Source organism: Centropristis striata, chromosome 6 (genome assembly GCF_030273125.1).
Source record: "Centropristis striata isolate RG_2023a ecotype Rhode Island chromosome 6, C.striata_1.0, whole genome shotgun sequence".
NCBI lineage: Eukaryota > Metazoa > Chordata > Actinopteri > Perciformes > Serranidae > Centropristis > Centropristis striata.
In genome coordinates, this window is record NC_081522.1 from 37,800,924 (window position 1) to 37,870,547 (window position 69,624).

The 69,624-nt window shown below is 37.2% G+C and overlaps 3 protein-coding genes across 3 annotated transcripts in view; 1 reads left to right on the forward strand and 2 right to left on the reverse strand.

The window, feature by feature from the left end:
- The window catches only part of LOC131973898 (unconventional myosin-IXa-like), a 177,850-nt gene extending 165,167 nt beyond the window's left edge, over positions 1–12,683 (reverse strand). The window contains exon 1 of the mRNA XM_059336024.1: positions 12,644–12,683. The gene's annotated coding sequence lies outside the window, so the exon portion shown is untranslated. The remainder of the gene's footprint in view (positions 1–12,643) is intronic.
- Positions 12,684–22,697: 10,014 nt separating this feature from the next.
- Positions 22,698–30,679, forward strand: psma4 (proteasome 20S subunit alpha 4). Its single transcript, XM_059335325.1, has 9 exons — positions 22,698–22,764; positions 23,217–23,232; positions 24,006–24,048; positions 24,188–24,350; positions 25,282–25,359; positions 26,010–26,098; positions 26,559–26,689; positions 28,673–28,796; positions 30,457–30,679. The coding sequence occupies exons 2-9, from the start codon at positions 23,230–23,232 to the stop codon at positions 30,609–30,611; spliced, it is 786 nt and encodes a 261-aa protein (XP_059191308.1). The 5' UTR covers positions 22,698–22,764; positions 23,217–23,229; the 3' UTR covers positions 30,612–30,679.
- Positions 30,680–39,665: 8,986 nt separating this feature from the next.
- Positions 39,666–59,262, reverse strand: oaz2a (ornithine decarboxylase antizyme 2a). The gene is given in 6 exon segments (XM_059335009.1): positions 39,666–41,939; positions 42,511–42,596; positions 44,307–44,479; positions 48,902–48,982; positions 48,984–49,050; positions 59,051–59,262. Coding segments are annotated over 6 exon segments (648 nt in total). The 5' UTR covers positions 59,161–59,262; the 3' UTR covers positions 39,666–41,808.
- Positions 59,263–69,624: the final 10,362 nt, after the last annotated feature.

Consider the following 69,624-nt stretch of genomic DNA (forward strand, 5'->3'; position numbering starts at 1 on the left):
CTGCTATCTGAAGTCTCAGATACATCAGAAAACACTTCTCCAGGAGTTTATCTAACCCATGGGTCTCAAACTCGCGGCCCGCGGGTCAATTGAGGCCCTTGTGATGATATTTTGTGACCCCCACCTTGATATGAAAGTTTAATGTGAGTTTTATATGAATGGCACTTTATCGTGTTGTGTGTGTAAGGTCCCTTTAATTACTTTTTTTTCAGGGTAATTTTGTGTATTTTTTTGGTCATTTTGTGTCTTTTTTAATAATTTTGTCTTTTTTGTTAATTCTGTGTCTTTTTTTGGTAAGTGTGTCTTTTTTTAGAAATTTTGTGTCTTTTTTTGGTAATTCTGTGTCTTTTCTTGGTAAGTGTGTCTTTTTTTAGAAATTTTGTGTCTTTTTTTGTAATTTTGTGTCTTTTTTTAAATTTTGTGGGGTTTTTGGGTCATTTTGTTTCTTTTTTTGGTAATTCTGTGTCTTTTTTGGTCATTTTGTGTCTTTATCTGTCATTTTGTGTCTTTTTTTTAGTAAATTTATGTCTTTTTTTGGTCATTTTGATACTGCCTCCAGCGGCCCCCAGGTAACTTGAGTTTGAGACCCCTGATTTAACCCAAACCATGAGCTGAGCTCTTCTTGAACCAAGTCAGCAGATCTGGATGTTTATCAGCAGATATCTGTGCATCAGTTTGGGCGAGCAGAGACCTGCTGCACCTTCCATCAGCTTATTCACGGCTGATCGCCGTTTCACTACATTTCACTTTCACATCTCATCATTTTTTTCATTTGTCTTTTTTAAGTAAATTAGTCTTTTTTAGTCATTTTGTGTCTTTTTTGGTCATTTTGTGTCTTTTTTTTAGTGATTTTGTGTCTTTTTTAAGTAATCCAGTGGCCCCCAGGTCATTTAAGTTTGAGACCCATAGTTTAACCTATTGAGATGCTCCTGTATATATATCTTTTTTTTTTGCCCATGTATACATGCAGCGATTAATTGATTCATTGATCGTTAACGTTATTGATAACCCAGTTGGCTGGTTTCTTCCAAAGACCATCCCTAGTTATCACTAAAGCTTTGGAGGATTTCTGTCAGAAAGTTATGTCTCACATGTGATCCAGCTGTGGGTGGAGGGCTATCAGGGACATTCAATCAACTAATCAATCATTTAGATGATTTCCTTCAAAATAAATGTCAGAAAAAGTGCTTCAGACGATGCAACACCACCACCAGACGTGAGTCTGGCTGCTTTAAATCTCTTCAGTTTACAGCAGAAACACCAGAGGCAGCAACCGAAAAAAGATTTAATTACAGAAATAAATGAATAAATACATACATAAAGCTCAACTAGAGGCATAAAAAGTCTATTTAGAAAAGCCTAATGAGCCGGCATGTGACAGGAGATCTGAGCGGCTTGTTGGATCACGTTTTCTGCTCCAGGCGACTCACAAACAACACATTATGTGTCTGTTTTCAGCCTGTAGACACACACACACTGTAGAAATGTATGTGAATAATGTCTTCTTTATAAGGAGACCTCAACATGTAGTAAAGCCTTCACTCATCCTCGCTGTCCTCCTCTGTCCCTTTTTGTCCCTCTGTCCTTTTCTGTCGCTCTCTGTCCCTCTTTCTGTCCTTTTTTTTGCCATTTTCTGTCCTTTTCTGTCCCTCTTTCTGTCCTTTTCTGTCCCTTTCTGTCCCTCTTTCTGTCCTTTTCTGTCCTTTTCTGTCCTTCTCTGTCCCTCTTTCTGTCCTTTTTTGTCCTTCTCTGTCCCTCTTTCTGTCCCTTTTCTGTCATTTTCTGTCCTTTTTTGTCCTTTTCTGTCCCTCTTTCTGTCCCTTTCTGTCCTTTTTGTCCTTTTCTGTCCCTCTTTCTGTCCTTTTTTGTCCTTTTCTGTCCTTCTCTGTCCTTTTCTGTCCTCTCTGTCCCTCTTTCTGTCCTTTTTTTGTCCTTTTCTGTCCTTCTCTGTCTTCCTCTGTCCCTCTGCTGCAAGAAACACAATCACGTCCTCCGACGTTGAAATACCTCCAGCAGCAGAAACCTTTCCTCCGTCTGTGTTTGAGCCTGAAGCAGCAACAGCCATAGAAGGAGGTTAAAGAAATAAAAGGTGGAGATGTGAGGAGCGATAATGGAGCAGAGACTCGTCTTTGAACAGCTGAGAGAAGAACAAACAGCAGAGAAGAACCGAGCCGTGCTGGAATCAAAAGCCCGCCTGCTATCATGCTAACAATCTGCTCCACTGACACATATTATTATTATTATTATTAATATTATTATTATTATTTTTATTATTATTATTTTGCTGCAGCTGCTTTCAACAGAGTCTAACGGTGTCGGACAGCCGAGAGGAGACGCAGAAACCTCACTGTGTTTAGGACTTTGAGCGAGACTCTCTGAAGAACACGTGAAGTGGAACAAGGAGAACGTGTTTTGCATTAACCTATGGAAAAATTATTAGAAAGAAAGATAAAAGATGTAAAATGACCAAAAAAGACCAAAATTAAGAAGACAAAATGACCAAAAAAGGACACAAAACAACCAAAATAAGATTTAAATTGCCCAAAAAAAAAGAAGTGAAATGACCAAATAAGCTAGAAAATGAAAAAAAAAATTATTAGACCATTGTTTTCTTCAATTTCTTGTTCATCTTAATGCCTGATACAACTTAAGGTACATTTGTTTGGACAAATATAATGATAACAACAAAAAAGCTGATAAGAGTTTAATTTCAGAGCTGATATCTAGACATTTTTCATGGTTTTCTTGATAATAACCAAAATCATTATCAAGAAAACCATGGAAAATATCTAGATATCTAAATTAAACTCTTTTGTTTATATCATTATATTCATTCAACAAATGTACATTTAGTTGTACCAGCCGTTAAAATGAACAAGAAATTGAAAAAAACAGTAGTCTAATCATTTTTTTGTTCATTTTCCATGTTTTTCTTGATAATGATTTTTGTTGTTATTATTATATTTGAATGAACAAGAAATTGGAGAAAACAAGGGTGGTCTAATCATTTTTCCCATGCCTGTAGACTGGGAGAGCTCCAGAATAAGGCCTGTGTGTCCGATCCAGCTTCACTTAAACACTTAAAGACTCTGTGACAAATCACTCTCAGTGTTTCTGTCACATGAGAGTCACAGGGGTCAGAGGTCGCCGGGTGGCCCCCGCCTGCAGGAGCGTGTCACGGAGGCGATATTCGGGAAGTGAGACGCTTCTTACACAGTGTTACAGTCATTGTTTTCATGCAGCTGTGTGTGTTTGTTAGCAGGAAAATAGGAACTAGAAATATATGAACACGTGGCAAAATAACACCACAATGTTCTATTCTGCATTTCTGGGGAAATGTTGAGTATGGAGTTTGTTTTGTGTCTTTATTTTTTCATTAAACATGTTTGAGAGAAAAACTTTCCACACTGCAACAGAAAAATAGATTTAAGAGCAAAAATACTGACACTGGAATTTTAAAAAATGCTTAATTACAAGTAAAATAAATGTGTTTAAAAATGTTTTATTGCAGATGAAAAGTTGTGTTTGCGGCTGAAACTTTTGGATTCACAAACAAAACTTTCTTATGTGCAATAATGCATTTCTGTATTTGCTCTCAAATCTGTTTTTCCATTGCAGTGTGGAAAGTTTTGCCCTTTTTAATCTGCAAAACAAAACCAATCCAATAAAATCCAATAAAAACACCAAAACCAATACTTTACGACTAGTGCTGCACAATTAAAATGCAATATCGTTCAATTTAATTTCAGCAGGGTCAGCTCAGTGGTGGTTTAGTTTTGTTTTTCATGAAATCTGACAGTTTGACAAGACAAAGAGAGAACATCAGCAGATGTTCCCGCTTCATAGAGAGATGTGTGATCATCTAAAAGTCACATTTTGTAAAAAATCACATGTTAAAGTCAGATTTCTGCACAGACGTCTGACAAACATCACAACAGATTCACACAGAGAAGAAGAAGACGAGCTGATTCCTCAGCAACATGCTACACTCCACTACAACACTTAAAACCCACAGCTCAATGAAACCAGATCTGATCTGGTCGATCACGTGGAATTTTTAATCGATCGGTGTATTTTTTCATTTGAATTTTATCTCTGACTGTGTATCACAGGAGTCTCAAACTCAAATTACCTGGGGACCACTGGAGGCAGTATCAAAATGACCAAAAAAAGAAACAAAACTAAATTACTTAAAAGAAACAAAATGACCAAAAAAGAAACAGAATTAGCAAAAACCACACAAAATTAGTTTAAAAAGACACAAAATTATTTTAAAAAAAAGACACAAATTACAAAAAAAAGACACAAAATTACTAAAAAAAAGACACAAAATTACAAAAATAAATACATAAAATTACAAAAAAAGACACAAAATTACCCAAAAAAGTAATTAAAGGGACCTTCCACACACAACACGGTAAAGTGCCATTCATATAAAACTCACATTAAACTTTCATATCAAGGTGGGGGCCACAAAATATCGTCACGAGGGCCACAATTGGCCCTCGGGCCATGAGTTTGTTACCCATGGTGTATCAGTATCACTGAACTGAAACACGCCGAGCTGAGAATTAAGTTGGATAAAGCTAGCAATTATAAAAACACGCAGAAATACAAGAGTAACTAGCTTCCTGTATCAAACCTTGCTAGCATGAATTACTGAGATTAATTTGATCCAAAACTTATTTAAACACAAAACACATTTCAATATGAAGATTATGGTTAAAACTAACTTCACGCCTCTTCGGGGGCTAAAACATCAAACATTGAACTCCTTCACGTTATCTTTACAGTTTAATCTCACCGAGTTAGTTTTATGATTCACAGGATCAAGTCTCTCTTCGTCCTTTCAAAATAAAAGCGTCCAAACAGGCTTTTGCATATTACTGTATGTATATACGCCTTATCTCCTATCTGCCCGAGGAGATAAGTTCTTCAGTCAGTAACTTCTTTTAAATCACTTCTTAAAATCCACTTTTATAGACTTGCTTTTATGTAATGCTTTCTATCTCACCACTCCTTTTTACTTCTGCTCTTTTTACTTTTTGACGCCTTTTATTTTCTGTGTATCTGAGATTATTTTGTGATTGTTCCTGCTCTGTCTCTTATTGTTTTTCTTTTAATGCAAGAATAGTTTTTAACCTTTTGGCATCATTCTCGTTGTGATTAACTGCTTGAAGCACTTTGTAAACTGCTGTTTTTAAAAGGTGCTATATAAATAAAGTTATTATTATGATTATTATTATATTATTTTGCCCATGAATGCACGCAGCGATTAATCGATTAATTGATTGTTAACGTTATAGATAATCAAGTTGGCAGGTTTCTTTCAAAAGCCCATCCCTACTCTGGAGCCATTAAATCATATAACTTATTAAAACATATTAAGATTATGCAGCCTTTTGAGCTTTCATTAATATGTTTTTTTGTCCGGATGCAGGAAAGACACAGCTGCAAAACAGAATCAGGACACTGAAGAAACGTCTCTGGAGATCAGGAATCAATAGTTAACCAAGCAGGGAAACTGGAGACCACAGCAGCTCTGTTACATTTAGAGGATTAGATGCTTTGTGATCAGACAAAAGTCAAACATCACTGTTATTCAGTAAATAAGCTCTACATGTGAAGTACAATTGAAGAATGGAAGAATCACCAGGCCACAGCAATGAAAAATGAAAAATAAAATGCCAAATGTTCTTCATTTTTCATGTTATTTCTTTCTGCAGAGCTGCAGAAACATGAGCAGCTGCAGCTCTGCTCTCCTGCACTGCAAGGAGGTGAAAAGCATTCTGGGAAATCAAACGACTGATAAAGGTCGAGCAGGAAAACAGGTGCAACTCAAGGTAACCTGTGATTCTCCCAGTGTGTGTTAAACTCCTCATTTTAATAATAGAACAGAAGCTTTTCTTTGAATGAATAGAAAAATAAAAGTGAGCTGCAGCTCCAACAAACTTTCATTCATGTAAAAAGCTGCAGCAGAGTTTTTCTCCGTCAGTGACAACAATAGAAACCCGACTCTCTCTGCAGGGACAAAGACAGATGCTATTTCAGAAGACAAACACACACAGCAGCACTGTGGCCGCTCTATAAATACACCTGGTTAGAGACGCCTGCAGCCGCAGAGACTGACGGTATGTGAGACGTTGACCTCGTCTCTCTGCAGCAGCTCACACATCTGACAGGATGCAGGTCAGTGGGCTTCAAATGATTTTAAAGTGTTTAGAGTTTAGCTCCTCCCTAAAGCTGCTTGATGAGCTTATCTCCATGATCTCATACAGGATTCATCATCACAGCTTGTAGATTATTATAAATCTGTCAGAAAAGTGATTGGATGGAAAAGGGTCAGCTGTCAGAGAATAAAGACCAAAACAGAAAATAATAATAACAATAATAAAGAGGCCTCCTCCTCCTTTGTGTGATGCTGCTGTTCTCAGTCACAGTTTGTACGTAAACCTACAGAAATGATGCACTATAATTCATATTTAACACATCTGATTCTGAGCTGTGAGGCAGGTTGTGCAGGTATGATGCCAAAAACTGTAGAAATAAAAGTTGCACCTGAATGCACCATGAAGTCCCTGTCGGCGTAATTGTTACCATTTGTTGTTTATTTGTGTTCATTTAAGATTTAAGATATGTTAAAACTCTTTATTCTGCAAAGAAATGTGGAACACAATGGTTTTCTCTTTTTTTTATCATTTTGTTCAATAATACGGCCTCAAAGACATCAAAAAAACATCCGAAATCTGAAAGTCCATCAGGTGCGATTTATCAACATACCTGTATATAACGTGATATTTCGAGCTACAACCTTGATTCCAAAGAAAATGGGATGACAATGAGATGTAAAACTGAACGGACAGACGGACAAACCAGCCAAAAAACTGTAGAAATGAAAGTTGCACCTGAATGCACCACAAAGTCCTTGTTGTCGTAATATTACCATTCATTGTTTATTTATGTGTTAATGTACGATTGAAGAAGTGTTAAAACACTTTATTCTGCAAAGAAATGTGGAACACAGAGGTTTTCTATTTCTCTTGTGGCACAATGGATTCATTTGGTTCAATATTCGGCCATGAAAACATCAAAAAACATCCGAACACTGAAACTCCATCAGGTGCAATTTATCAACATACCTATATATAACATGATGTTTCGAGCTAGAACCTTGATTCCAAAGAAATTGAGATGAGGATGAGATGTAAAACAGGACAGACAGATGGACAAACCGGCCCAAAAACTGTAGAAATGAAAGTTGCATCTGAATGCACCACGAAGTCCCTGTCGGCAAGAATGTTACCGTTTTTTACAGAAACTCACAGGGAAAGACAGAGAATCTACACAGTGAAACAGGAGGATTTTCCCTTTCTGTTGTTTCTCTATCTTTTTTCTGACTCTGGCTGTGTTCCTGAAGTGTAAAAAAATTGCAAACAAACAGCTGTCGGGTCAGAACGGAGATGAAAACTTGCCGACTCAAGTGCTTTCAACTCAACTCAAAGTGCTTAAACGAAACACAATGTGTCACTTTGCGCAGCATCTTTCACATGAGACACCAACATCTGGAGTTTTTCATAAAAAGGTGAGTGAAACTCAACAATCCCTAACTACCATAATATCAGACTATAAAACCTGTTTCTACCTGCTCATCATCAAAAGGTTACAATGCAGAATTTTTGTTTCCACATCAAATAAACCAAACTGCAGGTGTGAAATGATGAAAGAGAAGAAACTCTCCAGCCTCTGATCTGCTCAGCCTCATCAATGCACCAAAGCAGATCTATAAACATGAAGCTGCATGAAGGTGAAGGTTCAAACTCTGGCTGGAAATGAGCAAAACACAGAAATATGAAGTGGATTTATGCCAAAAATAAAGCCTTTAAATGTCAGATCTACTGTCAAATCTGAGTGCAGCAGCTCTGTTCATCAGGATATATATGGAGCATTGTTTCTCCTCTTTCTGTATAAAAGTTACAGTCATGGAAAAAATTATAAGACATTTTAAAAATCATCTTTTTTTGGTCATTTCACTTCTTTTTTTTTTGGCAATTTACATCTTATTTTGGTTGTTTTGTGTCTTTTTTTGTTCATTTTGTCTTCTTAATTTTGGTCCATTTTGGTCATTTTACATCTTTTTTTGATCATTTGACGTCTTTTTTTCACATCTCCTGGTGAAAGTTTAATTTAAGAGCTGATATCTAGACATTTTCCATTGTATTCTTGATAATTATTTTGGTTATTATCAAGAAAACCATGGAAAATGTCTAGATATCAGCTCTAAAATTAAACTCTTATCAGCTATTTTTGTTGTTATCATTATATTTGTCCAAACAAATGTACCTTCAGTTGTACCAGGCATTAAAATGCACAAGATATTAGAGAAAACAAGGTGGCCTAATAATGTTTTTGTTCATTTTCTAGCTTTTTTTTTTCTTCAATTTTTCACTCTTTTCACTTCTTCTTTTTTGGCAAATTGTCTTTTTTTTGTCATTTTACATCTTATTTTGGTTGTTTTGTGTCTTTTTTGGTTGTACCAGGCATTAATGAACTGAGAAATGAACAAGAAATTGAAGAAAACAAGGGTCTAATAATTTTTTTCCATGACTGTATGTTTGGAGAAATGGCCCCAAAGAGCTTCAGATCTTTTCATCCCATTATGTTAAAGGAGCAGCAATAACAGGAGATTTAATCACTACAATCATCCGTCGTGTCTTCAAACGTGGCTTTCATTCTATATGAATTATTAAAATGATGATTCACACACGCTCCTCCTCACACGTGACGGTGTCGAGATGTTTATATAGAAACAATCAGCGTGATGTTTAAAAATGAAACGTTTCAGCTGTTTCAGATGTTTCTGTTCTGCTCTCAGGAGATCTGACGTCACAAACACAATGAAATGTTAATGTCAGAGGAGGAGGAGAAGAGGAGAGATGAGGAGGAGGAGAGTTGATGAAGAGAAGGAGAGATGAGCAGGAGGAGGAGAGAAGAGGGGAGATGAGGAGGAGGAGTGGAGGAGGAAAGGAGGGGGAGGGGAGGGGGAGAGAAGGAGGAGGAGGAGGAGGAGATGATGAGCAGGAAGAGGGGAGGAGAGGGGAGATGAGGAGGAGGAGGAGAGATGAGGAAGAGGAGAGAGGAGGAGGAGGAGGAGAGATGAGGAGGAGGGAGGAGGAGGTGGAGAAGGAAAGGAGGAGAGGAGAGGAGGAGGAGAGATGATGAAGAGGAGGAGAGATGAGGAGGAGCATGAGGAGGAGGAAAGGAGAAGAGATATGAGGCGAGGAGGAGAGGAGGAGGAGCATGAGGAGGAGGAGGAGGAGAGGAGAGGAGAGGAGTGGAGGAGAGGAGGAGGAGGAGAGATGTGGAAGAGGAGGAAGTGAGGAGGAGGAGGCTGCACCTCACCTGCACTCACCTGACCTGGCTTTTCAAAATAAAGCACCTGTAATGATTTCCTCCCTGAGGCTTTTTATGAACTCATCACATGCAGACACAGAGTGCTGCAGAAACAACTGCACTTCAGAGAGAGGAGGAGGAGGAGGAGGAGGAGGAGGAGGAGGAGGAGGAGGAGGATCACCTCTTGAGGCTCTCTGGTGGACTGAGACCTCGGGGCCCTGCTGGTCTGGTCTGATCTGGTCTGTCTGAGGCCATGCAGACCTGTTTTAACACGTCAGCTGACTGAGACCACCTCAGTAATAAACTCGTTCTGTCTGCTGCTGATTTCAGCTTTAAACTGACTAACAGTGTCACATTTACACAACAGATACAAACTAAACGCTCTTATTCTGTCATTTTAACCACGTTATTTCTCCACATTCACTATATTTATGTTTTTATTTAACATCAAAGAAATGTTGAAACACTTGATTCTGCAGAGAAATGTGTAACACAGTTGATTTCTCTCATTTTTGTTCAATATTCAGCCACCAAAACACCAAAAAACATCCAAAGCACACTGAAGCTCCATCAGGTGCGATTTATCAACATAACTGTATATAACGTGATGTTTCGAGCTACAACCTTGATCCCAAAAAAGATGTGATGAGGATGAGATGTAAAACAGAACGGACAGACGGACGGAAGAACCGGCCAAAAAACTGGAGAAATGAATGTTGCACCTGAATGCACCACGAAGTCCCTGTCAGGATTAATGTTACTGTTTTTTGTTTTTTACAGAAACTCACAGGGAAAGACAGAGAATCTACACAGCTGACTTCAGTGAAGCAGGAGGATTTTCCCTTTCTGTTGTGTCTCTATCTTTTCTGACTCTGGCTGTGTTTCTGACGTGTGAAAAAATTGCAAACAAACAGCTGTCGGGTCAGAACTGAGATGAAAAACGTGTGGTTCGTAGTACATAGGCGACTCGTGTTAGTAATTGCTTGTTCAAAACCAAAATATGTTAAGTTTTATGTCAATCCAGACTCAGAAAACCAGCAAATATCCACATTTGAGGAGCTGATACCAGTATATATTCCAGTTGCAGGTTAATTTTTAGGCCTAAACTTCAGACATTAAACTCCACAAAAAATCCCCACTTTAAATCGTGTGTTTACCATTTTTATCAAACCATAAGAGATTGTATTCAGCATGAAAAAAAGCATAAAAAGTGACAAATCAACTAAATAAATCTTCATCCAGTGAGACCAAAACACCCATCAGTCTCCTGAGAGGAGTCTGTCGGTGTGTTCCTCCTCTGAAGCTGTGGTTCTCAGGTTTCGGCCCCGGGGGCCAAATGTGGCCGGAGATAGGCGCCAAAAGTAGCGTCACAATGGGGTTTTTGCACTTTAAATGTAAATAAGGTACCAAGCTGAATTAAAAGCATCAAATAAAGCTTAATTATAAAAAATAACTTCCCCTTGACCTGCCAACAGAGGTCCTCACATCCTATCATAATAGACTCTACTGCAGCTTGATTATTGGCCTTTACCATGTTTATTTATTATTCATTATCTTATCTGCTAAGTGTCAGAAATAGAGCAGCCAAGAGGAGGTGGAGGGGCATCAAAGCCAGAAAGATGCTGAAAACACGGACGCACATTCATAAGCACGATGCAAAAGATATTTGACTGGAATGACCGACGTTTAGACATGAAAGTCTTACTCTTGTTTTTTTGTTTTGCATAAATAAGTCTGCACAATGAATCAAAAATGTACCAAAGTTGCAACTAGTAAAACACTGTGTGCTGCTGTGGATGCAGGTTTGTGTTAGTGTTGGTGTGTAACAACACAGCATCAACAAAACACACAAACTAACACACCTTAGTGTCAGATGGTCAGCTCTACGTCTTAAAGGTGAGATCTGAAGTGATTAATCTGGTGTTTACACTAACAAGATCCTGTTAAAAACATTAAATTCTCCTCAGAGACACTGAAGACATGATTGATTCTGCTGAGACCAACGGTCACGTGACAAATATTCACTGAGAATCTGTTTACACAGAGCTGAGAGGAGAGGACAGGAGAGGCTGTTTACACAGAGCAGAGAGGAGAGGACACACCGCAAAAAAGGTATAAAAACCAGATAAAAACAGTAAATCTGAGGGAAATGATCTTGCTGCATAGACAGATCATTTCACTTCACAAGATTTCTTAAATTAAGATTGTTAAATCTAGAAATAAGCATGTTGAACACTTATAATAATAAATTAACTCTTAAAAGCAAGATCAATTATCTAACACTTCTAAATCTACGTTGTTTTTTTATCTTGGTAAGAAACAAATCATTTTCAGTGCAGGAGAGGCTGTTTACACAGAGCAGAGAGGAGAGGACAGGAGAGGCTGGAAACATGACAATACTTCAATATGTACTATATGATTTCTGTCATTCTAACTGTGTTATTGTGTTTGAGTTGTTCCCACTTCTATCCATGATTGTACTCTTTATATATATTCATATATTGCAGTAAAATATCAGGCCACAGTGAGTAAAAAACGCCCTGAAACGTCCAACCAAACACCTGACTAATCACTTCAGATCTCACCTTCAAGATACAAAGCTGCACATTGTAGCTACAGGACAATAAGGTGTGTTAGTGTGTGTGTGCTGTGATCAACAGGAGCAGCTTTTACACACCAACACAAACGTGCATCCACAGCAGCAGCAGCTGAACATCCTGGAGCCTCAGCAGCCTCAGCAGGCAGCAGCAGCGTGATGTCAGCAGTAAAAACGACTCACACATGACGACAAATGTCACAACCGTCCGTCACACACAGACCCGCAGCCTCCTCAGACCTCCATCCTCTGCGACAGCAACCCGAGCAGCACCATCAGCTAGTGCGTCACGTTCACTGCTGCACTGTCACACACACACACACACACACACACACACGCACACACACGCACACATAAAAAAATCTGCAGCCCAGATGTGAATGTGTCCAGCATGCAGCAGGCAACATCTGCAATTTACGCATTATGTAAGAAAACAGCGTGACATTTATCCGAGGAGGAGGAGGAGGTGGAGGAGGAGGAGGAGGTGGAGAGCCTGGAGCCCTAAAGGGTGCGTTCAGGGCTCCTGGAGGCTCTTTTCACCATCCATTCCTCCCTCAGTCAGACATGTTAATGTGTCATATGTGCGGCAGCGCGCTGTGCCACTGACAGCCGAAAATAACCCAAGAGAGGAGTCAAAGAGGAGAAATAAGCGCTTACCTCCTCCTCTGCGCCTTCAGTCCGCTGCTCCGTCACCTCCTCCTCCTCCTCCTCTTCCTCCTCCTGTAAACCCTCTTTTTCTCCTGACGAGGAAGAGCAGCAGGCAGCCCCGTGCGCCTCCGCTCCGCTCCGCTCCGTCCGTGAGCGGGTTTTACCGCAGAGAAACGCTGTCGTGCGTAACAACGCGTCCCGCAACACAAAACGCTCCAAATGTGCGGAAGATAAGATCCACTTTCTGAAGCTGTCCCCCTCTCTGTGTCTCTGTGTGTGTGTGTGTGTGTGTAGTCCTCAGAGGTCCTGCCGTCACGTCCTCGCTCCGTTTTTCTTCTTCTCGCCTACAATCGCCTGCCTGTCGTACCAGCGCGTGCACTCGCACTGCGCGTCCACGTGAGGAGCCGTAGGGTGGGAGCAGTATCACAGAGATGGGTGGGTGGGATCAGGGAGGAGGACCCTCCTGCCTGGAAGAGTAATAATAATAATAATAACAGCAAATGTGTTTTAATTTAATTACCAGGATAAATTAATATGCATGTGTCTGTTAGCATGGCTGTTTATCTGATTAATTAATTCATTAATTAGACAGAGTGATGGGGCAGGATGTGATAAAAGGCACATGACTGACAGGAGGGAGGGGTGGGGCCAAAAACTGTGGACACCCCCCCTCCCTCCCCAACACACACACACACACACACACACACACATACAGATATGAAAAAAATGATTAGACCACCCTTGTTTTCTTCAATTCCTTGTTCATTTTAATGCCTGGTACAACTAAAGGGACATTTGTTTGGACAAATATAATGATAACAACAAAAATAGCTGATAAGAGTTTAATTTAAGAGCTGATGTCTCGACATTTTCAATGGTTTTCTTGACACTGATTTTGGTTATTATCAAGAAAAACATGGAAAAAGTCTAGACATCAGCTCTTAAATTAAACTTTCACCAGGAGACGTGGGAAAAAGACATCAAATGATCAAAAAAAGATGTAAAATGACCAAAATAGACCAAAATTAAGAAGACAAAATGACCAAAAAAAGACACAAAATAACCAAAATAAGATGTAAATTGCCAAAAAAAGAAGTGAAATGACCAAAAAAAGATGATTATTAAAATGTCTTATAATTTTTTATTATATCAGCTCTTCGATTAAACTTTCACCAGGAGACGTGTGAAAAAATGATCAAGAAAAGATGTAAAATGACCAAAAATAAGAAGACAAAATGACCAAAAAAGATAAAAAAAGCTAGAAAATGAACAAAAAATTTTTTAGACCATCCAATTTCTTGTTCATTTTAATGCCTGGTACAACTGTAGGTACATTTCTTTGGACAAATATAATGATAACAACAAAAACAGCTGATAAGAGTTTAATTTAAGAGCTGATATCTAGACATTTAACATGGTTTTCTTGATAATGATTTTGGTTATCAATAAAACCATGGAAATTGTCTAGACATCAGCTCTTAAATTAAACTCTTATCAGCTGTTTTTGTTGTTGCCATTATATTAGAATTTTTTTCCATGACTGTAGATGCATGTATGAACCAGAATGTTATTTCTAAATGATTGAAGTACCCATTTCCCCACTAAAATGCATACTAAACACACCATATTCTTCTTCAGGAAAGTTCAAGCAAAAGGCTACAAAAACACATATGTTTATGACATGTTTATCCTATTTAACACTTTATTTATTTAATTTAATTTATTCTATGTTGGTTTATCCGATATTTCAATGAAAAAAAAGCCCCCTTGTGTCATTTGTTGAGCAGCTGGTTCCCTCTGTAGTTAGAGGCGCCCTCTAGTGGCCATGTGATGAAGGACACCAAGGCAGAAGTGATTTTTTAATCCTTTCCATCCTGCCTGTATACACCACTTAAAAAATGTTTAAATGCCATGTTGGTATATTTTTTTTCACCTATATGACCTGATAATAATTTATTTTTTATTCTGATTTACTGGATCAACATTTTGAACCAAAAAGAAACAAAGAAAAACCAACATAAATGTGATCTTGTGATTGTGTGTGATCCTGTCATCAACTCTGGTTTTTATTCTAGTGGGACTCTATTTTATTTGTGTCTTGTGTGATTAGCGTAACAATTTTGGTCATTTTGTGTCTTTTTTGTGTCTTTTTTGGTCATTTTGTGTCTTTTGTTGTGTCTTTTTTAGTTATTTTGTGTCTTTTTTTGGTCATTTTGTGTCTTTTTTTAGCAATTTTGTGTCTTTTTGTGTCTTTTTTTGTCATTTTGTTTCTTCTGTGTTTTTTTGTGTCATTTTGTCTTCTCATTTTGTGTCTTTTTTGGTCATTTTGTCTTTTTTAGTCATTTTGTGTTTTTTTTTTGGTCATTTTGTGTTTTTTTTTGTCATTTTGTGTCTTTTTTAGTCCTTTAGTCCAACATAAAATGTGATTTGAATCCTTTTTTTACTTTCAAAACACTATCATGCTCAATAAAGAATTTTAAATGTTGCAAATGTGAACAAAGGTTGCAAATATAACATAATATCTAGCCATTTTCCATGGTTTTGGAGTCTAGATATCAGCTCTTAAATTAAACTCTTACTAGCTATTTTTGTTGTTATCATTATATTTGTCCAAACAAATGTACCTTTAGTTGTACCAGGCATTAAAATGAACAAGAAACTGAAGAAAACAAGGTTGGCCTAATCATTTTTCCATGACAGTTTGTGTATGTGAGAGGAAGTGAGTGTTTCTGGTTCATTTCTGGAGTAATTCAGTGAGTGATGATGTGAAGAATGAGTAACAGGTTCTTCCCTCACGTCACAATGAGTCTGTCAGGTGAAAGGTCAGTGTGGTTTCATTTTCGTTATCACCGTGGGGCTGAGCAGTAAAACCCACAGAGACAACACACACACACACAATCTCTGGTGAATCTAATTCATGGGTCTCAAACTTGCGGCCCGCGGGCCAATTGCGGCCCTCGTGACGATATTTTGTGGCCCCCACCTTGATATGAAAGTTTAATGTGAGTTTTATATGAATGGCACTTTAACTTGTTTCTATGACGACGTTAACAAAAAGAAAGGCAGCTGCTACCGGACCGTTTAACATCTGCCGTGTTGTTGTTACCGGAAGAAGTGGAAATGTTATGTATTGTAATTTTGTGTCTTTTTTTGGCAATTTTGTGTATTTCTTTTGGTAATTTTGTGGGGTTTTTTTGTAATTTTGTCTTCTTCTAATAATTTTGTGTCTTTTTTAATAATTTTGTGTCTTTTTTGGTCATTTTGTGTCTTTTTGGGTCATTTTGTGTCTTTTTTTCTGTCATTTTGTGTCTTTTTTTAGTAATTTTATGTCTTTTTTGGTTATTTTGTGTCTTTTTTTAGTAATTTTATGTCTTTTTTAGAAATTTGTGTCTTTTTTTTGTAATTTTGTGTCTTTTTTAATAATTTTGTGTCTTTTCCTAATAATTTTGTGTCTTTTTTTAATTAATTTAGTTTTTTCTGTCATTTTGTGTCTTTTTTAAAGTCATTTTGTGTCTTTTTTGTCATTTTGAGCGTTTTTTTAAAAAGGTAATTTAGTTTTTTCTGTCATTTTGTGTCTTTTTTAAAGTTATTTCTTGTGTCTCTTTTTGGTCATTTTGATACTGCCTCCAGCGGCCCCCAGGCAATTTGAGTTTGAGACCCCTGATCTAATTAGAGCAGATTTAGCAGCAGATATGTGATGAAACGCTCCGGGGCTGCTGACTCTGACAGACAATCCCTCCTCCTCCAAGTGTGTGTGTGTGTGTGTGTGTGTGTGAGGGGAGAAAACAGATCACACACTCTCCTGTGGCGGGTCTGAAAACATCCCACCTGTTTTTCATGGGATCAGTTTGCAGCCCGGTGACATATTTACCAGCCAGACATTTTGAAAAGGAAATCCTCCCTGCGGCCCTGAGAGCTGGAACCCTACTCCGTGCTGAGGGCCCCTCAGCGTGCTGAGGGCCCCTTGGCGGGCTGGTCCAGGCCGGCGTCGGCGTCCCCGATGACAGCAGCTCCTGGTACAATAACAGACAGTAGCTGAGGGCAGAGGGCGGTTGGCTGCTGCACACAATAGACCAGAGTCTCCTGTCACAGAGAAAACTGAGACGGGACGGGAAAAAAATCCTCAAAAGCAGAAGAGACGACAAACGGGCCTCTTGGTGTTTTACTGTGACATCTGTGACTTTTTGTTACTGTAAACTAAGAAGCTCTAAAAAAACTGATGCATTATTTGATACATTTTCTGTTTTTTTTAAAGGAAACACCCAGTCAGCCCCAGCAGAAAGTAAGAGGTGACCACGATTTTAGATATATACAGTCATGGAAAAAAATATTGAACACCCTCGTTTTCTTCATTGCAAAAATAGCTGATAAGAGTTTAATTTAAGAGTTGATATCTAGACATTTCCATGGTTTTCTTGATGATGACCAAAATCATGATCGATCGATAGATCATTCACCATATGGACATGAATCGATCACTTCCTCCCCTATCGGCTTTTGTGTCTTCATACGTGTTTGTTCACTTAAGTTTGTCACAAGTAATTTTAGCCGACGTGATGCAGAAAAAAGAGCAGGGTTTTCCCAAACATTTTTGATTACTTACTTATTTATTTAGTTTTGTGGATTACATGACTTTTTTTTATTTGCATTTACTGTAATTATTTCTTTTTTTTTTGGAAATATTTATTTGTAATTACTTCTAATTTTTTGCATTTTTTAAAATTATTTATTTTTTGAAATTATTTCTCATGTTTTGTATTTTTGAAATTATTTCTCATGTTTTGTATTTTTTGTTATTTCTCGTGTTTTGTATTTTTTGTTATTTCTAATTTTTGTATTTTTTTGTTATTTCTCATTTTTTGTATTTTTCTATTATTTCTCATTTGTGTATTTTTTATTATTTATCATTTTTTGTATTTTTTTATATTATGTTTTTTTTTTTTGTTTTTTGTAATTATCTACATAGTATAGATAGATAGATTAGATATATATTGAAGAGTGTTAACAGGACTTTAACTCCTGACAGTTTGGTTGTAATTTCAGTAAGTAAATAAAAAATCAGAGTTGGTTTAAGTACATTGTGTCCTTTTACACTGAAAACTAACTTACTAACTTAAAATGCACTGTCCAAAAAACCAGTAACTGAATCACACACACACACACACACACACACACACCTGAGCTGACACACCGTGTTTGTTCTCAGGTGTCACAATTTCAAAATCCACGTTTAGTTTCGTTTTGTGTGGACGTTCTCGTGATTAAAGCTCAGCTGACTTTGTGACTAATGAAACCAATGAAAGAAAAACACAACCAGCAGACTCTCAGACAGTTTGTCTGATTTGTTCTTGGTAATGTGGGAAACCACATGTGAAAGAAGTCAAACTTTCCCAGACTGAACTCAGCAGGTGGACAAACACTGAGTGTGGAGGCAGAAGTCAGAGAAATGACTCAAAGTCTGGACCGACGCGGAGAAGAAGAGCAAAGTTCAGTGTTACAAGAGGACGATGCTGAAGAAACTGTTCACCTGTAGTGACATAAGAACACATAAATACATGTAGAAACATATATAAATATAAGGAACCTGTTCAGGGAATAAAAATATTTGGTAAGGTTAATGAAAATAAAAGGAGTTTATGATTCTTTTGCTGGTTTTTAAATCTCTAAATGGTCTTAGTCCAGCCCATTTATCTGATTTAGTTTTATCCTATGAACCCTCGAGGACCCTCAGGTCTTCTGGCCTTTTGATAATACAAAAAGTTAGAACGAAAACCCAAAGTTAGGCGTCGTTTTCTCATTGTGGTCTCACCATTTTCACAACATGCTTAATTTTACAGCCTTACATATCATCTATGATGTTGCTTCTGTCACATTTTCAGCCTGTGATCTCAAAATCACAAATAAAGTATCTTCGTGGAGTGTTTTCATGTTTTTTGTTTACATCCTGTAATCAGTAGTTCTATATGGTCTGACCTCTCTGCTGCGCCCTCTAGTGGAAACCTCCAGTAACACGTGTTCTACTCAGACAATTCTGTTCACATCGCAGCCATTTGTGTACATAAACGATGGCTAAACAACAAGTATGTCTCCGGGTGAACACAGGACCAGAACAGAGGGTGAAAGTCTGTTTGATCCACCACGTCCTGGTAACACGGACTTTGTCGCTCTTTATACTCCACCCCCTGACCTTCTATAAGGCAGTTCTGGGTTTAATATAAATGCTAGTTAATTACTTTTTATATACGCAAACAAGGAATGAGAACATCTTAAATATCTGCAGTCAAAACAATATATTTTCTTTCCCCTCGTTTGGGAACTGCTGCTGATATTAAATGAGATTATAAAGACACAGTTATTTGTTGCAGCAGTTGTTTTGGTATGTTGACCTTCAATCATTATTTTACTTTGTACAAGTTTGGCAGCTGAATGTGAGAGTGAAACGTCCCAGAGAGAGTGTGACAGTCTGACCGTGTGTGTGTGTGTGTGTGTGTGTGTTCTTGTACTCCCTACATAGTGGGGGCCAGAACCTGTGTTAACCAACAGAGTGAGGACATATTTGTGAAGTGAGGACATTTCAGCCGGTCCTCACTTCTTTAAAGGCTTGTTTTAGAGTTCAGACTTTGTTTAAGGGTTAAAGTTACAATTATGTTTATGTTATTAGGGTTAGGGTTGGTCATTTAGTTGTGATGGTGAAGGTTAGGCTAAAGGTTAGGGTAAGGGGCTCGAGAATTCACTATTCCAGTATCCTTGTTTCCTTTAGGGGGAAAAGTGGCCACCGGGAAAGTCTCAGGCCACGCCCTCTCAAAAGTCCGCTCACTCTCCGATGGTGACGTGTGTTTTTTGCCGTTGCTAACTGTGCACAACGTCAGCAGCTGAAAGCAGCATGGATAATTATGCAAAGAATCTCCACTGATCATAAACATAGTGATTGTGAATTAACCGGCATCACTAACTGTGCACAGAGTGTCCGGTGCTTGTTGTAAACAAACAGAGATCGCTAAGTGAACACCTCCTGCAGCAGCAACACATACACACTGTACTGCTACAGAGCTAACTGTTAGCCTGTTAGCACATACACACTGTACTGCTACAGAGCTAACTGTTAGCCTGTTGGCACATACACACTGTACTGCTACAGAGCTAACTGTTAGCCTGTTGGCACATACACACTGTACTGCTACAGAGCTAACTGTTAGCCTGTTAGCACATACACACTGTACTGCTACAGAGCTAACTGTTAGCCTGTTAGCACATACACACTGTACTGCTACAGAGCTAACGGTTAGCCTGTTAGTACATACCCACTGTACTGCTACAGAGCTAACTATTTTCCTGTTGGCACATACACACTGTACTGCTACAGCGCTAACTGTAGCCAACTGCTGCTAACGGCGGCTCTTCTTAACAAGCTGCCCACGTGCTCTTCTCACCTGCTCTTCTACAGGGACGAAAAAAGTCCAGACAAAAGCCCACTCCGGACGGCTCGTATTCAAATTAGGGGCGTTTCGGCAAGTGAGACCCGCCTCATTCTGGGTATTGCCCGGTAGTGGAAACAGCCCTTATGAGGGCCCTCACAAAGATAGAAGTACCAGGATGTATGCGTGTGTGTGTGTGGCTCGGTGCCATCCTCCTCTCAGTGATTGGTGTTCGTTCTCTCCCTCCTCCTGTATTTCACCTGAACACCTTCTGCTGCCTCTCTTTTAGTTTATAGCGGCCTATAAAACAGGTTTTGGAGCCGGCCTGCAGCTCTGGCAGCTAAATACTGACTCCAACAACATAATCCTCTTCAGAGAAACCAAACAATCAGAGTCCAGAGCAGACAGTTCACACCATCCCTCAGCCTGTGGGAGAATCCTCCGGAGATGTTTTGGGTTCAGCTCAAATGTTAAAAACTACAGTGAGAACAATGTGAGAGTGAGTCAGAGGCCTCTGAAGGTAAATACGGTGCAGCAGCAGAACAAATGAAAGCAGGGTGTCCTCCTCTGCTCTGCAGTGTTACGGTTGTTTATTGAGGCGCTGCAGCTGCAGTTCTCTGCTTCCCTGCAGAACAATGTGAGGATGTGATTATTTTTCATAATCTCAAGGTAAGCTGGCAACGCTCGGCTGCATAACTGAGAGGAAAACCTCAGACAAAGAGGTTTGTTCTCCGAGGCTACAGCACTGTTTATATGTTTCACTTGTTAGAATAATAACTGGCTGTGATTCTCTACAGTTAATGAACCATGAAGAGTGTCACCTTTTGACAAAACAAGCTCACCTTCAGGTTTAATTAGCAGCTTCAGGATCACAACATCTTCAGGTGGATTACAGATTCTGTTTGGAGAAAAATGTCAGAATTGAGGATTTGGAAAATCTCAGCAGGCTGACATGACCATCTAATCTCCAATAACCTTAAAACATAAGAACCCACGATGACACGGGTGTAACAAATACTTTAAATGTACTAGAATCTCCCATATTCATATTTTAACTCATTACATCCCTAAGCGCCACATAATGTGACAAGTGACCAAAATGTGGCTGTGACTGGAAACAGAAATAAAATAAAAAGTAGCACATTTCTAAAAGCTTATTTTTTGTTACTAGGCTAACCCTATTAGGGTTTGTTATTTGTTTTTATTTATTATTGATTTACTATTATTTTGTTACTTAAAAACAATTCTGAAAATCATTTGTTGTTAAACAGCACTACTAATGTCACAATTTTTAATATGTTGTGGAGATGCAGAGAAAAAAGGCAAATTTGTGGTTCTGTAAGCAGAAAAGGTGTCGAGTTTATTTATATTAAAATACGAATTATCATAATAATAAATACCGTAAACACCCTATGTAACGTATATGATGTTAAAAAACGTATTCTGATGTAACGTATTCTGATGTTAAAAAAACATCAGAAATATGTTCTATGTGGTCCACTTGGTCCGTGGTAGATCCCCCATAATTTTCCTTCAAGGATAACTGGGTCTGGGTTCTTATGGGATAAAACAACATAATGACCTTTATACTTAATTAACACTGTGAATTGGAACCAGGCTTATTGGTGAAAAAAACCTGCCTGGGTTAATATGAGTATGTGACGTGAAGTAACTCCCTGACAGAGTGAAATAAATCCCAGTGTGAAGTGAAAATAAACGGGTCTGACCTTTAGCTCACATCCAGGCCGAGGCCGCCCCCTGCTGGTGGAAACTGGTAGTTACATAAACAAACAACCTGCTGAGTTTCTGCTCAACCCTTTGGAGTTTGGGGCCATTTTGATGGTTTTGACTCTTTTTCATTCTGCCTGTATAAACGACTTTAAAAAATGTTTATCATTCCATGCTGGTATCATTTTTTTTTTCAGCACAACCTCACCTGATTATTATTTTGTAATTTTTGACTTACTGGATCAACATTTTGAACACAAAAACCCCCACACAAAAACACACTAAAATCACACAAAAAATACAAAACACACTATAATATGAATATATATATATATATATATATATATATATATATATATATATATATATATATATATATTAATAAAATAATATAAGATTAATATCAAAGTCTCAGCACATTTAATGTTTTTTTTACATATACATATACATATTCATAGCTATTGATACAAAACCTTTGGTTCTGTACAATTTTGAAGCAAACAACTGTAAATACATTTGTTCTTGTCAATTGAAAGTGAAATTTCCTATGTATGAAGTTAGACATCTTAGATTACAAATATAATAATAATAATAATAATAATAATAATAATAATAATAATAATAACAAGGAGATGAAGAAACAAAGACAAAAAAATAAAGACAGCATTTAAAAATATATATATACTAGATCATATACAGTCTATGATCATTACTAAATAATTTCTTATAATTATGGACGGTTGATACGTTTTATTGTTTCCTTTATTTTATAATAGATGAAATATGTAATATTAAATCGTAATACAAACTTCATAGCAAGGGGATGACTTGGCAAATTTAGATTTGTGTTTATGATCCTGAGATTTATTATGAAATAAAAAATATAATCAAATAAAAAAGAAAATACAGCGGCGCACCTATTTGTCGTCACCACAACGCCTTCATGTGATGTCATCAGAGCGCGCTGGGGAGGCAGCTCTTTAAGCGGTGAGAAATTTATATTTTTTACGAATTAAAAAACACAGAAAAACTCGTTTTTAACGTGTTTTAATGTATAATTTCTCCGTTTATCTGTATGATATTTACATACAGATCAAGTAGTTAGTGAAGCGTGGAGAATAAAGATAAATAAATTCTGTTGATTCATCTCCGTTTGTTTCTGATTTAATGTTTATTATTATTATAAAGTTCTGATTTATTCACATTAAACTGAATAAACTTAGATGATAAAGAGTTTAATCACAACCTCAGGCAGAGTTTAATGTTTGTTAACTGATGGTTTAGTTTCTTTCACTTTCACATCATTACGAAGCGAATTAAATGTTTTAATGTTTGTTTTCAGGTTAAAATGCTCAAATAAACTTCACCGTCTTTATTAATAAATATATTATAATATTATATATTATATCCAAGATTAACTTTGTGTTTGTTCTCCACAGTTTGACTGCAAACATGGTGAGTTAACTCCATTGTTTTATTATTATTATTATTATTATTATTATTATTATTATTATTATTATTGTTTGTATTGACGATGTGCTGTTTAGCACCTTTTTCACTTAACTTTTTTTGTGGGATTATTTATTATTACTTTTTGTTTTATTTTGTTATTTTATTTCGTGAGTTTTTATTATATAAGGACCATGTACAAACAATAATAATCTCAAAATAAGAAGAGATGATTTATATTGAGGACTAAAGCTGCCAAAATCAAAAGCAAACAAATAACGTGATGAATAAATCATCTTACCATTAATAGTTCCAGTTATCGTAACATTAAAAATGTGACAGATTGATATGGTTTTAACTATATATGAATATTTATTTTATCACAGCTGTGATGTGCTGAAGAAAACTTGAAAAGTGCTTAATTTTGACTTAAGGTGAAGGGACTATTATTTGTATTTTGTCAGTAAATTGTCTCAGATATGAATCTGATCTGCTGAAACACATTTATACTTTTTTTTAACCGCCATTTATTTTATTTATAAGTATATATACACAAGTATACTTAATAACATACTGGTCAACATCAACCTACTAGTTTTTATCTCCCAAAAAAAAAGGAGAAACAGACTTCCAGGTGTAAGATATTAATAAGAGAAAGATTACTGATTGTCCTCAGAGAATCCTAAAAAGAGTTTTAATTCCTTGCAGCTCTGTGATCTTTTATTTTGAAGTTAATTAAGTTCCAATTAACTTATAATACATTTTCTGTTTCCTTTCAGTCTCGTCGATATGATTCAAGAACGACCATCTTCTCTCCGGAGGGTAAGAAGTTCACAGTGAAGCCTCTAATAATGTTCTATTGTTGTTTTTTAATAATTTCTACATAAACATCAACTTGTACTCATTTGAACCCAGATAAAGCTTCTTTGTTCTGACTCTGTTCTCCACCTGCTGCTTCCAGGCCGTCTCTACCAGGTGGAGTACGCCATGGAGGCCATCGGTCACGCCGGCAGCTGCCTCGGGATCCTCGCCAACGACGGCGTGCTGCTGGCGGCGGAGAGGAGGAACATCCACAAGCTGCTGGACGAAGTCTTCTTCTCCGAGAAGATCTACAAGCTCAACGAGTGAGTAGGCCTGGGACGATAACAAATTTTGCTGGACGATATATTGTCCCACAAATTATTGCCGATAAACGATATTATTGTCAACATGATAATATATCATAATAATGCACAGCCTTTCAAATACAATACACTTTTATTTCTCAGTGTTTTTTACCATTGTAATTGTAATTTTAAGAACGTTTAAATATCCTAAATAAATAAAACGAACATTTTTTTTTTTTTAAAGGGCAGCATTTATTTTGCGATGTAGCAAACTCCACTTTCTGTGAGCGCACAGCGTTTATATTGACTTTGTCGACCAGTGTTGACTGTCGGGACGAAGGCTCTGCATCTCCAGCTGCAGTTTTTTTGCCCAGCTGGGAAAACTGGGTCGGGTGGTTCTGCTTTAGATGGGCATGCAAGTTTGTTGTGGTGGCTTTTTTTGTTGCCACCACTTTTGAACAAATTGGGCATACAGGCTCGTCCGTGTGTTGATGGGCTCACCTTTTTCATTCGGTTTGAAACCGACATATTCCCACACCGGGGCTGTGGCATTTGGCTTTGCAATCATCTTTTTTCCTGGCGTTGCTCCGCACGAGGCTCACCTGCTGCACTCTGTGTGTAGCCAATGCTAGCGGCCCAGCCTTCCCCACAGAGACAAAGAGACTGGATGACTGACAGGAGGGTTCACTCCGCTCATTCTGCTATGGAACAAAAGAGATCCAGCACAGAGTGAACCCTCTTGTCATCCAGCCTGCTTGGAGGCAACAGACGAGGAAAACAAACATGCACGCGCATGGCGATACATCGAGGCCGGCAAAATTATTGAGTTCATTTAATTTATCGTGCGATTAATTGATTTATTGATTATCGGACCAGGCCTACGAGTGAGGAACATGTTTCTGTAACAACAACAAACAAACAGCTGATTAACTCTCTGATCTCCCTGCAGTGACATGGCGTGCAGCGTGGCGGGAATCACATCAGACGCCAACGTGCTGACCAACGAGCTGAGGCTCATCGCACAGAGGTGAGCTCTTCATTCTGCTGCAGCTTCTAGAGCAGGGTCGGCAACTTTTACTAAGAAAAGAGCCAGAAAAACAGAAAAAATGTCAGAATAGAGCCAAAAACCTTATTTTGGGCCTTAAAATGAAGATAAAACAACCTACGAAGAAGTCAAAATTAGCCTACGTAGATTACTAATTGGTCATAATGAGCATTTATTAATATGATTTTGTTAGAAACTGACAAGGACCCGAGTGCAAATGAGGCTGGACACCAAAGAAATGACTCAGGAGATTTAGAATTGAAAGGGAAACACAAAACAAGACATGAAGTTGTCAAAATGTGGAGTTTAAGGCACCAGGCGTAGACTTCAGTAAGCTATGATGCACATTTTAGTTGTTGAAACATTTTTTTTAATGCCGTATAGAAGCTACACATTTTGCTTTGGGCCTACACCAACGATAAATGAAAATTAAATGCAAGGAATTAATTCATTCAATTCATTCTGTTGTTTTATTTCGTATAATTTGTTTGTCACAGCCACAGGGAGCCGCTGTAGACGGCCTGAAGAGCCTCATGTGGAACAAAATATAAAAGTCACTCTAATAATGTATGTGTGTGTGTGTGTGTGTGTGTGTGTGTGTGTGTGTGTGTGTGTGTGTGTGTGTGTGTCAGGTACCTGCTGCAGTACCAGGAGCCGATCCCCTGCGAGCAGCTGGTCACCGCGCTGTGTGACATCAAACAGGCCTACACACAGTTTGGAGGTACACACACACACACACACACACACACACACACTCCTGTCCTACAGACCAGAGTTTCATCTATATGCAGAGTTGACCAACTAACCTTCAAGGTTCATGTGTCCTTAATTCCCAGATCTTGTTGATTCTCCCTGTACAACATCAGGAAGATCAGACTCTATCTGACCCAACAATCCACACAACTCCTGGTTCAGGCCCTTGTGTTATCGCATTTTAGCGTAAAGTACTGCTTATTTAGAATCTGTTAATAAAGTCTATAAAATCTAATATAAATATTAATTAAAGATATTCAAAGATTTAAGTTCAATAAGTTTCTTATTGAAAAGCAAACTGTAATAATTCCACTACTGTCCCTTACATGATTCATTTAGAGCAGCAAATCTGTCTAAAAAATTATGAAATAGTTATTTTAAAATAAATATCATTACCTGACGTGTTTAAGTGTATGTGTGGTGTCCAGGGAAGCGTCCCTTCGGCGTGTCTCTGCTCTACATGGGCTGGGACAAACACTACGGCTTCCAGCTGTACCAGAGCGACCCCAGTGGGAACTACGGAGGCTGGAAGGCCACATGCATCGGGAACAACAGCGCCGTGAGTCCCACACTCAGTTTATCACTGTTTACAACAGGCTGTCATTATTTTACCATCATTACATTTTTGATCTAAGAGTATTTCACAAAGCAGCTCCTGAATCTGTAAAAAGTTAGAAGCAGTCATGAGGACTCCACAGTCACTGAGAGCAAATCACAAACAGCAAAGATCTCCTTTTTAATTACTTTCTTTCCTTCCTCCAACAAGTAAAAACTTTTCTTGCATCCATTCTGTTTTTTCATTTGCACCTCTTGCTATCAGCCATCGTTATGTTACTACTATTATTTATTACTTGATATACAGTCATGGAAAAAATGACGAGACCATCCTTGTTTTCTTCATTTTCTTGTTCATCAAATCTGATTTAGAAAATGATGTTTCTTTAACTTTCAGTGAAGAATTTCAAATGTTGGTTCCAAATCCAACATCCAAGGGGTGAATTGAGAAGAACATCTGGTTCTATCAAATATATTTTATACTTAATATATTTGATCTTATCTCTGGTTTTACTTGTTCTACAGTCATGTAAAAAAATATTAAACCACCCTTTTCTTCAATTTCTTGTTCATTTTAATGCCTGGTACAACTAAAGGTACATTTGTTTGGACAAATATAACGATAACAACAAAAAATAGCTGATAAGAGTTTAATTTAAGAGCTGATATCTAGACTCTATATCTAAATGTTCCAACGTTTTCTTCATAATAACCAAAATCACGATCAAGAAAACCATGGAAAATGGCTAGATATTATGTTATATTTGCAACCTTTGTTCACATTTGCAACATTTAAAATTCTTTATTGAGCATGATAGTGTTTTGAAAGTAAAAAAGGATTAAAAATCACATTTTATGTTGGACTAAAGGACATGAAATTACCAAAAAATTTATTTTTACATGGTTTTCTTGATAATGACTTTGGTTATTGTCAAGGAAACCATGGAAAATGTCTAGATATCGAACAAGAAAATAGAAGAAAACAATGGTGGTCTAATAATTTTTTCCATGACTGCGTGTGTATATATATATATATATATATATATATATATTTACACTGTTAACAAGCTGCATATACTTGACCTGTCAGCAGTATCCTTTATGACTCTGTTGGTCAGGTTAAATCTGGGACACTTGGGCCACATTTTATTTTATAATCTTTGTTTGGGAATGACAGAAGACCTCCTACTGTATTTCTGTCATGAATTCCCTGACATATGGAGGAATTATACTATCTTTATTCAAGATTATTCATTTGAGAGCATGATTTTATTCCTTTTCAGTGACGCAGCTCCTTCTCATGCTCACATTTTGTGCTCGCACTCAGATTTCTGCTGCTTTCTTTCAAAATATGTAACTCAGAACTCAGAAATAACATGCTTGTGCTCACATTTCTTCTTCTTGGATTGGACCATTTCGCTTAGCATTCAAATGTCCTGAGAATAAATCTGAGCATTAGAAGGAGCTGTGTCACTGAAAAGGAATAAAATCATGCTCTCAAACTGAAATCTCCTGAATAAAGACAGGATAATTCCTCCACACTGACAAAGATCTGAATAATCAGTTCTGAGCAGGTGATTCTCATAAAGCTTGGTGAAATATAAAACCGCCACTAGAGGGCGCCGCTGCTCACAGTTTAAGCAGCGAGCCTGAGAATCAGCGGACGGTAAACTCTGCCGAGGCTGTGTCCTACTTCCTGCTGACTCCTGGGGACGCTCATTGTGTAAGTCCTGATTCATGGCCTGCACACAAAGCATTGTGGGTAACTGAGCCTCCTCGGGCATTGTGGGGACACTTTTGTCTCCGAGGTCTTTCAGGAGCCTGAGTGCACGTTGAGCTCAGGTGTCTCCGCTGAGGAAACACACACCTGAGCCTCAGTGGTGAGGTTGTTTCTGCAGCACTACTGACACACACACACACACACACACACACACACACACACACAGTGTCTCAGAGATGTTTACCTTGTTTTCTCCTCTCGCTGCAGGCTGCCGTCTCCATGCTGAAGCAGGACTTTAAGGAGGGAGAGATGACCCTGTCCTCGGCTCTCGCCCTCGCCGTCAAAGTCCTCAACAAGACCATGGACGTCAGCAAGCTGTCTGCAGAGAAAGGTGCATGAAAAAACATGTAGTTACTGATGTAACACACACACACACACACACACACACACACACACATACACTGTCTGCAGAGAAAGGTACATGACAAAAACACTCAAAACTCACAAGAGCTATAGCACACACACACACACACACACACACACACATACACGTCTTTATATAGTTGTGAGGGCCATGATCGTTGAGTTGTTTGTGAGGACCACCACTTCCCCTAGCCCAACACACACATTTCAGGGTTTACCATCTCTGTTAGGACCTTCCCTGAAATTCATACAGATGATTAATTAAGACCTTTAGAGGCTATCCTAGCATTTTCTTTGTGAGGACCGGGCAAAATGTCCTCACAACTCCAAATGTCCTCACAATGTTGGTCTTCTGCCAAGGGTTGGTCCTCATAACTATATAAAGACAAGCACACACACACACACACACACACACACACACAGGTAAACACAAGTAGACACACACACACACACACACACTATCACACAAGGAGAGATAGAGACACACAGACGGAGATACACACACACATCTAAACGTTATCTAAAACGTTTAACATCTTGAACACGTCTCAGAGTTTCGTTTGTCTGACAGCCGTCATAAAGTTACTTTTTATCCCGTTTTATGCCACTTTTTTTTACAAGAACTTTAGATTTTGGTGTTTTTTTTAGTCATCTAACATCTGGATCTTAAGTTGTGTTTTTGAAGAGTTTTCTTCCAGTTTTAAACAGTTTTCTACCTGAACACGGAAGGATTCCTACCAGGAGCAGCTGACTGCTGCAGCAACAGAACGGCTCTGTGTTTTGTTGTTTTCATTTAAAACAGCAGAAAACGACATATTGCACATTTTAATATTTTGCACATCATGTGCAGCAGTTAAATATGCTTAAAAGTTTAGTAGTTTAACAAAACAGTTGTTAATAGTTAAAAGCCAATAGTTTTTAGACACAAACATCATGATGTAACAGCAGAAGGTTTAAAGGCTTCATGTTGTTTTTAAATGAGGTTTCATTTGTTTACATTCAATAAACTCGACAGACAGCGAGTCCTCCAGTGACATCACACAGACCTGCTGGACCTGTCCACAGGTCACATGATCCTCACCTCCCTCTTATTATCAACACAGCTCATATTATAGACAGACAGACAGACAGACAGACAGCTGATCCTCACCTGTCTGTCTGTCTGTCTGTCTGTTAGTCACCTTCCTGTTCCAGCATGTTCCAAACATTATGAACCACAGCTGATATTATAATTATAATTATTATTATTATTATTATTATTATACAGCAGAAAAACACTGAGACAGCAGCTGAGCCTTACCTGTCTGTCTGTCTGTCTCTCCCTGTCTCGCTGTCTGTCTCCCTCTGTCTGTCTGTCTGTCTCTGTCTGTCTGTCTGTCTGTCTGTCCCTCACCCTGTCTGTCTCTCTCTCACCCTGCCTGTCTGTCTGTCTCTGTCTGTCTGTCTGTCTGTCTGTCTGTCTGTCTGTCTGTCTCTCTCTCTCTCACCCTGTCTGTCTCCCTGTCTCTCTCTCTCTCTCTCTCTCATCCTGTCTGTCTCTCACTGTCTCTCTCTCTCTCTCACCCTGTCTGTCTCTCTCTGTCTGTCTCCCTGTCTCTCTCTCTCTCTGCCTGTCTGTCTGTCTCCAGTGGAGATCGCCACTCTGACCCGTGAGAAGGGGAAGACGTGCATCAAGGTGCTGAAGCAGCAGGAGGTGGAGGATCTGATCAGGAGACACGAGGCGGAGGAGGCCAAGGTGGAGAAGGAGAAGAAGGAGAAGGAGCAGAGGGAGAAGGACAAGTAGCTGTCTGTCTCTCTCTGTCTGTCTGTCTGTCTGTCTGTCTGAGAGTGAATGAGTCTGATGTCTGTCTGTTTGTGTTGTTTCTTAAAATAAATCCACATGATGAATTATCGACTCTGTCCTCTTTATGTTTCTGCTCCATGTGTTGAGTTTTAAAGCTTTGAAGTTACTTTCATGACTTCTGTACATTTATAATAACTGAGATCAATATTATGGGATTAGAGCTCCGTGTTCCCGGCAGCAGATGGTCTTAATGTATGCTGCATGGATTGTATAATGCAAACATTAAACTGTTATGAAATCAGATTAACAATGATAAATATGTTCATCTTTAAGTGCTGCTGTTTACAGCCCTCGCTGTAAAAAAACAGGAAGTTTGTTTTAACTTTATCAGATGTTTGCTTGTTTTTCTGGACAGTGAAAAACAATCAGAAGCACCTTTTATTAATAATATAGCTATTTAATCATTTAAAGCAGATGTGGAACTCAGCTGGATGTGTAAATGATGAACTGTTTGCATCAAGTTCAACATAAAGATGTTCTGCTGCAGTGAGATCATGACGTGTTCAGACCCTGAACCTCGGGGGATTTCTTCTTTCAGAGTCATGAATAATAACTCGTATATTATCAGTAATATTAAATATAAACACAGAGCCACGTCACCACTCACCTACTGAGCCCCTTTTATAATATGTGCTCCAATATCAGGCACCAGATTTAGTCAAATTCTTTGCTCTGACCTCCATATTGAGGTTTTTTGCCACCACACCTACTGAAACCACCCGAGTTTCATATACAGTGTTTAATACATGGGTCTCAAACTTCCCTTGTGACGATATTTTGTGGCCCTCACCTTGATATGAAAGTTTAATGTGAGTTTTATATGAATGGCACTTTACCGTGTTGTGTGTGGAAGGTCCCTTTAATTACTTTTTTGGTAATTTTTTGTGTCTTTTTAAAAAAAAATGTGTCTTTTTTAAATAATTTTGTGTCTTTTTAATATTTGTGTCTTTTAAAAAAAAAATAATTTAGTGTCTTTTGGCAATTCTGTGTCTTTTTAGTAATTTTGTGTCTTTCTGGTAATTCTGTGTCTTTTTAAATCATTTTGTGTAATTTTTTGGTAATTTTGTTTCTTTTTTGGGTCATTTTGTGTGTTTAAATAATTTTGTGTCTTTTGAAAATGACCAAAATAAGACACAAAATGACTAAAAAGAGACACAAAATGACAAAAAAAAGACACAGAAAGACATAAAATGACAAAAAAAAGACAAAATGACCAAAAAAAGACAAAAGACGCAGAATGACTAAAAAAGACGCAGAATGACTAAAAAAGACGCAAAATGACACAAAATAACTAAAAAAGACACAAAATGACTTACAAGGACACGAAAAAAGGATTTAAAAAAATGGACAAAATAGCCCAACACTCCATATAGTTATAAAATAAAGCAGGATTTTAGAATTTGTTGCAAATTTACAAAAAAAACAAGTGAACTGACAGAAGCTGCAGCAGGAAGTTACAACTTTTTAAAACAGGCCACACCCAATGACACACACACACACCCTACCACACACCCTAACACAAACACATTCACACAAACAATGCACCTGAGGCTGCATTCATGACACTTCCTGTAAACGAGTCGCTCCCAGTGATGAATTTCTGAGGAAATTAAAAGAATTATGACTAAGACTTTCCGCTGAAAGTTCAGATCAGATCCAGGTAAGGAAAGCACCGGAGCCTCTAGGGGTCTCAAACTCAAATTACCTGGGGGCTGCTGGAGGCAGTATCAAAATGACCAAAAAAAAGACACAAAATTATTAAAAATAAATAAATAAATAACTTAAAAAAGACACAAAATGATTTTAAAAAATACACAGACTTACCAAAAAGACACACTATTTAAAAAAGACACAAAATTACTAAAAAACAAAACAAACTAAATTACTTTTAAAAAATACACAAAATGACCAGAAAAGACACAAAATAACAAAGACACAAAATTACTTAAAAAAGACACAAAATGATCAAAATAATACACAGAATTGCCAAAAAGACACATTATTTAAAAAGACACAAAATGACAGAAAAAAAACTAAATTACTTTAAGAAAAAACAAAATGACAGAAAAAAGACACAGAATTACCAAAAAAGACACAAAATTATTTTTTTTTAAAGACACAAAATTAAAAAAAGACAAAATTATTTAAAAAAGACACAAAATTATTTTAAAAAGACAAAATTTATTTAAAAAAAAGACAAAATTACCAAAAAAGTAATTAAGGGGACCTCCCACACACAACACGGTAAAGTGCCATTCATATAAAACTCACATTAAACTTTCATATATTTTGTGGGGGCCACAAAATATCATCACGAGGGCCACAATTGGGCCGCGAGTTTGAGACCCCTGCTCTAAGAGCTGCTGGAGCAGGAGGACGACTTTTAGAGTCTGAAGAGTTTAAGTCGAGGAGAAAACACCAGAAAGACGAAGCAGTGAAACTTAAACTAAGGTCAAAGTTCCTCTTCAGTTAGAACTTATTGTTTTATTATACTATGGACCCCGACCTCCTCCAGTAGAAACTGGCCCCTCAGCTCAGAGAGTCACAGAGCTGCTGGTCTGAAGATAAAAACTGAACCATGACATTGACATACAGTTGTTGTGGTTGTGACCTCTGCACCAACAGCCTCAGGTCCTTCAGCTGGGACAAAACAAGTTTTACACACCTGCATCTGTTGATTTTCTGCATTCTTCTGTGCACAAAGTCTCAGGATCCATCAGGCTGGACGGGGTCCATCGCAGGGTGTTTTCAGGTCTCCAGAGTGAAGGATTGGACCACAGGAGGACAGTCTTTGAAGATTATAAGGACATACTTTATTAAAACTAAATATCCATCCATCCATCCATCCATCCATCCATCCATTTTCTTCGGGTCGCGGGGGCAGCAGGCTAAGCAGGGCATCCCGAACATCCCTCTCCCCAGCCACAACGTCCAGCTCCTCCTGGGGGACCCCGAGGCGTTCCCAGGCCAGGAGAGAGATATAATCCCTCCACCGTGTTCTGGGTCTTCCCCGGGGCCTCCTACCAGTTGGACCTGGAACTCCTCTTACAGGAGGCGACCGGGAGGATCCTTACCAGATGCCCAAACCACCTCAGCTGACTCCTTTAGAGGAGAAGGAGCAGCGGCTCTACTCCGAGCTCCCTCCGGATGTCTGAGCTCCTCACCCTATCTCTAAGGCTGAGCCCAGCTGCTCTACGGAGGAAGCTCATTTCAGCCGATTGTATCCGCGATCTTGCTCTTTCGGTCACTACCCAAAGTTCGTGACCATAGGTGAGGGTTGGAACATAGATGGAGCGGTAAATCGAGAGCTTTGCCTTCAGGATCAGCTCCTTCTTCACCACGACGGTCCGGTACAACGCCCGCATCACTGCTGACGCCGCACCAAACCGCCTGTCCATCTCACGCTCCGTTCTACCCTCACTGCTGAACAAGACCCCCAGATACTTAAACTCCTTTTATATGAATTAACAATATAGCCATAATGGGGCACTATTCATTGTTTTGTGTTAAAATAATATTTTCTATATTTTTGATTCACAAATTCATTACCGTGATGCGTCCAGATAAATGTCATGGTTTCCCCCACACTTATATACAATAAATATTTAATAAACTTTATAAAAATAAATATACATTTGTTTAAAAATGTATAATTTAACAGAGTATAATCAAACATAACGGTTTTTAACAATGTATAAAGAACAAAATCTGAATGACAATTGATGAGAAAAAATGGTTAAATGTTACGGTAATGATAGAATTGTTTGAATTAAAATATGTGTATGCTTTAATAAAATACATTTTGGTGATACCAGCTACCCTTGAGCATATTTAAGTGCTTGTCAAAGAAGAAGAAAACTACTTTCGTTGTTTGTTTGTTTTTTTAAATGTCTTACAGTAATTAATATTGCTCACAGTGTCTCTAAAAATGTCAGAAATACCTTCACATTTTAAAATAGATTATAAATTCATATTAAACAGTGACTTTAGATTGTATATGTTATAAAGGGTCATATGTATTCAATGCTCTTGGATTTTTGCTATGAGCTGCACCATGTTGATGAGAATCACCCTGCGGTGTGTTCAGGGTCCTGTTGAGGTTTTCATTTCTGGTCTCTCTCTTCTTGAATTCAAATATATTTAGTATAAAATGATAGAACTGGATGTAACCCTCTTATATGTTAGATTTGACACCTTTGTTCACATTTGCAACTTTTAAAATTCTTTATTGAGCATGATAGTGTTTTGAAAGTAAAAAAAGATTCAAAATCACATTTTATGTTGGACTAAAGGACTAAAAAAGACACAAAAGACGCAAAATTACAAAAAAAAAAATACACAAAATGACCAAAAAAAGACACAAAAAGACTAAAAAAAAGACACAAAATGAGAAAACAAAATGACAAAAAAACAACAGAAGAAACAAAATGACCAAAAAAAGACACAAAATGAGAATACAAATGACAAAAAATAACACATTAGAAGAAACAAAATGACCAACAAAAGACACAAAAAGACACAAAATTACTAAAAAAAATACAAAAAATTACCAAAATTGATACTCTAAACACAGAAGACACAAATAAAATAGAGTCCCACTAGAATAAAAACAGGATCACACACAATCACAAGATCACATTTATGTTGGTTTTTCTTTGTTTCTTTTTGGTTCAAAATGTTGATCCAGTAAGTCAATTATAAAAATCAATTATTATCAGGTCATATAGGTGAAAACAATACGCCAACATGGCATTTAAACATTTTTAAGTGGTGAATACAGGCAGGATGGAAAGGATTAAAAAATGGACAAAATAGCCCAAAACTCCACAGAGTTAAAAGGAGCAGCAGTGAGATCATTCAGTCTGTGTAGTTACATCAGAATCCAGATAATAAACAGATATTAAATGGACGTTATGCTGAGTTATTGAGTCAGCTGCAGTTATGTCAGATAATAAACAGATGAAGAGGTTTTTACTTCTGATCTTCAGCGCGGTGAGTCTCAGAGAGGATCAGCTGTGCTGCGGCTGCTTTTAACTCCAGTTTCTGAGAAAGTGATGAGGTAACTGTTTATCAGCCTCAATCTGAGGTGACTTTATATAAAGTCAACATCAGATTAAGGCCAGCGGGGCCCGGCGTTCCCTCTGCTCTTTATTTCAGGCCCGGGGATTAGTGACCCAGCTTAAATACCTCACTGCAGATTCTCAGGGCTGCAACAGAGAGCAGGGACACGAACATCTCTCAGGGGCCACAGGGGGATCACAGGGGCTACAGGGGGCCACAGGGGGCCACAGGGGCCACAGGGGCCACAAGGGCCGGAGGGGCCACAGGGGGCCGGAGGGACAGTTTACAGATTTGTAGCATCACTAGTGGAAACTTCAACACCAATATGGGATGTCATGGACTTTGAGATCAATTTGTGGCTTTCGAGTTTGCTTTGTTGGTATTGACAAGGCCCCAAATTTATAACATTTACTAAATTATTTTCCACTGGAAGAGCATCATAAAAGGAACTTATTCAAGTTTCACGTCAATTAATTAAATTAAATTAAAAAAGAAGAAAAGAATTACAGCAACATAGTTGCAAAATTGAAATATAAAAAAACCTTAAATAAAAGACTAATAATATAATTATATAATAAAAAATATGAATAATAATAAGCATTATTATTATGATTATTATTGTTATTGTTATTATTATTTTAACAATGATAATATTAAAATCAAAATGGTAACATTTTATTTTTATTTTTTTTATATTATTATTATTATTATTATTATTAATAATAATAATAATAATAATAATAATAATAATAATATAACTTAGATTATAACTCAAATAAAATGGGGTAAAATGTCAAAACAATCATGAGCTAAAACTGAAATAAAAGACTAATAATATAATTATATAATAAAATATATATTATTTATAATAATAATAATAATAAAAAGTATTATTATTATTATTACTATTTTAATAATTATAATAATATTAAAATTAAAATTGTAACATTTTACCCCATTTTATTTTATTTCATTTATATTTTACATTATATTAATATTGCTTTATTATTATTATTATTATTATTAATAATAATATTAATTATTATTATTATTATTATTATTATTATTATTATTATTATTATTATTATTATTATCATTATTATTATTATAACAAAGTAAAATATAAATAAAATTTGGTTAAATTTCACAACATAAATACAGTAAGGTGCATAAATAAAATAGTGTAAATAGTGTATATAGTGTCTGGCTGAATAAATAAGTTTTAATACATTCCCTGTGTTTAAATATAATAAATGGTGTTGGAGAGAACAACAACAGGTCTGTCTGCAGGTCTCTGCAGGTCTCTGCAGGTCTCTGCTGCATCACAGTCAGATTTAGCTCAGCTGAGTCGGTCCTGGCCGGGACTGAAAATAGATCCAGATCAACTGACTCTGGATCTGTTTGGAGCTGAGAGATTATCGGCTGAGTCAGCGATCAGCTGAAACACAACGAGTGTTCACAAACAAACACAGAAACTCTTTCATGTGTCCAATCTGCCTCCTGATCTCTGCTGTCTGATAGAGATCAGCTTCATGTGCCGCTCTGCTGTAATTACAGTTATTTAAAGGCTGCTGCTGCTGCTGCGGCTTCTGGTTTCAGCCTGGCCTGCTCCCTTGTTGTTCCTCTGTGTGTTTACTGCACAACAACACAACAACACAACAACATGATTCACTCACTGTGCTGACATGACAAACTCTGAACCTGGTGAACACAAAAATGTCTAAAAACTGCCATGAATAATAATTTAAAAAAGTTGAATTATTCTTTTTCCATCTGGGTTATGTCAGTGACATTTTTGATATATATATATATATATATATAATAAATAATAATAATATATAGATCCCAATGTTTACCTCAGAGAACAAAGATGTCCCCAGTCTAAGTCTGTTATTAAATTCTATATATTATTATTATTTTCCACTTCCACTTATTTCATTTCTAACCATCCATTCTGATCATAACAGCCAAATTCCACAGAAAAAAACCCTGGCCCTCAGTAAACAGAAAAAATATATATCTTTTAATATTTAACAGGGGACAAAAATGTCTAAAATCTGCCATGAATAATTAAAAAAAAAAGTTTAATTATTCTTTTTCCATCTGGGTTATGTCAGTGATTTTTGATGCTTTTACTGAATCAATTTTATTATATTAACCCTTTAAATATCACATTTGAAATTCAATTTATGCATACTTTATGCTAGGTGGATTTTTTTTATTATTTCATTTTAATTATTTTCAGTGCTGATTTTGATGCATTTTTTGTTGCTGTCAGATTTAAAATCATTTGAAAAAAATCACAATGTTTACCTCAGAGAACAAGTCTGTGATTAAATTCTATATATTATTATTTTCCACTTCCACTAATTTAATTTTTAACCATCCGTTCTGATCATAACTACCAAAAAAACCTCGCCTTCAGTAAACAGAAAAAAATATATATATATAAATATATATATTTAACAACATTGAACAAAAGTTGTGTAGTGTAAACTGATATTTAAATTGATAAAATAAGTCAGAAAAACAAATATTTATTAAAACTATAAAAATTATAAAAAAAATAAATATATAAAAATACAATTTTATTAAAAGTATATTATTTAAAAAGAATATTTAAATAACAGTGTCTTTATTTAAAAAAAAAGTGGTATTAAAAGGGTTAAAGTTGTATATATATATATATATATATAATTTATTTAAATAAATATTAAATTATTTTTATCAATTTAAGTGGCGTATTAATAATACGCCACTTTTGTTTAATATTAAAAATTTATTTAAAAAAATTCTGTTAACTTAAGGCGAGGGTTTTTTCTTGTAAAACAGTAAAAACCAGAATTTTTAAAAAGGCATGACATAAAATAAAATGGTTTTAATGTGTTCCACTGGGACATTTTCACCCTCAAGGGTCTGCACTCTGAATTACTTTATTATAGGCTTATTAAATTACAACAAAACCTCACAATCTCAATAAGCACAGCCAGAATTATTGAAAAGATCTTTTAAGGTTTGCAAAGCCCCACAGCCAGAAAACATGTGACTACACACACACACACACACACACACACACACACACACACACACACACACACTCTTGTACTTCTATCTTTGTGAGTACCCTCATTGTAATAGTGAATTCCCTTGTAAGGTTATAATAGTTTTGGGTTTTTCATTAGTTTTAGTTTTAATTTTGTTGTGAATTTTTGTTTTCAAATTCAGCTAGTTTAACTTAGCTTTTAGATCGAGTTTGCTAGTTTTAGTTTAGTATTTATTTGTTTTAAATGCTTTAGTTTTAGTTTAGTTTTTATTAGTTGTAGTTTTTTGTAATGGGGTATTTGTTGAGTGGGAGATTAAAAGAGGTCACAGTAAATTTTGCCTTTATTTCCTTTGTCTTATCCATCTTCATTATGGATGAAAAAAGTTGATAAAGACAAAAACGAAGGACATTTTCACTATAATTTTAGTTAGTTTTGTATGCACACAATACAGTTTCAGTTAGTTATAATTTTTTTGGTAACCTTTAACCCTTAAAACAAAGTCTGAAATCTCAAAAAAGCCTTTAAAGAAGTGAGGACCACTTTGCAAAAATGTCCTCACTTGTTCCGGTCCTCACTATGTAGGAAGAACAAGAACACACACACACACACACACAAACACACACACCCTCACACACATATACACACTCTCGCCCTGCAGCCAATCAGTGACACGCCCGACACGAGGACCCAAAACAAACAGAAAACTGTTTAGATAACAAGTTTTATTTGTTTTTCCCCCAAAGACAAAAATTTCCAGAGTATACAAGTGTGTCATTGAATGCTTGTTAACTATGTCACTGAGAAGAAAAAAATAAATCCCTAAACTATCACAGTAAACATCCGAGAAATATACATACATAAAAATATACCTCTGAGAAAAAAATCCATATATTGACATTTCCTAACAGCTCGTAGTCGAAGGGCTCGATCAGTAGCAACAAGAAGAAGAAAAAGAAGAAGAAGAAGAAAAGAAGAAGAAGAAGAAGAGTGGTGATGTGAACATGCAGAAAGAAAAGGCCCCACCGACACGTCACGTCTCAGGTAGAACGGCTGATGGGGAATGTAGGTTAATATTGCTTTACATACTCCTTCAATCAGCTGAATATGAGAAGCAGGAGGAGTTCAGTCCACAGCGTTTACACACAGAATGGATTCTTTGGCGTTTTAGTTTTTAATAATAATAAACCACAGAAAGAGAGCAGGACTCGTCCCGACTTTAAACTAATTGCATATACGGTGATCACCTGAAGTGCTCCTGCTGTACCTCGAACAATGAGCGCTGTGACTCAGTCTGCACCGGGCGAAATATGGAAAACGGACACATTCCTCAATAAGACTCAAGAGTAAAAAATATGAACATTGCACTCTCCTCGTTAGGCACAAAAAGCCTCGTTTCTAACCGAGCTTTCAACTGGTGGAGACACGATGGGACACGAAGCTTCAAGCCCAGTTTGAGCCCTCGTATGAAATGTAAAATAATCACTTTAGGATAAACAATTATTCTGTTGTACAGAACAACAAGGACATTAATGTAATTTCTCACGAGAGCTGCGACAATCAGGATTCTGCACATTTTCAAAGACTAAATCTAAAATCTTTTCCAGGACTTTTCAAGGTGCCATAATTACATTTTTTACCAAGTGGAAGGCTGCAAAACAATGAAGAAAAAAAACACTTTAAACTATCAAAACTCTGCTAACAGCTTCAGAAAATAAATTTATTTATGTTCTTATTATAACACTTATTTTTTTAATCCACAGTAGATTACTGTAATAATTCATTGCACACAGAAAGATTGCATAACTTTTCCCAAAAAATGTTAACGATTGAACTGATTTCATGACTTTTCCAGGCCTGGTAAAAAGTAAAATTTTGAAATTCCATTAAATTTCAAGGTTTTTCGTAACCATGGCAACCCTGAATGATTAGTCTATGTAGCAACTATTTTGACAATCATTTAAATTTCATGCAAAAATGGCAGAAAATGCTTTTTTTCAGCCTCAGAAATATGAGATTTATGGATTTTCCAGATTCCAAAAAAGTTTGGACGCTGCCTAAATTGTAAATAAAATTAAAACGCAATCATTTTCTCATCATTTGTGATATTTATTTGATTAAAAAGTATAAATTGATGTCCAAAAATATGGTAATGATAAACTTGTAAATATAAATATGCATTGTTTTTGTTTACTTTTCACGCAGCGTCACAACTTTTCTGTGACGAGTTTGATGAAAATAATAATTACGAGGCACAAACTGGGCTGGAAGCTTCTCTAGATTCAAACATTATTTGTACATTTTAATGCAAAGTAACAGGAAGTGGAGCTTCTTTTTCAACCTGACCATCATAACTATACCAACAGTGATTCAGCTTATGACCTTTAAGAATCAAACAACTCTAAACATTGTTTGTGTGTTTGTTGCCGTGCAGACTGAAGCTGTTTGCTGCCTTACACTAACAGGGTATTTCCACATTTGTGGCGAGAAACAAACCAAAAAGAAAAAATCCCCAGAGTGATAGACGTGTGCTGGAATGATGCCTTAACAGAGAAACACTTTAAATGTGACAGATGAGGCTTCCACCCATCTGGATGATGAAGCAGAACGTTTTATTGAGCGGAGCCTGATTCCCTCCTGCAGATAGAAGCACACAAACACAAACCAAAGTCTGTTTTCTTACAAAAAAGGTTGCAGAGATTTTCTGAATTCTTCTGCTGAAAAGTCAAACCGCCGTTTGTCTCGTCGTCGATGGCGGCGTTAACAAATACCGTGGCCGAGAGAAGAAGAACCACGCAGTGGGAAAAAAAAAGAAAACTCCCAAGATGCAACGTGGGCGGCTGAGTTCACTCCCTGTTTGTCCGATCTGTAGAGATCCTCACACGTTCCCAAACACCCTCCTTAAATCACAAGTCTATTAAAAAAAGTGACAGCTCCTAGTCAGTGATGAGGGGCGGGGGGGGCGGGGCGGGGGGGTTCTATGTTGGGAGGAGGAGCAAGAGGAGGAGGAGGGAGGAGGAGGAGAAGGAGGGCGGTCACTCCTCGTCTGAGCTGCTGTTGTCCAGAGAGTAAACCATGAAGGCCAGGTCGGGCCGGGCCGGTACCATGGGGTTCCCCGGCTTCACCATCTCAAAGCCCATGTAGTGGAACGTTCTGATGATGGACACTGAGGAGCAAACAGGGACAACTGATGATCAATCACTAGGTCTGGTCAACTTGATTAATAACCAATTTATGCAAAAAAAAAGCCCAAGTTCTTCATGTGTGATGATGTTAGTGAGTGAAACTTGAGCTCAGTGTATAAAATGAAACATTACAACCACCAACTAGAGACCTGGAGCATTCAGAGGATGGAGGGCTGTTACACTAGATTCACTATAAGGGGCTTTCTCAGCAGGAAACAACACAAATTCTCGCACAAAATACACAAATCTACTAAATGTCAAAAGTTTCTGAAACCAGATCACAGCAGGATTTTTCTCTGCTGTTGTCTTAATGTGGGATTCTGGAGGAGTTTCATACATTTTTATCCTTTCTCGATGTTAAAAAATGTCTAAATTTAGCACCAAATGTGTTGAACAAATGGTATCAACCCAAAAATGCTGCAACAACTCATGAGACTGGAGTTGATACACTCGTATCATAATGTTCTCATGTCCACCTCTTCTACAGTTGACCTTGTATCTCCCCCTGAACATCCCCTCTGCAACAATGTTAAAAACAAGTGGAGCTCTTACATCGATCCTCTCTGTTTTTATGGAACCACAGGAACACGTAGTTAACTTTGAGCTTCTCTTCTGCAAACTCCAGCAGAGCAGTCAGCCTGAAAGAGAGAGAGAGAGAGAGAGAGAGAGAGAGAGAGAGAGAGAGAGAGAGAGAGAGAGAGAGAGAGAGAGAGAGAGAGAGAGAGAGAGAGAGAGAGAGAGAGAGAGAGAGAGAGAGAGTCAGTCATTGGTGATGACGCACATCATATTTTTTCTCCTCTTTACATAAGCGCTGCATCTTTACATAATAATGCAGTGGCAGCTGCTGGAGCGTCTGGCTGTGTGCCCGCAGCAGACAAGGTTACTCTGCTGTGGCATCGATTACAGACACACAAAGTCACGCCATGAAAACACTAACTTATTAGCATCAATTTTCATTAGAGACGTCCTGATAGAATGAAAACACCATGATGAGAACGTGAGAACAGCCTCTCTGCAGCCATACGCTGCTCAGGACCTGTTATCAGGTTATTATCTCTATTCTAACACTTTACTTCTGGTGTCTTATTTAATAACATGAAGGAATATTACACAAGAGAAATCCCCTCATACATGGGTCTCAAACTCGCGGCCCGCGGGCCAACTGCGGCCCTCGTGACGATATTTTGTGGCCCCCACCTTGATATGAAAGTTTAATGTGAGTTTTATATGAATGGCACTTTACCGTGTTGTGTGTCTTTTCTTATGAAATTGAAGCAACAAACTAAATGTTCCTCCTTTTCTTTAAACGTCGTTTAAACATCATTGTTCGTGTCAGAAGCGTTCTCATTTACTGGAAGTGTCTGGTTTTGTCTTGGCGAGGGGCAGAGCCGATAGATCGGGCAGCAGACCAAAAAAGAGCAGAACTCGTGGTCACGTAGCTGGTTTATAAACTGTCGTTCCATTAAATTTTTCTGATTCATTCCAACATCAGAGACCGAAGCTCTGGGAACCTGCTCGTCTCTTAGTTAGACGTTTTACTGCCGTCTTTGAGTCCCTGGAAATTCTCCGGACCATGTCCAGTTTTTTTGACAAGGGGACTCCTTCGGATCTTACATTAAAAGGTTCCTTTAATTACTTTTTTTGGTAATTTTGTGTCTTTTTTTGTAAATTTGTGTCTTTTTTTGTAAATTTGTGTCTTTTTTTAATAATTGAGTGTCTTTTTTAAAATACTTGTGTTTTTTTAATAAATTGTTGTCTTTCTTAAATAATTGTGAGTCTTTTTGGGTAATTTTATGTCTTTTTTTGGTAATTTTGTGTATTTTTTTTGGTAATTCTGTGTATTTTTTTGGTCATTTTGTGTCTTTTTTAAGTAATTTTGTGTATTTTTTGTCATTTTGTGTATTTTTTTAAGTAATTTAGTGTCTTTTTTTGGTCATTTTGATACTGCCTCCAGCACCAATCTTTGATTGAGGAAATCTTGTCAAGTGAAATTATCTGTCCATGCAGCAAGATCATTTCCCTCAATTTTAGTGTTTTTATCTGTTTCTATCTGTTTTTGCAGTGTACTGCTAAATTGTGATGAGGTGGTTAGTGATTTGGGAGGCTGAAGTTGTAAAGCTTTTCTTGTAGGGTAATTGTGAAGCTGATTGTTGGTTATGAAGAGATTATTAAAAACAGGGGAAGTGTTTTCTTTAATGAACCAAATACAAATTGTGCATCTTGGAAGTTGTTGATCTGATAAATGTTTAGATGCCAAGTTTTCAAAACAAAGGTAACGTCTTCTTAGACTTGGTGACACTTTAGTGACTTTAGTGTGGGTAAACCAGAGCAGGAGCTTCATGTCTTACCCCTCTTTGCTGCCCTCCACCAGCGGCCCTGCGGGGATCTCCAGGAAGAAGCTGTCTCCTGACAGAGCGGCGTCCCAGGAGGCCGAGCGGTGCTCGTTCAGCTGGTAGTGGAAGCGGAGAAAAGAGGGGTTTCCACTCGCTGGAGCGGCCTGCGTCACTGTTAACCTCTCATTCTGGAGGGAGGGCGAGAGAAAAGGAGAAACATTTAGTTTGTTGCTTCAGGTTTACTTTTCAGAAGCAAAGATTATTTTTAAACTGGAAGAAACCTCTTCGTCTCAAAGCTCTAGAGACAGAAAGTGCCTTTAACCATATAAAGCCTGAACCATGAAATAATTGCCAGAAAATTCTATTTTTTTTAAACTGGAGTGATAATTGAACATGCTGACAAAAAAAAAAACCCTATCAATTTGCTTATATGCATTCTGATTTGTATCATATTTGATACATCAGGTCTTTTTGTGCAATTTGTTACTCACATTTTGTTTTTCTTGAACTAACAAAAACATATAAAACCTAATATTTTTAACCTATTAAGACTTTGACTTTCCCTTTAAACATTTTCCTCAAACATATAAAAAATGTTTTTTCCCATATAACACAACATCAAACATCTGCAGATATGAAGTTTTCATGAAGCAACGACGGAGCGACCAGAGGAAACCTGTTTATCTTCAACACATTCCGGTTGGAAACACCCTGATGATGTAACAGTCTCAAAAGCTTGTGTATCGAATAATATACACTTGGTTTTATAGGGTTAAATTGGATCTATAGGAGCTGGAAGTGTAAACACAGATTTACCCGGACCGGAATTTAAACAGATTTTACCTTGCTAGCTCCCTCGAACAAAGTCCATGTAAGATCCGAAGGAGTCCCTGTGTCAAAAAAACTAGACATGGTCCGGAGAACTCCAAACGACAGCTGAAGGGTCGTTGACTCAAAAGACGGCAGTAAAAAGTTTAACTACACCAAACAATTTTCACAGTCCCAGACTAAAAACTGAAAGTCTTTAGTAAATCTAAGAGTTTAAATGGATTCACGGCGCTCGATCGTTAAGTGTGCGGTAGTAACCTGCTCCGTTTCAAATGTGTTTCCTAGTCTTGGGTTGGCGATTATATCAAACGTGTTTGATATGATCGCAAGTCGCAGTCACGTAACACAATCACAGACCAATAGAAGAGCAGGGGAAAGGTCCCCGGTTCCAGACCAGCCAGTAAAACCACTTCGACAGGAAAAAGGACACATATTTATAAACCAGCTACGTGACCACGAGTTCTGCTCTTTTTTGGTCTGCTGCTCGCTCCATCGGCTCCGCACCTCGCCAAGACCAAACCGAACACTTCCAGTAAATGACACGAACAATGAAGTTTAAATGACGTTTACATTATGTGGAAAAAGGACACAAGAGGTAATGAAGCGCACTTTTTTGACAAGCCAACAGGAGGGAAAACATTTGTTGCCACAATACACATTCTGACTTTCACAGGCAACGTTGATCGGAACGTCCTCACGTCTTCTTACCTGTAAACACTTTTATCTTATTAAAACCTCAGTTTTTCAGTTTGAAACCTGAGTCATGGGGTCTTTACCATGTTTAGTGTTGGGTGTTATTGGCGATATTGCTTTAAGAAAAACAATATACAATATTATCGTCCAAACAGAAGCTGAAGAGAAATTCAGACCAGTGTTGCCAACTTTCTCTCTATATTTGGCGACTATTCAGAGCCCTCTAGCGACTATTTTTCAAATAAGCGACTAGCAACAAATCTAGAGACTTTTTCTGGTGTTATTGGAGACTTTTGGAGACTCGTTCCTACTCTTCTTAACGAGTCTCCCTCATCCCAAAGCACTCACAATCGGCCCAGTCCTCCCGCAGCAGTCTCTCCCAGCTGCAGTCACAGAGCCGGAGGGGATGTTAACCCCTTAGTGTCTAGTCTACAAATCGCACATGTGCAAAGTCGCTGCTGGCTGGTTTATGTTAGTGTCTCTTTTGGGTGACTTTAGGCCGGATAAAGGAGGAGGCTTGGACTTGTGACAGAAGACAGTGCACTTGCAGTTCGTCTAGGCAGAATGTCCTCAAGTCTTCTCACCTGTATCTACTTTTATTTTTATTAAACCCTCAGTTTCAGTTTGAAACCTGAGTCATGGGGTCTTTACCATGTTTAGTGTTGGGCCTTTTGGCGAGATTGCTTTGAGAAAAACAACTATATACTGTATTAACTTCCACACAGAATCTAGAGAACTTCACAACAGGTGTTCCATTATTGAATAACTCTTTTAAATAAATAAATTCTTTTATCGCCGTGTTGAACAATAAGCTGAAGCCTGACGCAGCCACACCCATACAACAACTCATCTCAGACATGTTAAACCTTCTACACCATCAGTAAACATCAGACTGTACAAAGAGTTAAGTGTTGTGCCCAAACGTCCAGACGAGTCAGAGAGGAAGTGGCTGTGGTTGGGTTGGGTATCTGAGAGAAGCAGAACTGAGGATAGTTTCTGCAGAAAAACGAGTCTCACACTGTAACTGATGTGTTGTTAAACCACTTCTGCCTTCAGAGACGAGGCTCTGGTGTTTACAGCATGTGACGAGCCGCCACGAGTTCTGTGTCACCGTCCAATCACCCACAACAGACAGGAAGGTTGGGAAAGTATGTTTGTTCCACATTATTAAACTATTTACATTTTCACAACCTCTCTTTTCATTTCCTCTCCGCTCTGTGTGAACAGACTTTCAGTGAATATTTATAATGTGGCTGCTTGTCTCAGCAGAATCACTCACGGCTTCCCAGTTGTGCTGAGCATCGCAGAATTTAATGTTTTAACAGGAAGTAGTTGGTTCAAACGCTCTAGTTTTGGCAGAAGTTTAAATGGGATGTGAAATAAAGTAATTTTGAAGAAATGTCAAAATTTGAAGCTTTGTTTTGGTAACTTCTTCTAATGGAAGTGTTCAACACATATGATCCATTCAAGGACCGTTGGGAAGTTCAAACTATAATGTCTGTTTTAACAGTTTCTTTCTTTAGGGGCTCAGATTGGGGTTTTGGTGAAGAAAACCAAGGTTTTGCTCATCACTGCATTTTTTTTTTGTCTGTTGCTGGGTTTTGGTTGTTCATTAATATTTGGATTGCTGTTTGGTTGCAACTTGGGTTGGGCAATATGGACCAAAAGTCATATCCCGATATATTTAGGCTGAATATCGATAAATTATATATATCCCGATATTTTTTATGTAATTTTAAGAGAGAGCAAATGTTCTAAATGTTTTTAAAAATCAAAGCTCCATAAAGTGCACATTTATATAAAAAACTATCTTAAATAAAAATAGCGAATGAAATAAAATAGGCTAATCTTTTACTGAAATAAGTACATTTATATGAGAAAAGAATGAAACATTATAAAAAAAACTAAATATAGACCCTCCAAACCCTAGTAAGTTATATATTTTATATATAAAGAAAGAGAAGAAATTTGAACTATATCGATATCTGCGATATGGTCTAATTCCATATCACGTTTAAAAATATATTGATATATCTTTTATATCAATATATCGCCCAGCCCTAGTTGCAACTAACGATTATTTTCAGTGTTGATTAGTTGTTTGATCTATAAAGTGTCTTTGTTTCCCAAAGCCCAAGATAATGTTCTTAAATGTCTTGTTTTGTCTACAACAAGCTCAGTTTAGTGTCATACAGGAGGAAAAAAAACACAAAATATTCACATTTAACAGCTAGAATGGCAGTACTGAGTTATTTTCTTGATAAATAAGAAACTGATGAATCCATGTAGTTTGATTAATGTATTGTTGACAACTAATCTATTGATCTTTGCAGCTCTAGACTGCTGCTAAATGTACTGATGTGATGTTGCAGCAGTGTTTTCACTCAGTAGATGCATGTAAACACTGATAAAGACACGACAGAGTGTTGCATAACTTTCATGCACAAGTCTGAAAGAAGATAAAATATTTAAATGTTGCAGGAGTTTGTGACCAAATCTGATGAACGGTAATGTTTGAAAGGGTTTTTTTTTTGTGGAGGACAGATGAGGAGGTTATATGACAGTTGTGACTGATCTGTCTGATCCTAAATCTCTAATCCTCCGGGACAGTCAGACAGTCACGTGTGCACGGGACAAACACACACACACACACACACACACACACACACACACCTGTATTATTTTACATTCTTATGTTATCTCCATGTAATAAACTTATTTCTCTACATCATAACATTTTAACCCAGCAAGAGAAAATGAGGTGAAATAATTTTTTCTGAGAATAATTTGTTTTGAGACGAGCTTTTATCAGAAGCCGCGTCCCTGCAGCTTGCTTTCAAACCGCAGTGGGGATGATGAAATGAGGAGTTTTATAACAAAACATTTATTTTTTTTAAAATGAGTAGCGCATATCATATTTTTGTGTTATTGTTGAATTCCTGTGGTTCAGATGTGTGGTTATAGATTTGATGTCAGCAGAAGCTTTGCAGCTGTGTGTGTGTGTGTGTGTGTGTGTGTGTGTGTGTGTGTGTGTGTGTGTGTGTGTGTGTGTGTGTGTGTGTAGTTGTGTAGTTGTAGAGGACGGTCACCTTGTGTAGTAGCACGCCGAGAGAGTGATCCCTCACAGTCCCTCGCCCACCCGGGATCTTCTGTTGTGGGTGAGGGGCATCAGGAGCACCACAGAGGCCCTGGAGACTGAGGGATGGAGCCGGGGAGCCGGGACCCCGATAACCAGGAACTGAAGAGAGAGAGAGAGAGAAAGAGGAGTCGGTTAGAGGTTCATCTGTCCTGTACTGCCCTAAAGCAGCTATTCTCAACCTTGGGTGAGATGATTTCTGGGGGTCGCCAAATCATTTTGGAAGTCAGCTCTGTCTCCACTGTGTTAAAGTGTACACATATGTTAATGTGTTTTAGCCTTTTTGGTCATTTAATGACTTTATTTGGGTCATTGTGGGGGGTTTTTTTTTGGTAATTTTGTGTCTTTTCTGGTCATTTTGTGTCTTTTTTGGTCATTTTGTGTCTATTTTTGGTCATATTATGTCTTCTTTTGGTCATTTTGTCTTTTTTGGTCATATTGTGTATTTTTTGGTCATTTTATGTCTTTGTTAGTCATTTTGTTTCTTTTTTTGGTAATTTTATGTCTTTTTTGGTCAATTTGTGTCTTTTTGTGGTCATTTATTGTCAATTTGAGTCCTTTTTTGCTTAATTTTATGTATTCTTTTGGTCAGAGAGATGTTTTAGTTGTTGTCTGCTTCATTATTTGTGCAAAATTCGTTGTATCAACTGAGTTTGTATGATCTGAACTGTGCGTGTGAGATTCTGTTCAGTGAGGGTCGCGGACAACATGCATGTTAAATTGGGATTCGCGACTCAAAAAGGTTCAGAACTACTGCTCCAAAGAATAAAAAATAAAAAAACCCTTTCACACACACACACACACACACACACACACACACACACACACACACACAGTGTCTCTTATGCCAGCTCTAAAACTACACTGGGAAGCAAATGAAGAACAATTAAATGCTATCGATATTCAACAACTGTAGGCCCTCCAGAATAATTACATTATCGACTTATCGAGCTCAGCAAAAGTTATCGAGGTCATCTCCAGAAATCGTTTAATAGCGCCGGTTGTGTAAGGATGTCACCAACATTTCAGCCAGCATGACGCCACAGAAACAACAAGTTTTAACCAAACACTTGAAGTGTTTTTCTACAGCGCCAAAGCTGAAAAAAACAACAACTTTGTGGTGGCGCTGCTTCCGTCCTCACACAGACAATTAGTGCTATTTTTGTGTTGTCCGGACATGATTATTTCTGGGAAAATGTCTCATCCAACAAAATCGTGACAGGCATAAAAATTGATTAAAGTAAACCACATTTCTTTGACAGAGGAAACAGGCCTGTGACGGTTCTGGCTAAACAGTGACTGGGCATTTCCTAACAAGCTTGGACAAAAAGAAAAGCTGCACTCATTGTGAGACAAAACTAAAAGCTTGCCAAACTAAACGGTTTGGACTGTGTTGGTGTTGGCTGCTTCCAAAGGTTAGAGAGTCCATCCAGTGTTCAGGATTAGGTCAGAGTCACTGAGGTGTCGGGGCTAAGAACTGAAAACCCAGTTAGTTCGGTTTAGTTGTTTAGGAGCCAAAACGCAAAACCGACATTTAAATTTCTTAATTATTTCTTTTGTGCTGGTTCACAATTGGAACCAGATCTAGGTGTCCAACCTTAACATACTAACAAACACAGCAAGGCGTCAACAAAAGAGGAAAGAAGAAGATGTAAACAATGCACAATCAACCCTCTGAGCCCCGGGTTTGAAAAGTAGGTTTTCTTCGAATAAAAAAACAAAAAAACAAAATAAAAAACAGCGTGAATTTGACCTTTCAGATGGTCCTTGAATGGATTGAAGTTTCGAACATTTCTGTTATAAAAAAGTGACCAAAACGAAGCTTAAATTAGTCGTCTGCTTGCACAGACCTGAGAGGAGAGGACATTTACTGAATATATTGCAGTGAAATACAAGGCCACAGTGAGTAAAATGTAAAAAAAGCCACAAAAAAACCTCCCTCAAACTGCTTGCTGGGGTTCAGAAGATTAAAAACAGATATACAGGTGGAAAAGATGGAAAAGTCCATTTCCAGTAGTTCAAGTCAAACAGCTCCAACCAAGTATTGAGTCACATAGATGGACATACATTTCAGACGCCAACATTTCCATATTAAACATACTTTAAAAAAAAAAATGTAGGCACTGTATTTTAGGTCTTCATTAAATGTAAGACATAATCATTATAATTACAAGAAATTAAATAAATTAAGACATGGAATCTTTCATTCTGTGTGTAATGCATCTATATAATGTGTTATTTCCACTTTTTGAAATGAATTACTGACATAAATAAACTTTTCTATGATATTCTAATTCATTGAGGTGCACCTGTATATATTTACTTTTTAAATCACCTTTGCAATTGTTTTAGAATGCATCCAGGGGGAATCCTCAACTGAAACATGTAAGGACTAACCCTGCTCCTGCTGCAAACATCTCCACTTATTGCCTCACTCACACGGCACCATTTTAACTTCATTAAGACGCCTCTGGTTAGTAAATATAAAGCACCTGTGGCAACATGCCCCACCTCTGCATCCAGAGGACAGCCAGAGGGATTCAACAGGATTACACTGCACATTACAACAAACATGTTTGTTATGTGCTTTGCAGGTTCCCATCTGTTTGTCCAAACATGTATTGAACTTGGAACAAGTTGACTTTAGGAGAAATACTGTAATGTTTGTCTCAGGCAGAAGAAACTAGGGTTGTCACGATACTAAAATGTTCAACTCGATACCGATACTCAGGAAAATATTCGATACTCGATACCATTTTAGATACCACAAGGATAAAAACAAAGACCCCAAAATGTAACAGAAATATTTTTACCAACAAGAAAAATGCAACATGTAAAAATGAACAGAACCACAGGTTAAATATTTATAATTAAAATAAAAGTTGTGCAAAAAGAAACTGCAAATATGATAACAAGCTTCAGGTCTGAGGTAGTGCAAAAAATAAATAAATACAATAAAATTTAGAACAATATTTTGTATGCTGTGCACAATATTAGGCAAGCTTGATAAGTCGACACTTCTCTGCTTTATTCTGGGACTTCAAGAGAGAAAATAACACTTTTCATCGATACTTTTTTAAAATGAGTATCGTATCCGGATACAACGTTTTAGTATGGATACTTTTGACAACCCTAGAAGAAACTGCCAGACAAGTTTCTCATCAGAAGTCACACAGTGTCCTTAAACATGAGACTCACTGGTCCAGTTGGTCGGGTCTGGCTGGTGATCTATATATATAGATGTCAGCATATTATGCCAACCCTGTGACCACAAGGCAAACAGATTGAAATCATCACACACAAAGAAGGAACAGACCGTGTGATGTGGGCAAACAAGAGCGAGTTTCAGTCCACTGATTCTGCAGAAAATCCCCCAGAGGCTGATTGTTTCTGTGTTTGATGCCCTGACAGACAGAATTAGAGCGTCTGATTGATAACTGCATTCAGAGAGTTCCTGACAGGTTGTGCGTGTGGTGGAAGGCATGCTTCACAAACAAGCACATGATCTGTAAACACCTCTGCAAATAGCTGCTGAGGCTTTCGGGAACAAGTCTCTGGCGTTTTGAGTTACAGCCGTGCATCTCGACACAGACATGATGGCAGCCGGCCCACGTTGCCAGACCACCCTGGGCATGAGGGCTGAGGAGGGGTGCATCAAGATGTGGCCTTTTATATAGGACGTCCCTGTCATACCTTTATATAAGAGTAGAAGTGCTTCAATATGCGTGTGTTTGTGTGTCTGTACATAAAAGTATAAATTGTCTTTTTTTTCCCCTTTCTGTTTTTGCCCTTTTTTAATTTTATTTATTATTATTATTACTTATTTTTTTAATTTTATTTTTATTAATTATTTTTATTTTTATTAATTATTTTTATTTTTTTATTATTATTTTTTATTTTAATTTTATTTTTTTTAATTTGATTTATTAATTATATTGTATTATTTCATATTCATTTTTTATTTTACTCATTTTATTAATTATTTATTTCGGCCTTGTGAGAGGTGGGTGGGTGGGATTGATTTGTTGTTTAATGTTACTGTTCTGTAACTTGAAAAATCTATAATTAAAGTGCTTAAAAAATTAAAAAAAAAATTTTTGGCCTTTTAGACGAGTAAGTTCCCTCCCCAGCCTGCCTCAGTTTCATCCCCGAGAGATTCTTCCATCTTTAAACCTGACATGACAGGTTTTGATATTTGATATTAAGCAAATAAGAAACATGCATCTGTGTTTTTGAGCCAGGCTGAAGCTGTGCAGCCAGTTTCCCTGCAGACCGGACAGGTAACCTGGACAACCTGATCTGCATAGCTACAAGCCAAGAGAGTGAGCAATGGAAAACAAAGCTCATTATGTCTGCTGGCCTGTTTACTTTCCAGCAGCAACTGCACGTTCCCTTTCTCTGTCCCGTCACTGGCTGCTTCTTAACCATGCAGGGACGACACATGAACCAAAACTATTAAAGTGTGCAAACAACCGTCTGAATTTTTTACCGTTTCCTCATGTTTCACAGACTTAATCATCATCGTTATTTATTCAAGAGGTAAATTACCAGAATAATATAAATGATTGCATGTAAAAATCTTGATGCATGATTTGGGGAAAAATATCAAATTGGAAGAAAAACTAATAAAAATGGAGGTAAGGTTGCAATCATGACACACAGAAAGCAGACATTGCTTAAAAATTAGGGCTGCACCGATTTCCTTAATTTTGCGGGATCGGCTATTGGCCGATTCTTTTACATCAAATCGATCTTATCGAGCGATCTTTTCTACCTCTGCAAAGGTCTGAAAGTGCGTCTGCACGTACCTGTACTTCTGCATTGTATATATGTTGTACTATAACAAAACCAAAAACTCAGAACACTTTATTTATGGTTGCACTTCTTTTGTCCTGTAAATTGTTGCTATTTATTTTAAGTTCAATATTTTATTAACTACCTCACAGATTGTGATTTCCTTCATTTGTTAAAGAAAAATACTGCTGTGTTAATGTTTTTCAATAAAATAAGATTCAAACATTGAAGGTGTATGCTGTGAGCTATAAAAAAAAAAAAATCGGTAACGGCAGGTCAGGCTTTTTAAAAATCGGTGATCGGCCAGAAAATTGCATTCGGTGCACCCTGAATAAAAATCTACAAGACTCTCAAGTCTGAAAACAGTCAGACGGCCAAGTTTCACTTAATTTATTCCTCAGAAAGTGAGACAGTCTGTGTGGGGGACGACAGGTAGGACGCAGATGGAGGAAGAGATTAGCTCGCCTGCCAAGATGTCAAGACCTGCTTCTCTTTTTCCATCTTCCCGTCCAGAAACAGGCGAGAAGAGTCCGTCCTTGATGCAAATGCCAGCTTGTTTTGAAAGGCAACACTTTCATCGTCTGACATTTTAGCCGCGCACCAAGTAGCTGCCCCCCCCTCCCTCCTCCTCCTCCTCCTCCTCATGTCCCATGATGCCACTCCAGCTGGAGAGCTGCACCCCCCCAACCCAAAAAGGTCACAAGTTCATCCTAAAAACAGAATATAGGTTACGCTCTTAAAGAAGGTCGGGTGAAAGGGGCTGGGTGCAGCACTCTGTGAAGGTCAAGCCTGGGCTGTATTAATATGCTGGAGAGGATTTAATCATCTGTGTGTTGCAGCGAGACTCAAAGATGCCAAGTGCGTCATCGTCCCACTCTGCCAGCAGGGTGTGTGTGTGTGTGTGTGTGTGTGTGTGTGTGTGTGTGTGCAAGAGGGCATTTTTTTAAGGATGAATGCTTCTGCTGCCAGTGGGTTGTTTTGAGAACTGATTCAGGTGAATTGTTTGAGGGGATGAACGCTGAGTTGGCCGGGTGCTGAGGCGTTCAGCCGACAGCCAAGAAACACACAAAACAGGAAGCGCTCTGGCAAGTCCTCCAAGAAGACCGCAACACAGCAAACCCCACTTCTAACGCTGTAATTACCAGCTTAGTAATGGAAAATAAAGACCAAACTTAAACCCAGATTGTCAACAAAAACAAGCTTGATAGCCTTAAAAGAAAAAAGAGAGAGAGAGAGAGAGAAGAGGTTGAGGTTGGAGAGGTAAACAGCAGGAAGATAAACAGGAGAGTCCTCAGACCTCCGACAACCTCTGGAAGTTTGGCAGAGCGGCAGGTCGGAAAGATGTCGAGACAGAAACAGGAAAGGCACACATGCTCCGTGTGGATGGATGTATTCCTGTCAAAACACGTTGAAGTGACGCCTGCAGCCAAACTGTGGCTGCGCAAGACAAACACAAGACAACAAACACAACCCAACGAGTCCAAGTAACAAGGCCGGGATGTTCAAATAAGCGAAACAACAGAGGCAGGACCTTTGACACGCCTATAAAAAAGTATTTAATCAGAGGAAAACTCTCTTTTCATGAGGGAGGGAATCATAAGAGGACCCACAGAGTATTGTGAAAGCTTATATTGCAATTTATTACTTTTTTTTAAAGCTAAATATGGTGTCCCCAAAGAAAAACTTTATCAGTTAACAACTACAAACACATAACTTGACAAACTAGAGATCTAGAGCATTTAGAGGATGGATGCGCTTCCACACTATATTGACAATATATTTATATTTTGAAACCAACTCCCAGCATGGATTTTTCTCTGGTGTTCCTGAAAGTCTTGGTGTCTTAATGTGGGATTCTGGAGACAATTTTTTGTCAATCCATGAGTTAAAAAAGGTCAAATTTAGCACCAAATCCTGGGAACAAATTAATTGAATAATTCCTGACATTTTATTACAGATTTATGTTTATAATATCTTGACAGTGCTGAGCTGCATCTCACAGTCCAGTTCCAGTTTTTAGATAACGATCACCACTTCTATGTGACATCTACTGTTGACCTTCTGTCTCCCCCTAAAGACCTGCTGCCCCCCCACCACAAATCCTCTATTAAAAAAAGGATAATAAAAAAACCTTTACATAATAATTTGCCCCACCCAGAATTGGGTGAAATCCAACACCTGTGCTGGTGAGGCTGAGCTCAGGGTTGTGTCAGTACAGGCAGCTCTGTGAGCCTGTTGCAACAATACATTTACAAGTATGACACCAAGCTGAGGAATGAGCAGAGCAACGTCATAATTCATCGAATCATTAACGCAGAATTTGAACCTGCGTGTCTGCCACCCCGTTGACAAAACATTGGCTTTGACAAGAAGCATCAAGCTATTAATGTCAGAGCAGAGAGGGAGGGTGTGTCTGACACAGCGACTATCTGTGGTGGCACTTAAACTCTGGGTGGAGCCGGGACGACACCAGACGCTGTCAACAAGTCGGTTTAATCAAAAACATCTGCAGAGAAACTGAAAACAACCTGGTTTCCATCCTGTGGTTTCAGTTCTGAAGAAATATAGCATTTAAGTGACTAACAGTAACTGTATGAGACAATTTCACTTTTCATTTCATATTTTTTCCCAGTTTGTTGCCTTCTGATCAGATTATGAATGTTTTTTTGCAGAATATATAATGCAGAAATCAATGCTCAGGGTGATTTAGAAATGGTGTTAGCTCTTTATTTAAATTTTATTTAATCTGCATTCAAAATGGTCACTGATCACATGATACTGAACATAAAGTACTGATGTTTATTTAGCTATTTATTCCTTATTTAAATGGCCAGTAGTTGACTGATACTGAGCATACAGTACTGATGTTTATTAAGGCATTATAAATATAAATATATATATATGCATTTTTCATATTTAGCAAGTGATTCATACTGAACATAGATATAGTAACTAACAGTTAATATTAAAAAAAAAAGTTTTTTCTTCTCTATAACTGACTGACAACATCATGCACTAACTGTATAATAATGTTTAATATTCTTTAATAAAGTTATTCGTTTGAGAAAGCAGTTTTCTGGGTCATTTAGGTGCAAAAACCGGGTCACAACCCACATAGAAACGGTTTATTTTCATTCCAGCTCAAAAATAACCTATAAATCAGTCCCTATTTCAATAACTAGCGATTTTATGTATTATTTTTATAGGTCACGGTCTAGTGAGTAGGCTTATTTTTCCAGTGTACTGTGCCAATGTCCCGCCTGCAGTCTGCATGTTTCTCACTAGCACATGCATGATAAAAGGTTACCACTGCAGTCAGCGAGAACAGCTGAGGTCGACATCTCCTCATCTCAGCTGAAACCGGTTTGGGCACAGTTAATGTTTTGGTTTCGTTACGGAAAATTCAACCGCGCTCTGATCTGGAATCTTCCAGAAACCACAGCAGCCAGTGGAGAGGTCAGTCTGCCAGACGCTCAGGTGGGTCAGGTTAGATAACCCTGCTGTTTCTGACTGCATGCACGCCACTCACACACACATAAACAGAATCCATTGATGCTTGAGAGGTGAACCAGCAGATGAGGGGAGTTATGCAACCAGGCTGATGTAGGCCAGTTGATGCCTTTAGCTGACACGGCCGTAACAGTAACAGAGCTAATATAGTCACAGCTCCGGCTCACAGCATCAATGGACCTCCCCCTCTCTGCACTGCAGACGATTAATCCCACAGAGGACAAAAAAAAGATGCATGTACCTATTAATCTTCTCTACCTTACTATAATATCGTTTATTACATAAAAAACCTTGTATTGCATTTAAAAAAACGACAGATTAGCACCTCAGCGACAGCCGGTCCCTGCAGGACTACTGTGGTGACGCAGGAAGAGGAACATCCAGTGCAAAACACAACACAGCAGTCTAAGGTCACTGTGCTGCGACTGCACATGCACACTGTAAAGAATGTGAAGTGAAGGTAATATTATGCAGCTACCTTCAGGACAGTATGTACAGTGGAGCTAAAGCCACTTTCAATCATCACATGAATTAGCATTTATTTGATAATCAGGGTTAAATCATACATAGGCTATATGGTATGGGTTTATAGAATAAAATATATCAGAAAAAATTAATCAAAACTTTAAAATACCAATATCTAGCCTGCAGAATATGTCTGTTGGCGTCAAACACCAGACTAAAACTCAAAAGATACATTTTCAATCATGTAATAAGAAGGAACCAGCCAATGTTCCATGTTTGTGATGTTTTCTGATACACTTTACTAAATAAATATTATTTTAAAATGTAAGATTATCCGTCATTCTTTTGTCCATGAGATGCAGGTAATAAATGATTATCTGTCGGTTAAAGAAAATCCACATTGTGCATCCTAAGTTGTTATGGGAATTCAAAAACATAAATGATAATAATTCATTCAACTTTTCACAGTCAGGATATATTCAAGGAGCCTTTATTTTTAATGTACACTCAAAGTAATATGATCAAAGTCTGTTTAATGCATCTCCAAGAGGAAGGAAAGAGTCTACAAGTTTTTACAAAACAGATCTTGTTAGTCTATAAAAGCCTCTTTTATTAATTATTATTATTATTTGATACATTGATGTCTGATTTGATAAAATATGTTTAGAGTTTCTCTATAAAAGCCAAACTATGTTTGTTAATTTTTGTCCTACACTTCAGTAGAAAAAATATCATTTTAACATACAAAAGTTGCAAAATGATCAGTTATCAAATCGCCCATGAGACTCAGGAAATAAATAATTACATCACCTTTTTTTTTTAAGGGATCCCTAGATGTCAGGGTGATTTAAATAAATAAAAAAAATAATGTATTGGCTGTAGCTCAAAGTGCTGCTTGGAGATATTAAATGACCTTGCAGCTCCACATCCACTAATAAACTATTTAAAGTTTGCAGTCATGTGTTCAAGGATCATTATTGGTTTAAATAACATGTTGACAGTGGGTCTAAAGCATCTCTCTGGATGTTTAACTTCTACTCCTGTGCAGCATCCAGCTCTGTTTGCCCACTGAGAGTAAAAAACAGAATAAAAACATTTATCCGTGTTGTTGTTGTTGTCAGTCTGTAAACAGACTCTTGTTTGTTTACAGCGCCCTGTCTGTCATTACCGTAATTACCCTATGTTTTTTTTGTTTTCTGTCGAAGTTTGTTTCCTGCAAGCTAGCTTAAAGTAAAGTCAAGCTATTTTAACAACTTTATAAAAGTTTACAGACCGAAACAAACATCTAAGTTGATGAACTGCAGCCGTTAAAGAGTGTTTCAGCATCTCCTACCTTTCCTCTGTGTTCAGCATGATAGCTTCGAGGAAACACGGGTCTTTAGCTCCTTTTTGACAACTAAAACAGTTACTATTCGATAAGAACTCGACGGAATAGTTCACCATCCGTAAATAAGACAAAACCACGTTGCGGTAAAAGTGTCTCTGGTGCGGCTGTTTGCGGGGAAAGAGAGCCCGGGATCAGTGCTCACACAACGGCTCCACAGCGGAGAGTCTGCGGTCCGCAGCTCCGCGGAGGGCTTTTATACCCGCAGCAAGGCATCATGGGTAATCCACCGGGACGATAAACAAGCCTTCAAAATAAAATAAACAAACTGACATAAAACTGTTCAAACCACAGAAATTAAAATAATTATATGTGTATAAATATAGAATATGTAGTTTATTTATATGGTAAAACACATATAGTAAACATACGCGTTGAAGGCCTATAATAATAATGGTTTATGTTTAGTGTGCAATAACTTTCATGAACTTAATGGTAGTTTTATTTAAAACTTAATAAAGAAAAAGAAAGAAAGAAAGTTTGGGGTATTAAATAAAGAAGATAAAACAAAACAAAAACATGAAATAAATAAATAAATTTAATAAGAAATAGATTAATGAAACAAAATAAATATTAAATATAAAAGTAAATACATAGTGGGAATTAATATAAAGGAAAATGTATGTCACATTTTATTAATATATTTTACCTCCAGCTTCTGTCCTGCTACTCAAATACTATATAAGTTTATGGTACTTGCACTTTACTTGAGTTTAAGCTATTGTACACTGTACTTTTTACTAACTCTATTTTACTCTGAAGGCTCAGATAAATCAATAAATAATGATGATGATAAAATGTAATTTTGTAAACGTAATTAAAATGAGCTTCACCTTAATTATCAACAACATTAAATTGATGAACACATTATTCATGAATTGATTCATTATCTTTAATTCATTATACAATACAATACAAAAAAAATACATACAAACATGAGTAAATGCATAAATAAAAACAAACTTAATGAAATGATAAATAAATATGAGCTCCACTTTTATTAGTGGCAATGTTGAATTGATGAACACATTATTTATTAATTAATTAATTAATTAATTAATTAATTAATTATCTTCAAGTGCATATTCAATAAATGAATGAATGAATAAATAAATAAATAAAAAAATAAAATAAAATAAATAAAAATAAAAATAAAAATAAAAATAAAAATAAAAATAAAAATAAATAAATAAATTAATTAATTAATTAATTAATTAATAAATTAAAATGAGCTCCATCTTTACCAGCTGTTATAGGACAATATAATATTTTCCTAAATGAGCCATTTTTACCTAATAAGTATTTTTACTTTTAGAAAACATTTTGATACCGTTGTAAGCTTTCTCTGAAAAACATGCTATGCTATAGAGTATTTGCCCCGAGGGATTGACCTACTTGTATAGCTCTTTTCTCTCTAAATCAGTGCTCTGCAGGATTAGCTCACTTGTGGCCTGACTGAGGTGTTCTGCATTCAGACCCTCAGTTTTTTTTTAGCTAGTCAGCAGTAAGTACTGCCTATACATATCCAGGACAAATGTTGCATGTTGCAAACTGTATTCTGACCTGAAATAGAGCTATGTTTCATTTTAGTAATCCTCACTCTTAGTTCTAAAATGTTAATATTAATTTAAAATGACATATTTTACCCTCTCACCAAGTCTTTTATAGCTCAAAAGCTCAATGTAGCTCAATAGCTCTCACCTCACTAGAACATGTCTTGAAATATTAATTGTTTTCCTTTATAATATTCACACTTTAAAGCAGCTACGCTAAGTCATTTTATCGCTTATGAAACAGTCTCTGTTTAAATCTGATGCCTATATATGACCTACATATCCTAACAAGGCCATGAGAGAGAAGAGTGGATAATTCTATATAGTTATTATTATTAATGCCTGTCCTCAGGTCCACATCTCTGCAAAAAAACAGAGATATTTAATGACCATTTTGGTTAAAAAATAGTTCCAAACTGAGAGTTATCCCGATATTCATGCCGTTCCCTGGCCTTCAGCTGGACATCCTTCCTATTTGTGCATATTTGGATATTTTGCACAGCATTCAACAGTTTTATACATCACCAAAACAGAAAATAATACCTCAAACTATAGGAACACTCACTGTATCAACACATATTTTGGTCTCCACACTGAATAAAGCCTTCTGACTCTTTCAAACACTGCAGGCTTCAAACAGTAAGACAGAAATATATATTTACATGTAGGCATTTTTACACAAATTTGTACATTTAAATATGCTGTTGGAGGCTTTGGGTGTGGAGTGGTCAGGACTGGTTTTGCATAAAAAGTAACCAAGTGGAAAAGCTGTCATTTCAAAGTCAAACTTGAAGTATTTTCACTAACTAAGCTAGGTTTCCTTTCAAATGTTTCACAAATTTTAACCTAGTTTTGAAGGAAACTCATCATGACGTCACGATTAGCGTTAAATTAATCACATTGCAGTGTGACTTTACTGTCTCCTGTATCAGAAAAAAAGTGTTTATGTTTGTGAAAGATGGGAAAGTTGGTTTGCTGTTAAAAGCAAAGTGCAAGTAACACAGACTTAGAGAATAAATGGTGCTGTGTTTCTTGTTTGGTGGAGACTTAAAGTCCTCTGCTGCTGTATTAACCCTCTGGAGTCCACCGCAGCACGACTTCTTCATGATGTCACAACGTAACGAAGCAGCATCAAGCTCTGCCATCAGCTGAACTCTAAAGTTCTGGCTTGTTTGTGTGTTTATTGTAATTTTTTGTTTGTTTTGTGTTTTTATGTGGGGTTTTTTTGTATTGTTTGTGTGGATTTTGTTGTTTTATGCATGTTTTTTGTATTTTTTGTGTTTTTATCCGCGTTTTTTGTCATTTTTTGTGTTTTTTGTATTTTTTTGTCCTTGTGTGTGTTTTGTGTTTGTTTTTGTGTTTTATCCGTGATTTTTGTCATTTTTTGTATTTTTTTGTGTTTTTATGTGTATTTTTATGTGTGTTTTTGTGTGTTGTTTTGTCCAAAATGTTGATCCAGTAAGTCAAAATGAAAAAAAAAAAATAGCAACCAGGTCATATAGTTGAGGTTGTGCTAAAAAAAAACAATTCCAACATGGCATGGTGAACATTTTTAAGTGGTGTATACAGACAGAATGAAAAAGAGTCAAAAACTGACAAAATAGCCCCAGACTCCAAAGAGTTAACAGCTTGAGTTCACTCATCAGAGCCCAGAGCTGCTGCAGAAGACTCCACCATCAGAGAGTGAGACAGTAGAATCATTCTCGTCCCATTTGTTATCTGATAAACACGGTTGTAAAACAAGCTTAAGTCGCCTCCTGGAAATGACCACATCGTCCTGTCCTTCCTCTAAAAATGTCCCTCCGTCCTTCGCCGTGGTCATCTGCTGGCCGAGCCTGAATCTGGACACACTTATGTAAGGAGGAATGGAAAAGAGCCCCCGTGCCAAACAGATTATCCGATTAGTAACGAGATAGCGGCCCAGCTACTTGATCCTGGCACACCGCAGCAGTCATGTTGGCGGTCCATCCTGCCTGGGTAAGCAGGGGACACAGGGGTCACCGCCACCGCCACCGCCGGACACCACTTCATCATGATGTAACAGAGAGAAACTGTCCAGTAAACACCAGCAGCAGAGAGCTTCAGAGGAATCAACCTGTCTTAAACCTCTGAAGTCCAGGAGATTTTGGTTCAAATGTGTCAACTTCCTCTGCATTAATTTCTGTCTGTTCAGCATCTTTCAGTCTGTCCTTACATCACATGCATGGCTCCTTTTTCTCCACACAAACTTGGCTATCAGTCAGATTTTTCATTTTATTTTATATTTTACATTTTATTTTACCATATTTTTTGTGATTTTTTGTCATTTTTTTGGTCATTTGTGTCTTTTTTTGGTCATTTTGTGTCATTTTTATGGTAATTTTGTGTATTTTTATGGTCATTTTGTGTCTTTTTATGGTCATTTTTTGTCTTTTTTTGGTCATTTGTGTCATTTTGTATCTTTTTATGTTCATTTTGTGTCTTTTTTTGGTAATTTGTGTCTTTTTATGGTCATTTTGTATCTTTTTATGGTCATTTTTTGTCTTTTTTTTGGTCATTTTGTGTCTTTTTTTGGTCCCTTTTACAACATTTGTGTTTAGACTAGTGCCGTAGGAAGTATGTATTCATATAGTGGGAGATTAAACCTCTGAAGTCCAGGAGATTTTGGTTCAAATTTATCAACTTCCTCTGCATTCATTTCTGTCTCTGTTTAGCATCTTTCAGTCTGTCCTTACATCACATGCATGGCTCCTTTTTCTCCACACAAACTTGGCTATCAGTCACATTTTTCAGTTTATTTTAATTAACAAAGTATAAAGCTGCCAGGAACCCAAAATACAAACAAAAGACACAGGTTCATATGGAAATGTACCTTTTTTTTAAACCATTTATACACACAAAAACAGCAGAAAATAATAAATAATAAAACCACAAAACAGTCTATTTGCATAAAAATTAAAAATAGTAATAGTTTTCATTGTAGAAAGAAAATTCACATTTTAAAAATGGTCTAGAAACATAAATGTCACACTGTGAAAGCTCCTATGATTGAACTTTCAACTGTCTTTCTCAGCTTGTCTACATATCATATATAAATAAAGTTATTACTGTAAATAAAATGTGTGTATTTTCAATAAATAGATGGACTCCAGAGGGTTAACTTATAGAGTCCTCAACAATCACTTCAGGACATGTTAGAGTTAAGGAGACGTGTTGATTGGAGACTTTCAGTTGGAGACGTTTAAATTCCCAAAGCAATGAAAAAAAAGTCAAAAAGGAGACGAGATGAGGAAGATTTCTGTTGTTTTGTGTCTCTTTGAAGTTGTTACGCATCTCTCTGTAGTTATGGTCAGTTTTGTTTTTGTTTGTTTAGTATTGGGTATATTTCTGTTTGTGGTGTTTTGGTGCTTTTTGTAGACATGTTGCATTTTGTATTTGTGGTTTTATTGCACGTCTTTGTAGTTTTCTGCATGTATTTGTATTTTCTTTACTCATCTTTGTAGTTGTTTGCATGTCTTTGTAGTTTTCTGCATGTTTTGTAGTTTTTTGCACGTCTTTGTAGTTTTTTGCATGTCTTTGTAGTTTTTTGCATGACTTTGTAGGGTTTTTTTTACATCTTTGTAGTTTCTTGCATGTCTTAATAGTTTTTTGCATGTCTGTGTTTTTTAGTATCTCTTCGTAGTTTTTTACGTCTTTGTAGTTTTTTGCATGTCTGTGTTTTTTAGTATCTCTTCGTAGTTTTTTACGTCTTTGTAGTTGTTTGCACGTCTTTGTAGTTTTTTGCACGTCTTTGTCGTTGTTTGCATGACTTTGTAGGTTCTTTTTTACATCTTTGTAGATTTTAAATGTCTTTGTAGTTTTTTGTCCATCTTTGTGGTTGTTTTGTGTGTCTTTCCAGAGACATATAGACACATATAATTGCACATCTGCACACACACCCACACCCACACCCAAGTCAAAAGATCACCAAAGACAACGTCTGAATTTTAGTGCAAAGTTATGACTGATAAGAGAGCAAACGCTGATCTAGGAAGAAGAAAAATCTGTGAAAGTAGGTCAGTCCATCTGAGGAAATGCAAAATATGTGAAAATTCATGCAACATGACAGTCAACTGATGTTTAACCTGTTCTGCACTAGAAAAAAGAAGACGCATATTTAAAATACTTCCTGATAGGACAGAGTTTAGACAACAGAGGCCACATCTATTCATAACAGGACAAATCAAACAAATAAAATAAAAGATAACTTCAGCAGCAGCAGCAGACAAAAGCAATCTGAGCCAGAGCTGGAGCTCAGGATGAAACTGAGCATCTTCATCTGGGGACAAACTGTCCCTCTGTCCCTCTTTGTGACCTCCAGCACAGCGTCACTCAGCAGCACATGAGACGCTGCTGAAACACAGAAACGTCTCTCCAGTTTCAGCCTGTCGCCTCCACGCTGCTTGAGACGGACACCGCTGACCTGGTGTTTAGTTTTGTCCGGCGAGCTCCTCACGCCGAAGACAAAAGGCAGATCGTGTGAACGTCACGGGACACTCGGCCTCGGCTGAGGATGAAATATTCAGCAGCAGCTCAGCAGACAGAAGAACTAATGGGCCAATCAGAGGAGCTTTCAGACCTGAACGCTCATTTAAACACCAAATCTGCAGAGCTTTTTCACCAACTAAACTAGGTTTCCTTCTAAATGTTTCGGGAATTTTAACTCTATGGAGTCTTATAGGGCTATTTTTGCCATTTTTTAATCCTTTTCATGTTTTTTCGTGTCTTTGTAAGTCATTTTGTGTCTTTTTTGTGTCTTTTTTTAGTCATTTTGTGTCTTTTTTTGGTCATTTTGTGTCCTTTTTTAGTCATTTTGTGTCTTTTTTTAATTAATTTTGTGTCTTTTTTTGGTCATTTTGTGTCTTTTTTAGTCATTTTGTGTCTTTTTTTGGTCATTTTGTGTCTTTTTTAGTCATTTTGTGTCTTTTTTTGGTCATTTTGTGTCTCTTCTATTCATTTTGTGTCTTTTTTTGGTCATTTTGTGTCTTTTTTTAGCCATTTTGTGTCTTTTAGTCATTTTGTGTCTTTTTCTGGTCATTTTGTGTCTTTTTTAGTCCTTTAGTCCAACATAAAATGTGATTTTGAATCTTTTTTTTCTCTTTCAAAACACTATCATGCTCAATAAAGAATTTTAAATGTTTCAAATGTGAAGAAAGGTGTCAAATCTACCATATAAGAGGGTTCCATCCAGTTCTATCATTTGATACTAAATCTATCTGAGCTTGTCTCCAGTTTTACTTGGTATATCATCATCAAACTGAAACTGGCCTCATGGAGTTTACAGCCAGAACTTTAGAGGTAAATTTACAGTAGGGCTCCACGCTGCTTTGTTTTCTAGTCTGGATGGAGGCAACAAGTCTGGATTATTTGGAGCTTTTGGAGACTCCACAGGGTTAACCTAATTGTGAAGTAAACTAATTACAATGTCATGATTAGCGTTAAATGAGTCAGACTGCAGTGTGACTTTACTGTTTCCTGTCTCACCTGAATGATGCATGTTCGGTAAACATAAAACAGTAATAAAATGTTTGTTGGAGCTTTATCAGAGCAGAGAACCACCATGTGACTGCTGGTGCTCAGAACGAAACCAAAAATATTGCTTTTTTTTACTCATATCCTGCCTTAAAATAACCAGAAACTTAACCTCTTCACCTGAAAGGAAGAAAAGAAACGCTGACTCAAGACTCTTGTTTCTACAGAGCAGAGGACACACAGATAGAGGGACTGCTGCTGTCTGTGGGTGGAAACAAAATTAAACAATGTTACTTGAAGAAAAATAACTGTGTTGAGCTTCAGTCACCAATGTTACCACCTCACTTCCAGCAGTTAGGTGCTTTTATTTGACTTTAACCATCTTTTATAACAACTAATCATGAACTTTTCCTCCTAACTTTAAGGAAGTTGTTCTGAAGCCGAAACCGAACAAAAAAACGACTGTTTCAATAAGTCACATTGTTATAACATGTAAATAATGTCCATATTTTGAACTGATACTCTTGTATATTTTTATATTTTATTTTTACATAGAAGTTTTGCGTGTATTTGTAGTTTTATTGCATGTATTTGTAGTTTTCTGCATGTATTTGTAATTTCTTTACACATCTTTGTAGTTTTTTGCATGCCTTTGTAGTTTTTTTTTACATCTATGTAGTTGTTTGCATGTCTGTGTAGTTTTCTGTATGTCTTTGTAGTTTTCTGCATGTTTTTGTAGTTTTTTGCATGTCTGTGTAGTTTTTTTTTACATCTTTGTAGTTGTTTGCATGTCTGCGTAGTTTTTGCATGTCTTTGTAGTTTTCTGTATGTTTTTGTATTTTCTGTATGTCTTTGCAGTTTTCTGCATGTTTTTGTAGTTTTTTGCATGTCTTTGTAGTTTTTTTACATCTTTGTAGTTGTTTGCATGTCTTTGTAGTTTTTTTTACATCTTTGCAGTTGTTTGCATGTCTGTGTAGTTTTTGCATGTCTTTTTTAGTTTTCTGCATGTTTTTGTAGTTTTTTGCATGTCTTTGTAGTTTTTTGCATGTCTTTGTAGTTTTTAACGTCTTTTTTAAAGAGAGCGAGCGCTGATCTTTTTCTGCATGTCGTTGTATTGTTGTAGTTGTTTGCATGTCTCCTTATTTAAGTTTTTTTGTTGGCCACAGGAGAGCCATGCACAAAAATTGCTATGTGTTTGGCCTGTGGTCTGTCCACAAATGGCAAATAAAAAAAACCTTGACCTTTTAAACATGTTTACAATAGTGACAGTTTCAGGATGTTAATTCTGTGGGTTGAATAAGAGGGTAGAAATGTATGAAACGTATGTTTTGGAGAACTTAAGAAAGAACAAACATTTATCCCCCAAAAATGAGACCTAATGCAGCCACTTCACTGACTTCATGTTTGAGGAAATCTGTATCTTCTCCATTCATTTACACTTTGTGTTCTTCGATTTTTTAAAACTTTTTTAGGCCAAGAAGTATAAAAAGTTACTGTATTTTTAAAAAGGGGTCATTCAGGAGTAAACAACCTCACGTGCAGCCTGCAGCTGTGAAGCTCAGGTCATATCAGAAAAACATCCTGAAAAATAAAAAGATCATATTTCCTTATATACATTGTGTGTTAAAAACAACATATATGTTACACAGGAGAGAAAACATCAGAAGTGGGACACTGGGACACGAACTTCTAAACATATCTGTCTTCAGGTTTCATATTTGTAACTAAATGATCTCGATCACAAAGCACAAGGAAGAAAAGACGAGGAATGAAGACGTGTTTGTGTGGTTTTGTGTGTCTCTGACTGTTTATCTAAGTAGAAAGGTGTGTTCAGCAGAGGGCAGATCTCTCACAGATGTGTCTCTATCAAACAAAGAAGAGCTGAAACTTATTTAACGGACCCTTCAATAACTCCTGCCAACCAAAGCTACACTGGCCAATCAACAGTTTGCAACTAAAATATATATATTTTTTAAACTGGAAACAGCTAAATCATGCTCTCCAAACACACCAGACTCCATTGACAAAAAACAGACATTTTACAGTGTCATAAAACACAAACAGAACAAGTTTTAGGGTCTTATGATGGGACTGGACAAGTTTGAAGTCAATCACATTAAAGCTGTTGGAGGAGTTCGTAAAAGTATGGGGCCTGGAAATGGCCAAAAACTGCAAAAAAACAACTTCCTGTTGGGTTTGGGGCAGAGGTCGGCAACCTTTTCTAACAAAAGAGCCATTGTTGGCCAAAAAATTTGGAAAAAAGTCGGGATGGAGCCACAAAACTTATTTGAGCCTTAATAGAAGATAAAACGGCCTTAATTGAAGTCTACATTAACCTACCAACATTGCTAACAAGTCATAATGAGCAGTTATTAATATGATTTTGTCAGAATGCAGCGAGGACCCAAGTTCAAATAAGAGGCTGGACTCCAAAGAAATATCTCAGGAAATTTGGAATCGAAAGCTAGCCAAGCTAAGGAAACTCAAAACTAGACTTGAATTTGGCAGAATTTAGAGTTTTAGGTGCTGGTAAAATGTAAAAAAAATAAAATTAAAATAAACTATGCGATTTATAAACCACACAGTTTTACAATTGAAGATAACAATTGATATGGGTCTACTCCAATGATATATTTAAATTAAAATGTAAATAAATAACCTTTTTTATTTTGTGCAATTTTTTGGTCACAGCCACAGGGAGCCACTGCAGACGGCCTGAAGAGCCACATGTGGTTGCCTACCCCTGGTTCAGGGTGTGGGTCCAAGAGGCTTTTTGGTGCGTCTCCCCATGATACATATATTTTTGAGGGAAAAAAAAGTGTTTTTTGATTACATTCATCATCAGTGGTAGGTTTGATTTGAGCCTGGCATGAACCGCTCAGACGGCCTATAATGACAGTTTGACACGAATCAATCACCGGCCGAGCAAGGAGACTTCATCAAACGCTCTAGATGTTTGCTCTCATTTAGTTCTCAAAGTGCGCAAGATTGATGCATTTTACTTTACAAGGAGATGTGTCTTTACCTGCTTGACAGTTTCGACTGAGACTCCAAGTGTCATTACTAGTCCTTAAATTAAATTCATTATGGACGTGGACCTAAAATCATTGTTTTATTTCATGGCCCTGGCTTTTGGCCTTTGTGGCCTCAAAAAATTGACAACACAAAATACCAAGTGGCCTTGCCCCTAAAATAACCAAATTCGAGGCCTGGTTGACATAGGTGGCGTAAAATATGACGTAGAAAGTGACAAATCTACTATTGCTATCAACTTCTGGTGTCACACAGGACATGAACACTGTTCTCCTGAGTCTGTTTGAGCCATCCACCACCTCTCAAGAGTGAAATCCTTCATGTTGAACCAGAAACACAAACACACCAGACTCCATTGACAAAAACAGTCATTTTACAGTCAACAAAAACAAACTAAAACTCACATAAGGGGCTGAATTAAACGTTTATCTTCACCAAACCAAGACG

Coding starts and splice junctions, on each gene's coding strand:
- psma4 (XM_059335325.1), top strand. Junction 24,351..25,281: donor AAGATCTACAAGCTCAACGA/GTGAGTAGGCCT, acceptor ATCTCCCTGCAG/TGACATGGCGTGCAGCGTGG. Junction 25,360..26,009: donor CTGAGGCTCATCGCACAGAG/GTGAGCTCTTCA, acceptor TGTGTGTGTCAG/GTACCTGCTGCAGTACCAGG.